The sequence below is a fragment of the Macaca nemestrina genome, chromosome 3 (assembly GCF_043159975.1).
Source record: "Macaca nemestrina isolate mMacNem1 chromosome 3, mMacNem.hap1, whole genome shotgun sequence".
Lineage (NCBI taxonomy): Eukaryota > Metazoa > Chordata > Mammalia > Primates > Cercopithecidae > Macaca > Macaca nemestrina.
In genome coordinates this window covers 177474246-177546334 of record NC_092127.1, presented here as the reverse complement: position 1 = coordinate 177546334, position 72089 = coordinate 177474246, and the positions used below count along the sequence as shown (strand labels likewise).

General features: G+C 35.6%; 1 long non-coding RNA gene across 3 annotated transcripts; it reads left to right on the top strand.

Annotated features, from left to right (window-relative positions):
• Nucleotides 1–35508: 35508 nt before the first annotated feature.
• Nucleotides 35509–71410, top strand: LOC105487865 (uncharacterized). 3 transcript variants are annotated; one of them, XR_011620653.1, is made up of 5 exons: nucleotides 35509–35665; nucleotides 46915–47021; nucleotides 48181–48279; nucleotides 66910–67069; nucleotides 71218–71410. It is a non-coding gene; the product is annotated as an uncharacterized lncRNA (long non-coding RNA). The 3 variants fall into 3 exon arrangements; XR_011620652.1 differs by lacking the exons at nucleotides 48181–48279; nucleotides 66910–67069; XR_011620654.1 differs by lacking the exons at nucleotides 48181–48279; nucleotides 66910–67069 and having other exon boundaries at nucleotides 35509–35709.
• Nucleotides 71411–72089: the final 679 nt, after the last annotated feature.

The window sequence follows — 72089 nt, the reverse complement described above, 5'->3', positions numbered from 1 at the left end:
CCTCGTGGCCATTGAAAAGGATTCTCAGAGTCAAATAGTTCAGGAGCTACTGCTACAGATAATCCATGAAGGACTATAGACCATTATACCAGTTTTATTTCAACACTTACATTGCAACACATTCACACAATTTAGATACGACAAATGCACTAACTGTATCTACATGTCATAAATGGTCTATACAAATGTACCTGAACTACACAGCAATCTTCCAACAGCTTTCTCTAGCTTCCAGAACTCTTTCACTCAGATAAAAAAATACCTAGTCTTCTTAGTTTAACAAACTATAAACAAACACTGTAAAGTTTTCAAAATTAATAATCACTTTCCCATATCTCTGATTCAAGATACTATCATCACCATCCCTATATTTTTGGGAATTAAAATTAGATTAATTACTACATAGTGAATTACTTTTAAATTAAGAAGAGGTGGGATGAAAGTTCTAAATAATACTGTAATCTAAAATTATCTTTCTTAAGAATGTGGCCATCACAGTTCAGAGACCCTTGCATGTTCCTCAAAGAATGCTACAAAAAACAGACTATAATCCACTTGCTCTACTGAGCATATACAAATAATTTTACATTTTAGGAAGTCATGATCTATGTCTGGTAACAAATAGTAGTTCCTTTGGGTTGCATGTAAAAATAGAACCACTTTTCAGGTTTGGCTCTGGAAAATTTAGAGAAAGGGGATAGCAAAAAGAGAGAGAGAGAAAGACTATGACTGATAGAAAGACAATATGTGGAATAAAGAAGTTTTCAGATTTCTAGGACATTAAAGAAATTTTCAAGGTTTATCTGACTTAAATCATAAGAAACTTAATGGATGCAAATTCCTAATGCACCTTGAATTTTTGAACAAATGAATTATAATACCAATTATAACTAACAGGGAAAGTCAATTAACAAGCAAATTAGTAAAATAAATAGCATATAAAATGGAGAAAAGTAAGGAAAAAGAAAGAAAGAACAATACCTGGTTCCAGTGAGTGCAGTTTTAAATAGATAGAGGAAAATCTCAGGGACAAAGTGACATTTGTGCAAAGACCTGGCTGTAATGAAGATTGAAGTCATGAGGATGTGCCTTTTCTATCAGAAAGAATAAATCTGGGAATCTAAGAAGTATAACTAAATTTAGAAAAAAACATTGTATAATACACATTTTTGTCCTCAGACTTTGGTTTCACTATGTGTGGGTTTCACTCCTTTGTACTGAGTTCTGACATAATAATAAAAATTGAGACTGAGAATTTGGAGGGAAAATTACACCTGTTTTCAACTAATTTGGTTTTTCATGTTGTGTTGCATATTTCGTGTATTTGAATATTGGTTTTTCAGCTGTAACCCAAAAGAGCCCCTCTGGAAATGACATAGTACATCTCTGTGGGATATATTTCCTGCATTTAAAAAATACACAATAAAAAAGTAACTCCATAGTGTCTGTGTTCCATCAACCATAGCCTATTTTCTAATTGCAATACATGTATGCTCCTTTCAAAGTTTATTTTCTCTATATTTAAACATCTCCACAGACTTGTTTTTAGATCTTTGCTTAGCTTGACTTTATTCCATTTAGAAGAAGAGTATTTTGATATTTTGGAGAAACTTGTATGTTTATAATTAACTATTAAACATGAGGCTGTATTTAAAATAAAAACTATTTTAAGGGGAGAAAGGAAGGAAGGAAGGAAGGGAAGGAGGGAGGGAGGGAGAGAAAGAGAGAAGAAAAGAAAGAAAGAAAGAAAGAAAGAAAGAAAGAAAGAAAGAAAGAAAGAAAGAAAGAAAGAAAGAAAGAAAGAAAGAAAGAAAGAAAAGAGAAGAAAGAGAGAAAGAAAGAACAGAGGGAGGGAAGGAAGGAAGGAAAGAAAGAAGGAAGGAAGGAAGGAAGGAAGGAAAGAATGAAAGAAGGAGAAAGAAAGGGAAAGAGAAAGAAAGAAAGAATCCTGTTTTCACAAACTCAATTTGAAGAAGATAAACTTATAATTCTAAATTTGCAAGTATCTTCAACGTGCCTGGCATTTTACATAGAAGGAAACAAAGCTCAAGATGTTACATTGGTAATAATAAGTTAACTAAGCAAGCATATTAAATTATTAAATTTGGAGAATACATTGTGCTTATTATGTTACTTACCCTTGCAGTGAACTAGAAAATGAATGTGGTCATTCCAGACTGGTTAAATTGGAAATATATTTTATACAGATGTGTCTAATGTAGTTTCCTGGCAGAGGAATAATGCACACAACTTATATTTATAAGTATACAAATCTGGTTTTATATTACAATGCAGTTCTGTAAAATCAGATTTCCCCCTCTGCACTTTGGTTTTCACTTTCAGGATATATTTACCTCCTTTTGTCATTTAAAGTATCTTTATTAAAACACTATTTTTTCTAGATCCTTCAGAGTTGGTTTCACTTACGGGCAGGCTGAGGGTTGGGAATTGAATAGGAGGGAATTTAAGAATAAACAGTGAGTGATCTATTTAAAACCAAGGGATTCACCCTCCTTAATTAGTGCTAAATTGATTTTTACAAAATCCTATTACTGCTGCCAACTTAGTTGAAATTCCAGTTCTTTTTCATTTTGTGTGGATCTTTTTTAATGCTAACTAATTGTATTCCCATCTGTTAAGATAGCTAGACAGCACTAATGTGTCCATTTCAGTTCCTTTGGCCATGTTCATTAGATTAATCTAGCCTTGAAGACAATGAAAAATTTATCTAGACTAACTGTCCATTAACTTCTCTGGTATCTTGGACTTTAAATGTATGTGTGTGTCTGTAGGTGCATATGTGTGTTTGTGTATGTGTGTATTGTATTGGTTTAGTTGGTTTTAATGCATTTATTTTGAGGGAAATTTCAGTGAACTAGATTTATTACGGAAATAAAATAAATTTTTGTTGTATTTACTTTGGAGTTAATACTAGCCATCATTCTCCACTTCAGAACCTAGAATAGAGTGTGCTATCGACTGAAAGTTTGTGTCCCCCAAAAGTTGCATATTGAAACCTAATTCCCTTTGTGATGGTATTTGGAGGTGAGGCCTTTGGGAGGTGTTTGGGTTATGAGGCTGGATCCCTCATGAATGAAATGAGTGGCCTTATAAAAGGGACCCCAGGGAGGTTTCTTGTCCCTTCTGGCATGTAAGGGACAGAAGAAAACAGGTGTCTAAGAACCAGGAAGTGAGCCCTCACTAGACACCAGACTTCCTGGAACCTTGATCTTGGGCTTCCTAACCTCCAGAACTGTGAGAAGAAATTTTCTGTTGTTTATCAGCTGTCCAGTCTATGGTATTCTGTTATGGCATCCATAATGGACTAAGGCAAAGCGAGTCAAAAATTATTCCATTCAAAGACTAGAAGTTTTAATGTGATAGCAACACAAAGGCAGCATGAAAAGGAGTAAATGGTTTAAAATTAAATCACTGTCTATCAGTGTAAAAGTGCTATTGGATTGCTGTTCTGGTACTAAAGGTAACTAAGATTCATGCTACTTCTCTGGGCACCCTATTAAAGGATGATTAGTTAGTTAACAATTTTCTCAAGCCAAGACTCAGAAAGTCTGGGTGTCAGATCACTTCTGGAATGTATTATTACCAGTAGATTATTATATAATAAATAAGAAAGTGCACATCCAAAATTGGGCCTTTCATTTACATTCGGTTGGTCCAAAGTGCAGTGTGCTAAGAGGGATGAAAAGCACATTCAGATCTCACTGGGTATGTCAATGCCCATAACCAGTGGAGTTCGAGATTAGTCTCCAGCAAAGTTATCAATTAGTTAATGTTTGCTTTCAGCATCACTTCACCATTTCCTTTCCCGCTGGCAAGATTGCCTCAGAGCTAACTTGTATTGGAAATCATTCCCAGGTCATTCCATAATTTGGCCCTTTCTCCACCAATGGAAATTCAGGCAAAAGCAAAGCGAGGCAAGTTATTCTAAATGACACAGCAAAAGTTTTATGAACGTACAGAGGGAGAATACACAGGGTATGTTGAACTGGCCAGGGAAGGCTTTCCAGAAACAGTAAAACTGAGTATTTACTGTGTGTTGGGAACTATGCAAAACACTTTACACATATTTTCTCTCTCATTATTATGACTATGTTATAAAGTAGGTAGTAGTAGTGAGGCAGGAGAGTATGGTCTGGAGGCACGGAACATAACGCCAACGCAAGTTGACTTCCTACAAGTAAATCAAATGGAAACACTTCAGCTATGACAGGAAATATCCTCTCCATTTACATGGGGCATACACCGAGTAAATGACTTTGTAACTTTACTTCACCCTCTTCATTTACATAGGGCATACACCAAGTAACCAACAGAAACCTCTACAGGGTATTTAAACCCCAGAAAATTCTGTAACAGAGACTCTTGAACCCCTTTGCTCTGGTGGCTCCCACCCTGTGGGGCGTACTTTCATTTTCAATAAATATCTGCTTTTGTTGCTTCATTCTTTGTTTTATTTGTGCATTTTGTCCAATTCTTTGTTCAAGATGCCAAGAACCTGGACACTGTCTACCGGTAACCGTAGTGACTCTTGTATGGTTAATAAAATACATGCTAAATTCAATTACATGTCATGTTTAAAATCACAGGTCGTTAGTCAGTGAACTGATGAAAGGAAAGATCTCCTTTCATCCATAAAGATGACCCTGGGTAGTTTCTCACAATAATTTCTTAGCTAAGGTGAGAAGGGTGATGGTGCTAGGCATGGGTTCGGGAAGGTTATCAAAGATGTGGGGGTCCCTGCTTCTTTCTTAATGAGTAGAACCTTTATAGATTTGCAATGAAATTTCTTGGCCTTGTTGAAACAAGAAATTCAAATCTAAATAAAAGCAGAGAGCAACATCAAGTTGAAGATAATATTCATTTAAATACTGTTTATGCATGAAATCACTAGATTGCCAACATTTTTGAATTGTCCATTGCCATTCGGCTGGTTTCTCAACTCTAAGTATGATATATGGATTTAGTACTCTATTCTCTACCCCTATGCCCATCATGATGACAGGAATTAACCAGCAAATTCAGATATTGAAGGGAAGCCCTGGCAGTCCAAGAAAATTACTTTAAGAAATAATTATGAGATGGCAACACAATTTCATACATTCCACGACTGAACAAATAACATTATGAACTAGAAATCTGGCAGCCACACTAAATTAGTTCCTTTTCCTCACCTCTAACAAGTATCCTAGTGACTCTGTATCTGCAAATTTCTTTCCTATCGCCTCCTTTCTGGCGCTTCTACTTGTGACCTCTTTCAAGTCATCAACTCTGAACTGTACATTCATTCAATGCATAGTTATTAAGCCCCTACTATGTTCCTGACATTCTTTCAGGTGTTAAGAATAAAACAGAAAAAAAAAGAAAAGAAAAAACTAGGACACAATTTGAACTAAAAGCTAAAACCTTGGTTTCTGTTTGTTTCTTTTCACTGTTATATAGACAATTCCCATAACAGTGCCTGCCTCATAGAAGGTGCTCAATAATTATAGCCTGAGTGAATGAAAACAGAATACATCCCTATTCCCATGTAGATTATATTCCAGGGGTGAGGAGGGGAGGGAGAGAGAGTTTGACAATTAGAAACAAACAAGCATATACCCATATCAGGTTACATGTTAATACTATGCATAGAAATAAGACAGAGTAATGGATATAGAAAGATCAAGCATTAAGAGGGATTCTTTTAAGATAGGGCAGTCAGGAAAATATTCTTAAATGACATTTTATTTAGCAGGACCAGAAAGATTTGAGAGGCCATATAGCCATGTGCAGAAAGAACATACAAAGGCTTTGAGTAAGGAGTATGTTTAGCATTTTCATAGAACCAAATGACGAATCAGGCCAGAGCAGTGTGAGCCAAGGGAGAGGTGTAGAAATGAGGTCAAGTGAGTAGCAAGTCAGTAGCCAGCATCAGTTCATACAAAGCCTTGTTGTCCATGGGAAAGGCTGTGAATTTTAATTTGAACGAGATGAGAATAAATACATGGAAGCTATTTGCACGGATAAATAATCTGAGCTGTCCTTTAAGATGTGTTTTAACTGGATCGCTCTGGGTAGCAAAGGAAGAAGCCAGAAGATAAGTGAGAAGGTGATTACAATGGTCCCAGCAAATTATAATGTGAAATCTTAACTGAACTAGAGTAAAAGTCTATTTCCCATCTTAATCACAGCATTCTAGCCCAACCCATTTGCCACTCCAAAGCCAAAATGACGTTACTCATATGTAAATAAAACTGTGTTAATTCCCTGCTCAAAATTCTTTAAGTGTTTACTACAGTACACAATTTCCAAAGTAATTCTCCTCATATTCCCTCCCAACCTCCATTCTTTCAATCATCGTCCCTATTGATGAGGAATTTCTCAACATTTTCTTTGAAATTTTGCATCTTTGTGTGGCAAGTGTCTTCGAAACCTCGTATCTATTGTTGACTGGATCCTAAGGTACTGTCACAGCTAACAAAATACTTCTTGGGTACATACCGAGTGCCACAGCCCTTTTGTCAATTCAGCGTACACTTTGTGGGAGATCCAAACACTAAATTAGGTACCGAATACTTACATTATTTCATTTCATTTGTGGGTTAGTACTACAGAGAAGTCCAGGCACCCAAGAGCCTGTTAGTGGAGAACCCAAAACAATGACCTTGAAGGTCAGAGGAGTTAACTCTTTCGAGTTGTTTTAGAATTAAGAACTAAAAGATAAAAATTTACTAAGCAAAGGGTGAGGAAACAAAACTAATCCAAGAAGAGGAAAAAGACAACCAAAGCTCCCAAATTTCATAACCATATTTCAAAATGATCCTGCTTATGTAACTCTATGAAGAAGTTAAATAAAGAAGAAAAAAAGAAAAGCATAGAACATTTGACAATTATACTGTATTCGGATGCTTACGAGTTTTTTTTAATTTATCTGTCAAATATGAATTGTAAGTAAAGTTTGTATATATTGTTACACCATAGGTGATACAAATATATGTAAATATGTCATGATTTCTGCTCTTATGTATAGTGATATCTATACTTTACAAGGTAATATACCATAATGAACCAAGAAAGGCACTAGAGGATGAGAGCTGGAATGAAAGAGGATCTTTCATTCATTTCTTCATTCATTTTTAATTGAATTATATCAATGTACAATAAAGTACACATACCTAATGTGTGCAAATTGATACATTTTGACATTATTGCACACCTGCGAAGGCATCGCCACAATCGAAATAATAAATATAATTATCACTATCCAAAGTTTCCTTTTAAAGTTACACATACAGTTGTAATAGCCACTGTAACATCTTTGTCCACTAAATATTACCTCTGTGTCAGTTCTGTGTCAACTTCAATTGATTGATTTTTCTCCCCTTTACAGGTGGTATTTTCCTGCTTCTTTTCCTGTCTGGTAATATTTGATATGTTCCAGAAATTGTGAATGTTAATTTGCTGGGTCCTGTATATTTTTATATTCTTAAAAATATTCTTGAGCTTTTTTTTCTGAGACTCATTTTAGTTACTTGGAAACATTTTGGTTCTCTCAAGGGTTGCTTTGAAGATGTTAGATGGACTGAGGAAATTCTCAGTATAGGGCTGATTTTATCCAACTAGGTTTTCCAGAACATGGGTGCAGGTAATATTTCCAGAACTGCATGAGAACTGGACACTTCTACCTATAATCATTTTGGAGAATTATTCCCTTGGCCTTGGGTATTTTCTCCATGTGTATGTGTTGGTTAACACTCAGATGAATCCTTGGTGGAACCCTCTTCAAATCTCTGGGGTTCTCTTTGTGCAGCTCGCTCTCTCAAGTATTCTGGTCTAAAAATTCTAGTCTCTTTGTTATCCCTGAATGCTCTGCTTCATCTATGAATCTCAAAGAGTCCCCTAGCTTTATCTGTATTTTCCTTCCCCACATCATGCATGAAGACTCTCCAAAAGTGGTTCATTTGGAAAATTGTAAGGTTTTCCTTATTGTTCACTGTCTCAAAGGGATCACTATTCTTTATCACCTTGTGTCTGGTATCTTGAAAACTGCTCATGTTCATTAGCCTGATTTTTGTATCAGCTAGGAAGGTAAATTCAATCCCTATCATTCCATTTTGGCTGAAGGAATAAATTCCATTCATGCATTCATTTAATTTTTAATATGTGATATGGACTTGAGTAAACTGGGAAAGAGCAGTAAAAAAATAGACAAAAAGTATTGGCTTTAGGTGGCTCACATTTAACATGAAGGGGCCAAACATTTTTGAAAAATATATGTACCATATCTATTTTTTAAAAGTTAGATTGTGGTAAGTAACATGCACAAAACCAAAGCTGAGAAGGAAGGTAGGAAGTACTCACTAAAGATACATTTAAAATAGAGTGATCAGGCTGGGCACAGTGTGGCTCACGCCTGTAATCTCAACACTTTGGGAGGCCGAGGCTGGCAGGTCCGTTGAGCCCAGGAGTTCAAGACCAGCCTGGTTGACACACCAAAACCCCATCTCTACTAAAATTACAAAAATTAGGCAGCAGTGATGGTACACATCTGTATTCCCAGCTACTTGGGAGACGGAGGCATGAGAATCGCCTGAACCCAGGAGGCAGAGGATGCAGTGAGCAGAGAGTGTGCCACTACACTCCAGCCTGGGCAACACAGCAAGACTAAAAAAAAAAAAAGAAAAAAAGGAAAAAAAAAGAAAGGAAGAAAGAAAGGAAGAAAGAAAGAAAAGAAAAGAAAGGAAAAGAAGGAAAGGAAAGGAAAAGAAAAGAAAAGAAGAAAAGAAAAGAAAAGAAGAAACGAAAAGAAAAGAAAAGAAGAGTGGTCATGGAAAACCATACTGAAAAAGCACAGAAGCAAAGAGTAAACAATGTGGGCATCGGGGGGGATAAGCTTTTCAGGCAGAAGGAACAACATGTCCAAAGAGCCTGAGCTGGGAGGATACCTGAGAGGAGCAGGCTGAAAATATTTCTAAAGCATGTTGATTGAGAGGAAATTATTTGAAAGACAAAATTTGACAGATATGAGAACCAAATATTCAAGAGCCTTGTGGGGTGTCTTAAATCTTCATTCTACGTTCAGGGAGTGGAGAATTGCTGGGATGTGTCATATGCCTTCACATGTGATTGTTTGGCTTCTCTCACTGTGGTAGAATAAAGCAGGGCAAGATCTGACAGGAAGGGAAGTCTGAGGTGAGAGGACCTGTTCTTTGACTGACTTTTGAAAAGTAGGTGGGAGGTAGGAGATGACAGTCCAGCAGAACAGAATAATAGCAGTAGAAGCAGTGGAAAAGTATTGGTTTATGGAAATATTTTGAAGAGTAAAATCAACAAGAGGTGCTGATGGATTTGATATGGGTATGAAGAGAGAAATTCTAGGATAATTCCAGGGTGTTTGAACTGAGAAACTGCAGGGATAGGCTGAAGTAACCACAAACAGAGGGAGGAGTAGATTGGGGTAGGAGTGATGAGGAGCCTGTGTGCATTAAAAAAAATAATAATAAGTATTGAGGTAAGAAAGCCCATGGCAATTGCACAAAATGGCCAGGAACTAAGTTATCTGAATGCCTTCAAGATTCATATTGAGCCAGGCGCGGTGATTCATGTCTGTAATCCTAGCCCTTTTGGAGGCCAAGATGGGTGGATCACCTGAGGTCAGGAGTTCAAGACCAGCCTGGCCAATATGACGAAACCCCATCTCTACTAAAAATACAAAAATTAGCTGGGAGTGGTGGTGCATGCCTGTAATCGCAGCTTCTGGAGAGGCTGAGGTAGGGGAATTGCTTAAACCCAGGAGACGGAGGTTGCAGTGAGCCAAGATCGTACCACTGCACTCCAGCCTGGGTGACAGAGCAAGACTGTAATTTTACAAAATTTTTAAAAAGATTCATACTGAGATATAATAGTAAAAAAGAAAAAAAATAGGTGTAAAGGTCAGTTTGTGGTCAGATCTCAGAAATTCTTCAAAACCAGCAGCTATGGTTTGAATGAGTTTCCCAAAAGTTGATGTCTTAGAAACTTGGTCCCCAGTGCAGCAGTGTTGAAATGTATGGCCTTTGGCAATGCCTTCCTGAATGGATTAATTCATTCACAGGTCAGGGAATTAATGGATCAGTGGTTGATCCAGGAAGTGAGTTGGTTATCACAAGAGTGGGTCTGTTACAACAGCCAGTTTGGCCAGCTATCATGAGCTCCCTCACCATGCGGTACCCTGCACCACTTCAGGACTTTGCAGAGTCCCCACAAGGAAGCTGGCCCTGGTCAAACGTGTCCCATACACCTTTAACTTCCTAGTCTGCAGAAGTGTAAGAAATACATTTCTTCTCGTTGTAAATTACCTACTACTCTTAGGTATTCAGTTACAGCAACAGAAGATGGACCAAGACATTGGCAAACAAGTTCGTAATTTGTAGAGATCAGAGAGGAACAAGGTAAAGGTGTTTGAGAAACTTCAGTGAAAAATATAAAGGTTACCAAAGCTTTACCCAGTGGTTTGGGAACTCTGCAGATACTATGGTAAAATTAAAATACCAAGCTCAAATAAATACTATGGTAGGAACATCTCCCTGGATGTTTGAAACCCTAAATAAGGCAATGTGGGATAGTCGTAAAATGCTGAGGAATATGGCTGTGAGCCAAGTTGCTGTATAGTTATCAAAGATACAGTGATGCATATTGAGCAAAGGTGTCAAACAGACTGTGATATACAGAGACGTAAGTCACATATGGCAGATGACACTTCAAAGAACATACAAACATGAATACACCCATAGCTCTGTAAGGGAAAGTAATAGATAGCAGCAGAAGCTTTGGATGACAGAAAGTTTTAGTGGACTCCTCATTTCACCAAGTACCAGCTATGATGTTTAGGTAAGGCATATGTGATCTCCCAGTGATATAAATATTTTATCAGTAAAGTCGAGAAAGTATCTCATCTACCATTTAAAATTATGTGGAGTCAACAAAGCAGTAAACAGCAGTTCTTTCCTCTGCTCTCACATGTCACCACCCTGCTTCTTATTGAGTGAACACTTTGGGGATGAGTGTGAATGGAGATGAGAAATTTTCAGGGCAGATAATGTAGACAGAGCTCTTAAAGGTACAGAGGAACAGTAAATATAAGAACAGAGAAATGATAAAGAGTTTCAAATGTTTAGAATAAACAAGCTAATGAATAGACGGCCCTTTTTATATAAACAGCTTATAAAAATAACTTAAACTTTTATCCTCTGATAGTTCGACTAATACAAATGGCTTCTCCCTGGCATTTCTGCCTGCAGAAATCTACCCTAGAGAGACTTCGGAGGACAGTGAAAAGCAGGAGACGCAGATAACATACTGGTAGCCGCTAATACACAGAAAAGATAAAGAAAATAGGATATTTAGATATGGCAAGGAGTCCTGGGAAGAAGCAGGGTAGGTTATATTATTGGAAATGTAGTAAATAGTAGTAGGTGAGATTGAAAGGGTGTTTGAAATCAACTAGAAAATGGTATGCTAAGCGAGGTCAACTACTTGTATTAAGTAGAACATAAACATACGAGCAGAAAGTTAATATCTTTTCATTGTCCAAAAAAAAAAAAAAATGAGCTGGATCATCCTTCTCTGTAGTCTGCATAACTGTTCTTAGAGCTTAGACTCTACAAGACAAGTTGGATGCCCTCTTAAAACAATTGCCTCACAGGATGGATGTAATATTTGCACTATTTGAATAGAGGAATATGATGGCCACAGTCAGTTATAACAAGACCTGAAGGTTTAAGTTATATTTAAGCTATTTTTACTTATCTTTTTATTTTATTTATTTTATTTTATTTTGAAATGGAGTCTCACTCTGTCACCCAGGCTGGAGTGCAGTGGCACGATCTCGGCTCACTGCAAACTCCACCTCCTGGGTTGAAGTGATTCTCCTGACTCAGCCTCCTGAGTAGCTGGGATAACATGCATGCACCACCATGCCCGGCTAATTTTTGTAGAGATGGGGTTTCACCACGTTGGTCAGGCTGATCTCAAACTCCTGACCTTGTGATCCACCCACCTTAGCCTCCCAAAGTGCTGGGATTACAGGTGTGAGTCACCATACCTGGTCTAAGCTATTTTTATTTTTTAAAAAAACAAAAAACAAACATACAAACAAAACAAGAATAAGTCTGTTAGTTATTTATTCTAAACATTCCAAATTCTTTACCATTTCTGTGCATTTATATTTACTGTTCCCCTGTGCCTTTAAGAGCTCTGTCTACCATTCTCTGCCCCGAAAATTTCTCATCTCCATTCACACTCATCCCCAAAGCCCTCACTCATTCACCCAGAAAGTGGATCTGTCCCTTGCATTGGACTTCCAAATCACTTGATAGGTGCATTTTGTTTAGTCACTCTTTCCTAGCTGACAGCTCTGTGGCTGGGGCAGTGGATGAATCTAAGCCTCAGTTGTAGCACCATATCGTAATTATTATTTTAGAAATCTCTTTTCCACCTCCAGTTACCCTGAGGGTTCTTTTATGGGAGAACTTTATCCTCCTCTGAGTCTTTATCTTTCTGGATTCCCAAGTACACCACAATGCTAGCCAGGTGTGTTCAGTGAATGTATACTGATGGAAATCACCTGGCTATTCTTGCCTATTTCACTTGTCTTCTGCTAAGACAAGGCTTCAGAGAGCCTAGATGCTATGGAAACAGGTTTATATAAATACCTCTATAAGAAATGTGCTCTGCTAGAGCTCTTAACTGGTTATGTAGTGAATTTTTCAAACTGAAACTTTTTCAAATAATTGCTCTGGAAATCTGTGTTGTCAGGCCACGCTTTGGAAAAAAAAAAAAAAAAAGGCTTTTCCTCTACCAGATTACATCAACCACCTACATACTGTGGGAAATACCAGTTCAGAAGAGCCTGGTTGGCACAATTTTCCTTGCTATATCACACTTCACATCTTAAATCGTTAGCTTCAACAACACGATGCTTGGGATAGATAAGGTCAGGTAAGAGCTTATACTTTTTTAATGTAATTTTGTTCTGGTACACACTAAGGCATTTTTACTACCATCATGAAGAAAAAGAAATCTGTCTTCTGTGACGTTTTATGTATTTAGACACATGCAGATTCAGATATATTCACTGATTCACTAAGTAATGAATGAATTACAGTAAATTAAATTATTTAATGAGCAGGTACTATGTACCAGACAAATGGTTAAGCAGTGAAGGTGCAGTAATAAAAGGAGTCTTGTGTTATCTACCTTCACACATGTAGAGTGTATAATACATTTTTAAATAAGGATGTAATGAAAATCAGAAGCCAATATAATCCTTTCATTCCACCCATATTCCTTAAGTTTCCATGCACAATGATATTCACTGGTTTCAACAGCCTCCTGAATAGTGACGATGAAAACGAAATTAAAACATGGCTTTCACTGATGGCAAAATTGAATATGCTGAAATTTATTTCAGATGGAATCAGAGTTATTAAATAATTAGGAAAACTTTTCCTTACCAGGAAATGAAAAATAGAGATAATTAGAACTACCCTCTTGGCTGGAATCCCAAGACGGGTGACACGGTAGGCAAATTGCCCAGGAGTCACATGAGAATATGATCTGTTTTATATTTTATATATTTTAACATAAAAGTTGATACAAAGGCCAAAAGAAGGTTAAAGCATCTGTAAATTTGGACTATTTTCTTTCGACCATCACTTTTTTGTAGTTGTTAGTTTTGTCATGGACGGCATCATCTCCGAAGTTGGAGTTTCCAATGCCATGAACCATGCTCACAAAGAAAGCACTTGATAAGCAATGTAAGTGTCTATAACCTTGTTCTGTAATTTTTATTCTCAGTAACTTTTAAAAGAAAAGTTATTTATTTATTTATTTATTTATTTATTTATTTATTTAAAGGCACTGCATCAGTGAGGACCTGAAAACACCAACAAATGGGTTTAGGCAACTATGGGAAGTCAGCCATGTGGCTGTTCTCAGTGGGAGCAGTCATCTGATATTACTATATTTTCCTTGTCTCCTAAGCCTACGAGAATTTCCTTTAAATGTTTAGATTTTTTAATCTTAAGTTCTTGATTTAAAAATGTAAGTAGATACTGAGAAGGAAAAAGGAAAAACTTCCTAAACCACTGCTCTATTTCCAGACTCAAAAGTAGCATTAACTTACATTGAAAGGCTGATTTCAGTCAGTTCACACCATCTCAGACCTAACTAATGACAAGATATTTATTAAGTAAAACAGCAAAAGGAAACTTTCAGCCTCCAGGTTCTAACTATGTCTCTGTTCTTCTAGAGCAAAATATCTCTACCTGAAGTGGAACTATAGATTCCACAAGGAATGCCTGCACAGAGTACGAAATATCTACCAGAATAATAGAACTTTGTGAAAATAATCAAACCGTGAGTTCTTAAGACCAAAGCATCCATGAGAGTAAGAAATAGAAGCCCAACTTTAATTTCTGCTGCAGGAAAGCAAGCAAGCACCTAATGTCTTTTCAGCAAAGCCATAAAAATAATCTACACATAATCACATTAGGAGCAGATGTGAGAAGAATTAATAAATTGGTTACCAAACACTTAAATACTTCCAGACTGCAAAGGTCAGCCAGTACTCTATTTCATTATAATGCAAGCATATCAAACAGACTAACTGCCATAGTTCCTAGGATTCAAAACTACTCTTCAAGAACCAACACAAATCTAATTTTCCACCACCATTTCTTTCCTACTAGAGTAGGAAATATATATAGTAACATTTTCTAAAATTAAGAAGAACACAACACAACTCTGTCAATATTTAAACTTTAGTCCCTCAAGTATTTTTTCCCCTGATGACATAATTTCTTATTGAAATCTTCCGAAGGTCTTCCTCTATTACTGATATGGTTAGGTTTTGTGTCCCCACCCAAATCTCATATTGAATGGTAATCCCCATGTGTTGAGGTAAGAACCTGGTGGGAGGTGATTAGATCATAAGGACAGTTTCCCCCATGCTTCTCGTGTGATAGTGAGTACGTTTTCATGAGATCTAATGGTTTTATAAGTGTTTGACAAGTTCTTCCTTTACCAATCCTCTCTCTCCTGCCGCCTTGTGAAGATGGATATATTTGCTTCCCCTTCCACCATGATTGTAAGCTTCCTGAGGCCTCCCCAGCCATGCGAAACTGTGAGTCAATTAAACCCTTTTCCTTTGCAAATTACCCAGTCTTGGGTATTTCTTTATAGCAGTGTGAAAACAGATTAATACAATTACAAAATTAGAGTTTAGCATGTTGGAATCTCATTTCAGAGTAAAATGGTAAAATGTTAAAATCGCACTTAGTCGTCGTGTAATAGCCTGGAAAAGCTAGCATTTTGTAGCGATCTTCATATACAAATTTTATATCATTTTCATAATGGCATTCATCCTCATTTGTTATTTATTCATGCTAGTTCCTTCTCCAGATGAGACAAATGAGGCTTAGAAATGCTTGTCATTTGTGTATGCTCTCAACACAGCAAGCATTGGAACTAGGGCTGCCAGGTTGGCCTCCCATACCTCCATGTCAGTCCACATTTCAGGATGTTCTCTTCTGCTTCACCTCCAGAGTAAGGCTTCCTTGTGAGTGCATCCCCACAGCAGTAACCCCACAAGGTCATATTGGTCCCTGCTAATTTGTAGACCATTAAACGCAACTTGCATCTCTTGTGTTCTTCTTCATCCTGTCCTCTTCAGAATGCGTACTTATTCTGCAAATCAATATATTATTAATTTTTGGTTGTAACCATTATCAAAATTATCTTTAGCAGAGATTATTGGTTTTTTATGATTTCTAAGAAAGAATAAAGTCTCATTCATTTAGTAACTTGTCCATCTAAGTTACCTTAGACATTCTTCTCCACTTACACTTTCTGCATCCCAATCAACTCTATGTTCTCTAAATGATATGTATATCAGGTTATTTTATAATCGATTCGTTTTAGAAAATTTCTACTCAATTCTTATTGAGGAAATTATGGTTTTAGTATTTACCTATCATTGCTTTTCCTTCCCTCCACACTAACACCTCACAGACATCTTCTTTATCCCTCTAATGTAAATATATAATATAAATGTATCATAACTTCTGGTCGAATCAATATTAGTATCCACATTGTTGCCTAGATCAGTATCAATTATATCTGACCCTAATATACTGTGATCATCTTTCCTTTTATGTCCATCTTATTATTTTGTTGGAGATCGTGATGGTTAATACTGAATGTCAACTTGATTGGCTTGAAGGATACAAAGTATTGATCCTGGGTGTGTGTGTGAGGGTGTTGCCAAAGGAGATTAACATTTGAGTCAGTGGACTGGGAAAGGCAGACTCAACCTTAATCTGGGTGGGCACAATCTAATCAGCTGCCAGCACTACTAGAATATAAAACAGGCAGAAAAATGTGAATGTGGCCCAGCCTACATTTTTCTCCTCTGCTGGATGCTTCCTGCCCTTGATCATTGGATTCCAACTTTTTCAGTTTTGTAACTCGGACTGGCTCTCCTTGCTCCTTAGCCTGCAGATGGCCTATTGTGGGACCTCATGATCATGTGAGTTAATCATTAATAAACTCATATGTATATACACACACACGCACATTATGTAACATATACATATGTGTGTGTGTGTGTGTGTGTGTATTCCATTAGTTCTATCTCTCTGGAGAACCCTGACTGATACAGAGATAATGATTGCTTTTTTCATGTTATATATTTATATTTTTTAATTCAACAAGTAAAATTGCTTAAAACATAAGTAAAATTCCTCTGAAAGCTATTTTTTCACATGATTGACCATATCAGGTAATCTGTTATTCTCATTATTTGAGTGTTTGTTTGTTTCTTTATTTAATTTTGTATATCACACCTTCCAGAGCCCCCACTCTGCTGCTCCAGTTCAGTCTGATTGCCCTACAACTGCTGTATTCTTGTCATCCAAGAGTTTCCCCTTGTCTCTGTTCCCCACTGATTTTTGTGTTTGTTTTTTTAAGAATCTCATGACTTCCTCTTGGCTTAGTTCCTCATTTGCACATGTTATATTTCCCAAAAGAAAAAAAATAATCCTGAGAATGGGTGCCTAGGACTTATATTGTTGGAAATATATTCTAAAAGTCCTCCACCTAAACAAAAACATCTAGAAGCATCAGACATGTATAAAACAAATTTCATTTTAAATCTCTAAGTTTACTATAAAGCAAAGGAAACTCTTAGCTCAAACAGAGAGAGCTTCTAACAAGCAGTGAGCTCTTAGCTCAAAGAGAGAGAGCTGCTAAAAAGTGGTGCACAGGCTTCACGGATAAGAGTTTTCTGTAGACATTTACGAATGTTGTTCTTAGGTTTTAGAGACATAGGAGGTTTTAGAATTAAGCAAGGTGAAGAGTTGAACGTGAAATCCCTCTACATCACGCAATGAATAGGACTCTACCGACAGAGAAATGGTTGTCTAGAAAAAATAAAATCACCTCAAGACAGCATGGTAAGGATATACATTTGTCTCAGCCTGGGCACTGGATTGGGTTAGGAAAACCATCTTCTCTAGGAATTCCAAATCATAAGATGCTAAATTGTTACTACATATTATTAGGATAATTTTAAAATCTCTAAGATAAGTAAGTAATTTAAAGTGGTCCCAGGTTAATTGCACCAAGACAAGATGAACAGAGTTCATGAAGAAATAAACCACCATGAAGAGTCCCCAGAAAAAATGACTTAATTAGAATTCTAAGAATTCCAGTGACTAGGCTGATCCCAAAAGTGTGTAAAATGGTTTTTCTTAAACTGTTAAATGAAATAAAAAAAAAAGGAAAATTTTAAAATCCCAATACATATTTTAAAAGAGCCAAGAGGACTTGGAGACATGAAAAGCGGTAACACTGAATTTTTTTTTTATTGAAAAGATGAAGTAGCAGATTTTACATGGCTGGAGAGGGATTGTTAAGCTAGGAGACAGATTTAATTAAATAACTTTAATGCATCATAGACGGGCAAATTAAAAAAATAAGACAAAGGCTAAGTCCCAGTAGGAAAAGACTGACTAAAATAGATCTATTCAGAATTTCAGAAGATGAAAGAAAGGATGGAACTAGGAGGGAGTGCTATATTGGAAAATCATAGGTTTAGAATTTTTACAGTACCTTTTTCTAAAATACTTGAATGATCAAGTGCAGAAAGTCAAACCAATTCCAAGTGAGACAAACTGAAATTAACACCTGGAAACACTCTTTTGAAACTGCTGAACACCAAAGACAATGAGAACTTAAAAGCAGCCAGAATAACAGACAACAAATTACTGAAAAGCAGTAACAAGCAGAGAAGCAGTGGATCATTAAGAGCAGCAGAATGTGTTCCAAAGGCTGAGGGAACAGAACTGTTAATCTAGGATGTCATGTCTTGTTAAGCTATTCAGAAATATGGCAAAGAGAGATATGTTCAGAAGCCCCATTCACGCTCACACACACAAAAATACTCTGAGAATTAACCATCACAACTTCAGATAAAAGACTTTGAATGTTAATAAAAATTATACGAAACTTGGAAGTAAAGCAAAGATAAATGTCAGGGAAGCAAGGCAGTTTTCCAACAAGCTTACCTGGGGGTCAGCTGATTCTCCAGGAGAATGTAAGACCTTTTGCAAAAATGATTAGGGTTTAGACATTCTACAGTAAAACTGTGAAGGTGTGATGATATTTTGGTTTTGCTCAGTAGAGAAGATATCATGAAAGTTACGGTTTTCTTGTCCTGTAGAATATTAAATGACTTTGTAACTAACAGCATTCTGGGTATTTATTATTATTATTTTTTCTACCCTTTCCCTCACTCTCACAGCATTTTTAATTTAGCATTCCTTTGTCCTCACTGACTTTATATCCCATTTTCTGAAATTGTCTTTTGAACCAGTCGTGTTATTTTGCTGCTAAATAAAACTTTGTCACACATTATTTTCTACGATTTTTTTATGTTTGAATAATGCTTTGACAAGACTGTATTTCAAAATAAGAGAAAATAAATCTGAAAAACAAAAAGAAAAAGCAACTTGTAGAAAAAAATTTGTAAAACTAAATATCTACACGTCAGTAAATCTAAACGTATATTCGCCACTTGAGATTGTAATAAAATACAAATGCTTTAGAAGAAAATGTTTTAAATGGAACTAAACATTGAGAACATTAAGAGTAAGCTTATCATAATTAATGAATTTTATGTTTTTTCTGTTTTTCAGGGGAGGCTAGAGATATTAAGTAACCCAATATTTTATGATGTGAATGTATTATAATTAGAGTAATTTTAAAAATGGTTAAAAGGTCCAAATTATTGGAGAAAAAACACTGACTTTAAAAAAAATCAAACTTCAAGCAGTCATAGAAGTAAAAGATGAAGATGGAAAAGCATTAAATTATAAAAGTAATTAGAAAGCATAATTATAATTACAGAAATAAATCAGTAATTAGAATAAAAGTTAATAGACTCCTTTTAATAGTGGCAGAGGCTGTTGAATTGGAGTTTGAAATTTGTTGTTATTTACAAGTCACAGGCTTAAAACACAAGGGCCTGGAAAAGCACATAGAAGAGTCAAAGACTGCAAAAAAATATATCAAGCAAATGCTAACCAAAAGACAGCTAAGATACCTAGAGGTAGTTCATAGATAAAATGGTCAAAGCACATTACTGTGGATACAGAGTCTCTGAATCAGGATAAAATGTATCATCACAAGGAAAATATTAAAATTATTGATATTGGCCAGGCGTGATGGCTTACACCTGTAATCCCAGCACTTCGGGAGGCCAAGGCAGGTAGATCACCTGGGGTCAAGAGTTCGAGACAAGCTTGGCCAACATGGTGAAACTCCATCTCTACAAAAAATACAAAAATTAGCTGGTCATGGTGGCACATGGCTGTAGTCCCAGCTGCTCAGGAGGCTGAGGTGGGAGAATTGATTGAACCCAGAAGGTGGAGGTTGCATTGCACTCTAGCCTGGGTGACAGAGTGAGACTCTGTTTCAAAAAAACAAACGAAACAAACAACAACAACAACAAAAAAAACAGTGGCTCACACCTCTAATTCCAACCCTTTGGGAGGCTGAGGTGGGTGGATCACCTGAGGTCAGGAGTTTGAGACCAACCTGGCCAACATGGTGAAAACCCTGTCTCAACTATAAATACAAAAATTAGCCAGGCATGGTGGTGGGCACCTGTAGTCCCAGCTACTTGGGAGGCTGAGATAGGAGAATTGCTCGAACCCAGGAGGCAGAGGTTGCAGTGAGCCAAGATTGTGCCACTGCACTCCAGCCTGGGTGACAGAGTGAGACTGTCTCAAAAAAAAAAAAAATGAAAAAGAAAATTATTGATAGTTTTGATATTTACCAACTTAATATTCTCGAAATATATAAAGGAAAAATGGGAGAATTCACTTCTAATAAGATACTTGAATACAACAATCTGAGGAACTGATAAATATATCAATTAATACTATGTGAATCTTGAGTTCCTGTTTTTTGTTAAAAGAATGTATAATTAGATGTGGTAAAATAAAGCATTTTTAAAAGGAAAAAAATGATCATCAAATGTAACTATATAAACATTGTCTTCTATAGTTATTTACGCCTACATAACAAACACTTTCACATGAGTGAAATTTCAGAAAAACGCAGTGAGCTATTAATTTGTGTTATGCTTTGCAGCCATGGAATAATCTGGAATAATCATAAATGCTTTTCCATTTGCCATCCTCACAATATACTCAGGAACTAATATGGTGCAGGAGTCATTTCTCCTCAGCTCACCTTTAAGAGGTTTGAATTTTCAAGAAGAACTGAATTGTTCTAGGGTTGAGGAGGTAGGATGAGGTCCCGGGGCGAGCAGAAAACCTGGGTGGACAGGAGCTAATAGGCATCCCGAAGGCAGATGGAGGGGGAAAGCAGATGTTTGCTTTAGGGAGTGTTTGTTTCTGTGGTGGTGAGTGTTGATTGTGGGTGAGATGGTGCAGATCCATCTCAGCCTAAGGTGTCTGATAGCCTGGAGTGTAGACATGGAGGTTCATGGGGCCCACCGGCCTTGCAGATGGGAGCACCAAAAAGCAGTCTCCTTGCCCCACTTGGGTAAATGGGAGGAGGTGGTGGAATGGACCATGGGCCACCCCAGCAGCAAACACAACAAATGAAGCCTGCAGCCCCTTCTCTTGTTTACTAAACACCACACGCACCCTATAAGTGTGACTGAGGGAGGGAACGGAAGCGATAAAGAAGCCAGCCCCCACAAAGGATCATACCCCCTTCCAGGAAGGGAGAGCCAGGAGTAAGATTTAATTTGATGATTGAAAGTATTGCCACATTTTTATTCACCAGAGAGTCAAAGTGTACAATTCGTATTTACTACATAACACGGAAAGTTTTCCTATAAAACATTTTATATCCCATGTCCATATGTTTTACATTTTCCAGACGACTATATTTGAGATGTCCAGGTGTTGTAAAAAAAAAAAATAATTCTTTGGTTCAATTGAATTGATTCTACATTTTGCTGTCTATATTTTGTTGATTCTTTATCTTTGTCATTTTGTAAAACAATGAAAATAGTGTGGTCCTTTCACCAACGAAAAGCACTTTCAATAACATCAGCTATTTTGATCCCCTCAGTATTTAATAAGGATGTGGCACTTGATAGATGCTCAGTAAATAATGAATGGATGAGCCTCATGCCATTGTCATTTCCATTTCTCATAAGATGGAACTGAGGCAACACAGTCAAGCGAGTTATGTTAGATTTTACAGACAATGCCAAAGTCAGTATTAAATTGCAGATCTAATGCAATTGTCTATTTCTTGGCACTAGGCCAATATGTTTCAAATGATGAGTCATGATCCACTAGTAAGTCTCAAAGGTAATAGAACTGGTCAATACAATTGGTCAGGATTGGCATTTTACATTCCCAATACAAAGAAATGACAAATATTTAAGGCAGTGGACATCCTGATTACCCTGATTTGATCATTATACATTGTATACCTGTATTCAAGCATCACTGTACCTTATAAATATGTACAGTCATCACATGTCAACTAAAATAAAAGGAAAAAAATAAAATAGAAAAGGAAAAATGACAGCATAGTGCAGACAGCACAGCATAATCTAACATAGACTGGAAAACAAAACAAAGCAAATTGAAACAAAAGAAGAACCAGTGCATCTAGCACACTCAGGGTTAAGTAGTGTTTTGTAAAATCTTTGCAAATACTGAGTCTAGAGGTAAAATGCATTTTTTTTCCCCTATGGATTATGGCCAAAAATGTTGAAAGCCACTAATCTAGGCCATTTGTCTTCACTAATTGTTCTTAACATTCCCAAGGAAAAAAATTATCCCTGCTAATCTGGCTTTCCTGCTTCTCTGTCCCCTTTAAACTCACTTTTAAAAAACAAAGATTTTTTAATCATAAAATTTTTTATATTTACAAAACATTAATGAAACAATAATGGCACTCGCTTATGCACTAAAAGCTTTAATCTTGTTCTTTCTTCTCTGTTCTCCTCTCTCTTCTTCTTCACTCCTTCCTTTCTTCTCTGTCTTCCTCTCTCTTCCTCTTCACTCCCCTCATCACTTCCCTCCTCTACTCCACACATCTCTCAAGAAACAAAGTGTCACAGATAAAGCTGAGACTCCACTCATCCTGAGACCCCATTTCTCCACAGAGGTGAATATTATTTTAAAATTGGTGTGCAGTACCCCCATAGATAATTATGCAATTTTTCCACTTACGTTGTCACATATTTATTCTTTCATAATTCAATTATGCATTATTTTGTACATAGGTATCTTCAGTGACTTATTTTTCACACCTATGTTTTTGAGATGTATCCTTTCACTGCCTGAGTGATTGTGATCCTGTTTTCAAAAGTAATATTACAATGAATAGTCTCTTGGGTACATGTGTCTTACGATTTTCTTGACATTAGATGCTGGACGTGAAATTGGTCTGCTTTAGTAAGGGAAGGCCAGCTTCAGCATTACTAGGTTAAAGAGTGATTGCACCAGCTTACATTTGTATCAGAAAATATGGAAAGCTGCTGCATGTGCCTACACCCTGAATACATTTGAAATTATCAGACATTAATTTAAACATCATCTGGGTACAAATTTTAATTTTTAATTTAATTTGTGATTTTTTATAAGTGCAACTGAGCATCCATCCATGTTCAAAAATTGTTTATTGCCTATTTCTGTTTCTTTATATATTACTTATTGCTCTTTTTTGGGAGGGAGTTTCTCTTATTGATTTGCAAAATTATTTATACATTGTGATTACTAATCTTGTCTATGCATATAACAAGCCTCTTTTCCAGTCTGTGGCTTTTAAGTTTCCGGATATGTTAGCTGCCTAGCAGTTTATGACTATTTATGGTTTCATGTAATCAAAATATTAACCTATTTCTGTATAAATTATCATTGTTTTCCTTAAAATAATTTCTTATCCTAATACAGCAATACACAAAGCCTCTGTATCGTCTTTCAAGAGTTTTACAATTTTGCTTTTCACATTCTCTTTAATACAGATGAAATATGTTTGCATGTCTGGAGTGATATGAAATGTCTGATGATTTCAAATGTATTCAGGGTGTAGGCACATGCAGCAGCTTTCAATATTTTCTGATGCAAATGTAAGCTGGTGCGATCACTCTTTTAAACCCAGTAATGCTGAAGCTGGCCTTCCCTTTCAAAGAAGACCAATTTCACGTCCAGGATTTAATGTCAAGAAAATCTTAAGACACATGTACCCAAGGGTCTAACTTTGGTCGAACTTTCTAGTTAAATAGTCCATTGTTTATGCACTATTTATGAATCCCCATCCCCTCTGACATGACTTGGAACGTTCTTAGAAATTAATGTAGCAAGTTCTCAAACATATTGAAGTTCTCAAAACTCCAGTTTGCTTATTTGCTGTACTTTTCTATACTTGCACAAATAACAACTTGCTTTAATTATTTAGTTTTAACAAGTTGAAACCTGGTGAGCCATAGCCTCTTTCCTCTTTCTCCTCCTTAAGGATTCATCTATTTTTAGTCTCTTACTTTCATATTTGAATTTTATAATCAGCTTTTCAGATTTCATGAGACACATTTTTGAGATTTTGATTGAAATTGAAATGCATGCATAGATTAATTAGTGGATACTTGCCATGTTTATAATATTGAGATCTTCCTTCTAAGAAAATGACCTAACTCTTCATTTACTTAGGTCTTTTGTCCTTTGTGTTTTATTATAGTTTGGATACTATTACAAATGGTGCGTTATTGCTTGTTCATAGAATTGCAAGAGATCTTTATATATTGTTCTTGTCTCCACCAAATCTGCGAAATTACTTTATTATAACAAATTACTTCAAGCAGAGTGGTTTGAGAGGACACAAGTTTATTATCTCACAGTTTTCATGAATCAGCAGTCCAGGTACCCAGGGTTAGCTGGGTACTTGCTCAGGGTCTGACCAGGCTGAAATCAAGGTATTGGTGAGGGCTGTGATCTCAGCTGAGGCCTGCGGCCTCTGCCCAGCTCACTGGTTGTTAGTGAGATTCATTTATGTGTAGTTAGAAGACTGATATCCCATTGTATTCCTGGTTGTAGCCTTGGAAGCACTTTCACCCCTTAGAGGTTTAGTTACTCCCGGCTGGTAGGACATTCCTTTAAGACCTCATCTGATAAGATTAAGTTCACAGGATGCTGTGACTTTCGATTAACTCAAAGGCAACTGATTAGGTATATTAGTTGCATCTGCAAAATACTGCCTCATGGCCTTATAGTGTTACATAAGCATAGGAAAGCTATCCCATCAGACTCACAGGATGGACTCATATTTAAGGGGAGGAAATAAAATAAGGTGAGAATCTTGGGGGCCAGCTTAAAATTCTGCCTATCGTACTTGCCTAAGTTTAGGAATTGTTTTATTGGATTCAGAAGGGAGATTGGTATATCATTTTCCATTGTATATTCACCTTATGTGTTTGGAGTATAAACTTAATCCTAGTCATTACTGTGTTGGGGAGTATTACCTCTTGCTTTATCCTCTAGACATATACTTAAATATATGATATATGCATCTCTCTTCACCATTTTTGAAAGTACTGCTCCAGCTGCAATCAATCACTTTCCTTTCTTTCCTATATTGACCTACCTTCTAGCTTTCGGAATATCAGATCCAAATTGGTAGGAATGATAGAAATACTATTCCAAACTCTCAGCTTCATCAGTCATTGACTCTCCATGTCTCCTCTAAGGAAAGAGTATACATGTGTGATGTAGCATAGAGATCATGGAGTAAGTAGTTGTGAGAGTAGGTTTTAGTTTTAAATTTACCATTGCCCACCATTATATTGGTGTTAATTAAATCTTTCTAATTCCTGTTGGGAGGCAATTTTCAAGGAATATTTTCAGGTTTCTGCATGCTACGAGATTTCTAAGAAAAAAAAGACCTCCAATGTTTGTTAAACAATGATTGAATGGCAAGCATGCCTTGGAGGTTAAAGGTAGTGTATGCTCCAGATAGATTTAGAGACTTTATCGTGCCTAGAGCCATTTACTTACATTCCAAGGTAGAGACCTTTTCCTCCCTTTCCCCAAAGAGGATTTGCTTCAATTCCAGCTAACACCTCTGTAGGCAGAGGATTTGCAAAAGTGCCAGCCTTCTCATATAAGCTCTGATCTCATGATGTTAAGGTTCCTCTCATGTATTGCACCCCACTACATATACAGATGCACATCTGACTTTTACCTTGTGGGGAATGAGGCCTGGGAACCAGATGCGGAGATATTCTGAGTAAAAATTGCCCTGTTCTTTGATTCAGAGTTCTTGTGTTTCCTGTTAGAATATGAATAAATACATATACAAAAATTCTCAAGCTTTTACAGGAGTAAGAGAGCTGTTAGAGTCCAGCCTGTAACACAGTTTTCCTTTCCTAATGAGACAGATGAATTTAGGTTTGTGAATATAAAAGGAATTGTACAAAGTTAGGACAAGATACACAATAAAAGTTGGAGGGGTAGTGATTGTTCTTATATGCCTACTGGTTGGACAGTATTTAAGATGGTAGGTGTCAATTATTCAAATGTGCTAATTTACCTACTTCCTTTTCTTCCACAATAATGCTTATCCACGTAAACCACTGTATCCCTATATGATACAGAGACCAAGACAGAAGGAAAGAGTTTCTTACTTTAATTCAGTTTATAGTCATGTTGTAAGGCAAAACCTAGATTGTAGGAAGGAAAGGAAGAAAGTCTCTCTTTAATTAAAGCTTAATAACAACATACTAACTGAAAAGCTCATAGTTATCATTTACATAAGAAGAGAGTTTGAGAAGCGAAAGGGTGGATAGAGAATCACTTGCAATTGGATATTGCTCTCCAGAAACTCTTCTCTGCTTTCCCTGCCCATCGCCCCAAAATACCTCTGCAACTTTGGTACTTTGATGCTATTTTACTTACCTGTTCACTTGCCTATGTTCACCAGTAAACTACAAAATCCATGAGTAAGGGCTAAGCCTTTCTGGATCACTCATTACCTAGCCTCATAACTGACCATCTGTTACTATTTTCAGAAGGGAAGGGAGACAGTACAGAAGTAAAATAGAAGAAAAGAAAGAAAGATGAGGAAAAGAAAGGATGGAAGCATTTATACTTTCAGTTACATGGACCAAGATGCTAGGGAAAAGGAAAACCATGGATATGGTTATTGAAAGCATTTTTTATTAGTCCATTATTATATTGTGGTTAAGAAATACCTGAGACTGAGTAATTTATAAAGAAAAGAGGTTTAATGGGCTCACAGTTCTGCAGACTGTACAGGAAGAATGGTGCTGGCATCTGCTTGGTTTCCGTGAGACCTTAGGAAACTTACAATCATGGCAGAAGGCAAAGGGGGAGCATACACTTCACATGACTGGAGTAGCAACAAGAGACAGAGTGAGCAGGGCAAGGTGCTACATACTTTTAAACAATCAGATCTTGCCAGAACTCACTCACTATCAGGAGAACAGCACCAAGGGGATGGTGCTAAATCATTCATAAGAAACACCTCCATGATCCAGTCACCTCCCAGACTCCAACATTGAGGATTATAATTCGACATGAGATTTGGGCAGCTATATCACTTTCACACACATCTCTTGAATTTTTAAAAAAGGCTTCATACATTATTCTCTTTTTTTCTCAGTTGCAAGGCCAGGAGACCTCCTTCTTCTGAAATCACCAGTTGCCAAGGTTCTGCATGTGGAACCTACCTCATTAAATGCTGTCAGTGACATGCACTGATTTTCTTCCATCCTTTCAACAAAACTATGTCGCTTTTTTAATGCTGAGTAGAGAGTTATTACTGATATTTCTCATGTTCTCTTCAAAGTCTTGTTTGACACTGAATATATGAAGAAATCGCGATTTGAAGGTTTGACGATGTAGCAGAAAAAGAACTACTGACAAGCACTTTGGAGTTTGAGCAGTGAGTACAATATTTTAAGTGTTTTGGATTCTATGTTCCCATCCACCATTGCTTAACTCCTAGCACTGAGTCCAATTTTTTTTTTTTTTGTCATTTCCTAACTAATAGTTCCAGCTGAGCCAAATCAACAGTATATTACTTGGAGAAGTAAATTTACATTTTTCTTTTTCTATTTTTTTCTCTTCTGAACATCTTATCCTAAATATATTATTTTAGCCTGACATAAAGCTTATTTTGCTACACAAGTTATTATATAGAATTGAGCTTTATGGTTTGGTTTGCTAAACCCACAGTTGAAAACTAAACGTTTCTGGAAAAAAATAGATAGGAATATCTTACATTTATTGAACATGGCCAAGAAATTTATTTTTAATAACTGAACCACAGATGGGATGCCATCTGTCAGCATATGGCATTGGCTCTTAAAGAAATGTTTACATCTGGGGGATATGACGCTTTCTTTGGGAGAACAAGAGGCATTATTGGACTAAACATGAAGAGGAGTGATTTTAGACTCATGAATATTGTAAGTTTGCTAAGGATAGAATCAGCATGTTTATATGCATACAGTTTTCATACATTTGGGTGGATAAAAAGAAAGAAAATCTGTTCATTGAAATTCTGTTATGATAATGGAAATAATTATAATTTTGAAATTGTTGGGGTTTTGTTCTCCCGTGATAGACAAAACTGTTATATGAGATGACCGGTTCACCACATATGAGTGATTTTATATACTCAATTTCACTCTATAAAGTTCCCTATGATGTTACTAATTTAATACTTTAGTTTCTTGAAATCTCAACCATCAGCTTTATTTTATTCAGAAATTTACACAAAAGACAAATTTTTGTTTCTTAATTTTCAAAAACTTCAAAAAATTATCTGATATAATTTTCTTGTTTTACTGTGTATAAATGTTCTTATTTTTAATCAACTTTACATTTTTAAACATAAAATCAGGAAAATATTTTATTATTTTTATTATAAAAACTCTAAAGTGATATAATTTTTAATTACCATATACTTGTAAGGAAATGGTGTTTTGTTTATATGCAACTAACTCTCTGGTTTCAAGCAGCAGGAATAAATTCTGATTATTGCTACCTTTTCCATTGTTAGTTCAAAACAAATTCAAAAGAGAGCTTCTCTTTTTTTCACCTACTATGACAAAGATTCAATACCTTTATTCACAAAACTATACAAATTGCAAAACTCTAGTGAATAGAGATTGTGAACAAATATTTAATAATAACTCAAATACCAATAATCACAACTAGTTTTAAAATATTCTCTATGTAGCAATACTTAGGGGATTTATAGGCATTCTCTTGAATCTTGAAAATAACTCTACAAAATTATAATCTTCCCCTAGTTATAGTTGAGGAAAAAAAATGTGTTTAATGAAATTAAGTAATAGGACTAAGACCAGGGAACTGTAGTAAGCCATATCAGCTTAAAGACCCTCTTCTACTATATATATAATGCTACTTTTCTGTATGGTAAAATGCAGCTGGTAGACAAACATAAGACATTTATTGACTCTCGAAAGGAGAAAAAGATTAACTGCACCACAAATTACAACATAAATTAAAATTACAACAAAGTACCAATTTCATTATGTAAATCTGAACTTTTGTAAGATTAATTATTAGTCTCGTCAGAAATTAGATAAATGGTTAAAATCATATACTTATAATCTGGTTGTGCACATATAATGCGTTTTGGAAAGGTTGAACAAGATTTCTGAAAGGTTCATAGTTTTTTATCTATTACTCCATTATCTATAGTATTTATTTTAATACAATAGTTAAAATATTAAGAAACTTAATTTGACCAAAATATTCTCTGTAGCAGAATACATCTAGGAAACCAAAGTTGATAAGATGAATCATCTTCAGCATAAAGATGGTAAAATCTCATTATGTAATACATACTTAACAATTTTCTGGATGTAAGCCTTATATATTAAAAAGAAAATTCTAAAAATATAGCAACAAAGATGAGACATACTATTAGGGTCTCTCGTATCTATCTGTATTCTTTCTTAGAAAAGTTTCTTATTGAATTTCTGAAATGCAGTTTCCCCATTTGTAAGATGAAGACAGTAGGGCCGGGCATGGGGGCTCACGCCTGTAATCTCAGAACTTTGAGAGGCCGAGGCGGGCGGATCACAAAGTCGGGAGATCATGACCATCCTGGCTAACACGGTGAAACCCCGTCTCTACTAAAAAATACAAAAAATTAGCTGGGCGTGGTGGCAGGTGCCTGTAGTCCCAGCTGCTCGGGAGGCTGAGGCAGGAGAATGGTGTGAATTCAGGAGGTGGAGCTTGCAGTGAGCCAAGATCATGCCACTGCACTCCAGCCTGGGCGACAGAGCAAGACTCTGTCTCAAAAAAAAGGTGAAGACAGTAATAGAAACACCTTCATGGGACTGATGCAAATTAAAATTATTTAACATATTTAAGGTATTTGGATCACTATTTAGAACATAAATGCTAAGTACATGCTAGGTATTGTGGGATTTTTTATTATGTAGAGTTAAGTAAAGAATAGAAAATGTGATCAATATTGTGATCAAAGGTATTACAGAAATACATATGAGCAAGTAGGCAAAAATAAAAGTCTGATTCATTTGATCATTATGGTGAATATTTGGTTTTCCCTTGGATTTCAATGACAACTCTATGTGTATTAATATTTTTTAATTCAAAAACTTCTATTTCTAACTATTACTCTTAAAGGAAAATACTTGGGGAAAACGATTGTGACTATTCAAAAAAGAAAAATTGAAAACCATTGGACTATTTTTCTGAGATATTATTTTTAGTAAAAGGATGAAATTTCCAAAGTGAAAAGACAAAACAACTAAAACAAATTCTTTTTTATTAACTGTATGCTCAGCACATAGTGTTAGGTATCATATATTCAATTCCGCCTTCAAAATGAAAATGAAATATATGTCCTGATTACCCTCCATCATGACTTTTGAATTCAGAAAACTAACATTGTCTCAAAAAGTTATATTAAATGGTATCTAGGGTATGTATGTGAATATGTTAACACATAAGCCCTTGTGCTATCAATGAGTTGAGAATTGACTATACTTATATTGCTAGAGAGTTGGAAATTGGCAATACATATTTGTTTCTTGCTCACAAATTCACTTAAACCACATCAGAGGATAATGCAGACACATTTTTAATATCAAATTTCATTAAGACCTTTGAGTAATTTCTCTGTATCAAGGGTTACCAAGTGGCACTGCTCTAGGTATCAGCTACATCAGAATCATATAGTGGCATTTGCTACAGATAGACTCCTTGATCCCTATTGCATCAGTCAGATAATATATCCCAGGAATCTGTATTTCTAACATAGGAGGAAGTTGAGAACAATCATGAGTAGGGCAAATTACTATAACTGCTACATGCCCAGCTTCTTCAGTCCAATCCAAATTTAATTAGCATGAAATAAGATTATTCATAATCTGTTAGATCAAATTTCTAATTGTATAAGGTTATTTCTCTCTTTTTATCAGACATTCTGTTGCAGAGAACAGACTCTATTGTAACTAGTTTGTACAGAAAAAAAAAGATTTATTACTTGATATTGAATAACTTTCAAAATTACTGAGAAGCAGGATGAGACAGAAAAGAGGTTGAGCATCTAGAAACAACTCTGAAGGTAACAGTATAAATCTAGAACAGCGTGGGAATTTCTGCCCCTCCCAGCATTAGGGGTGTGAGATGGAAGCTGCTGTATCAGAGCACTAACATGACAGCTTCCAGCTCCTGAGCCAATTATAACTATTCATGTCTGCAGCCAGCAGCCATGTGAGCAAGACAGATACCTCATGATCTGCTTCCCCCACTCCATGTTGGCACAGTTACATTTTCAAATATGGGGGGTGTTCTGGATTAGTGGAACTTTAATGATATTCAAAAACTCAGTGAAAATTAGTCTGAGGAAAATTTAGTTTTCTAGCCTCTTCAGTCCAAGAAGCCACACTAGAAGGAAGTTGAGAACAATAATAAGTAGAGCAAATTATTATACCTGCTACAATATCCAGGTTACTTAGTTGAATCCAAATTTAATTAGCTTGAAGTAAGATTGTTCCTAAAAATGTTATATTTAATATCACATATTATTTTCTCTTTTTTGCTGACTGATACCATTTTTCCTTTTGAAGTAATTTCTCAATCCTCTGAGTTATCACTTCATTTGGACCTCCCTATCAGCATGTATCACCTTCTACCATGTACTCCAGATACTCCATATATCGATTATCTTCCCTACTATTCCAGAAAAAAAAATCCATAAAGTCCTTTCAGTCGAGATTGATTATGAATTCTCAAATTTAGTGTAGTTCTTTGCATAAGAAGATGCTTGTTCCCAAGAATCAGTTTCTCCGAATGGCAAGTTTAATGTTCCTGATATTTATACTGCTATAATTTTGAATAAATAAGTGAATGTTTAGACTTTCTTCCCAATTGTTGTCAGGCATTATAGAACTAGGTTTTTTATATAACTTGGAGATATTTTGGATTGGAACTACTATATATATAGGTGTCAGTCCCCTGCCAAACTTTACTATCCTGTTATAACATTGGATGCAAAGTTAGCCATAGTCGATTTTGCAGTAGAGATCAGGTGCTGTACATCCCAGAATACATGTCTCTTTCTTCCAACGACAAAGATCCTCACATTCTTCTCTACTCAATTTGTATTCTACTGACCACTATTATAACTAATCATTTGCCGGCACCTACCTGCCAGCACTCATCTCTAAAGTCTTCATACCTGGGAAAACTTGCTGTTGGATAAATCTAACATTTTACCCGCTCTACACCTGCATTCTCCCAGCTGAAAGTGCCTGAAAAGAAACAACCAACAGTGCTCTTTGATGTATTTCTGATTGTGAACTCAAGAGGGCTTTTAAGAGATTCCCAACAATACTGATCTATTTGCTGAAATAATTCATTCTCCCACTCTCTCAGTTAACAATTTCATACTGTTTTTCTCTCTCCTACAACTCACCAGTTTATATTGCCCCTTCCTCATTATCACTTAATGACTGTGTTTCCTACAACAACGTCAAAACCGACACCAGAATAAAACCACCAGGCTCCCAACCACACATGCACCTATTTATCTAAGCCTGAGCCTGTGTATTCTTCTTTTCCTTATTGCATATTACCCAAGACCAACTCTTTGTAGGTACCTCTTTACCTGTTAATTATTTTCCTCTCTGTAGAATCATCATTTATTTCTATTGGATTTTTATAAGCATAAGACTTATAATTTTGACTATCTTATTTAAAAAACCCATCTCATGACACCCCTTTTCTCTATGACAATTCCCTGCTCCTCTTTACAAAAATCTTCTTAAAACTGTGTTTTATATGAATGATCAGAATTCCCTCCCTCCTAATGCTCCTTGAAATCCCTGTAAATGCAATTTTACGCCCACATTTCTACTACAATTGCTTATTCATCATTGCCAATGACCTACACCTTGCTAAATCCAATGGTCAATCTTACTGGACCTATCAGAAGTATTCGGCTGAGGTGGTCATTCCCATTTTCTGAATCACCTTCATTTAGAATTTGAGACATCATACTTTCTTGTTTCTCCTTCCACACCACAAGCCACTTCACAATCTGCTTTGTCTGTTCCTTCTCATGAACCCAATTTCTTACTGTTAGGGTTTCTAGGCCTCAGTTCTCATTCTCCCTCTTTTTAACAGGAGATCTTATCCCGTCTCCTGGCTTAATTAACACATATCTGCCAGCAACTCACAAGTGCTTAACTCCACCCAGTCCTCTGCCATGTAGTCCAGACTAACATATTCAACAATCTCACTTGACCTCTCCATTTGAAGTGGTAATATCATTTCAGAAGTATCATGTGTAAAATTAGGATCCAGCTCTTCTCTCCAAAGCCTGCCTTTTCTACAATATTGTCCGTCTCGGTAAATAGCAACCCCATTTTTCCAGTTAGTTAGGGAAAAAAACCTTGGAATCATCCTTTACCCTTCTTTTGACACACACGTCTTGTATCTGTCAGCAAGTCCTGTGAGCTCTGCTTTCAAAATATATCCCGTATCACATCACTTTTCCACACCTCCGGCAATAACACTCCAGGCAAAGGTGTCATTTGTCAGGATGATCTCTTGACTGGATTACGTGAATAGTCTCTAAATTGATCCATCTTTTCCCTTATCCATCTACACTCAACAATTTGCACAATTGCAACAATAATTATTTTAAAAGATCAGTCAAAACATGCCATCCCTTGTCCCAAAACATTCCTCTGTCTCCTATTGCACTCAGAGTAAAAGCTCAGAGTAAAGTGCTTGTCTCTTCTCTACCACTCAAAGAGGGATGAACGCACACCAGGCTTAATTAAAGTTGAACTATCGGCATGCTAGTGTGCTTTAAATTATGTTATATAAGAAAAAGCTCATCCGTGTATTAGTTTCTTCAATAAATAATTATTTAATTAGTTCTTCCTGTGGAGAAGCATATTAGGTACCGAGGATGTGGTATTAAGCAAAAGTAGCAGGAACTTCACCTTTCAAAGCTATTGAGAAAAATATATACAAACAACTATGCAGCTATATTATTACAAATTAAGAAAAGGAAAAAATCCAAGAGTCTTTGAAGACACATAGTAGGGGAACTTGACCTAGTCTGCGGAATCTGAAAAATTTTCACTGAGAAAGCAGTATTGTAACTGAGAATTAAAGAGAGATGACTAAGAGCTAACTATATGAATTAGGTGGTGGAGTAAAGAAAGGGAAAGGAACAATTTACACAAAGGTAGATAGATGTGCTGGAGGAATGATGTGTCTCTTGAGAACATATGAAAAATTGGATTACAGTTTCAAAATAATTCCAGGCTTTGTAAGCCATATTAAGAACATCTTGACTAGGCACGGTGGCTGTTGCCTGTAACCCCATGTCCTTGGGAGGCTGAGGCGGGTGGATCACAAGGTCAGGAGTTCCAGACCAGCCTGACCAACATGTGGAAACCCCGTCTCTACTCAAAATACAAAAAAAAAAAAAAAAAAGTAGCCAGGCGTGGTGGTAGGAGCCTGTAATCCCAGCTACTTGGGAGGCTGATGCAGGATAATTTCTTAAACCTGGGAGGCGGAAGTTGCAGTGAGCTGAGACCGCGCCACTGCACTCCAGCCTGGGCAGCAGAACAAGACTCCTTCTCAAAACAAACAAACAAAGAATATCTTAAGAGCAGCAGGAAGCCGTTGAAGGATATAAGGTAGGCCCTTTTATCTGTGGTTTCACTTTCCACAGTTTCAGTTACCTGCAGTCAAACACATCTGAAAACAGGTGAGTACAATACAATAAGATATTGAGAGAGAGAGACTACATTTGGCATAACTTTTATTATAGTATATTGTTATAATTGTTCTATTTATCTACTAGTTGTTGTTAAACTCACCCTTGCCTAATTTATAGACTAAAATTGACCATAGTTATGTATGTATAGGAAAAATCGTAGTATATTTAGGGTTTAGTACTATCTCTGATTTCTAGCATCTGCTGGGGGTCTTGTATCCTTTGTGGCTGAGGGAGGACTCCTATAGTCTGATAAAGGAATAATGTTCTAGTTCTAGAGGTGAAGCTAGAGGCAGATTTTTAAATCTTTCTAATGAACTTCTGTGTATACATGACAGATTCACTGCAAATATTGCCTGGCTTCAGAAACACTTGGCTGCAAGTAACAGAAATCCTGAAATTCTGTCATACATAATAAGAAATTCAGAGGGTGGAGTGGGCTACAAGATTAATTAACTGAGTGGTTCAAAATTTTATTAGGAAAAAACCCTCACTTTATCATTCTCCTCTGCTACCCTCAGTGTTAGCTTCATCATGAAGCTGGCAAGAGGATGGTTGCTGGTCTCACATTCAGTAAAGGCCCCATACACTTGTCCTTCTAGCCTTCTCTTCGGAATGATTACATCATAATTCTCAGAAGCTTCTCAGCAGACCTCCCCTTATCTACAAAAAGCCACAGTTGAGTTACATGAGCATTCCTCACCCAATCAAAGAGAGAAGTGCAATTATCATAACTGGCTGAGACTAATCACAGGGTAGAATAGATGCCGGGAGTCTGTCACAATGACCACCACCTGTGAGCAAAGTACAAGTAAGCCTGAAGACCACCTTCCATCCACAGAGACACAGTGGAAAGCAAGTAGAGGGACTCAGTAAAGGGATATATTAAGGGTTGGAGTTTCTCGTCGTCCCAGGCAACTTTCACATACACCAATAGCAGAAAGGGATGAGTTGATTCATCCCTACCATCTAGAGATCACAAGATCTGCCTTGCCTCACATGTGAATTACATGTGCGTGTAATGGGATAGCTTAAGTGCTCATCTTGTTGCTTCAGATTGTTTGGAGAAAAAGCATTCAGACTTTTTTTTGTGTGGGATGATATAGAACTGACTAATTTAAGGAGTGGAGCATGGCCAAACCTTTAGGTACTTGGTTGACCAGGCAGGCATAAGTCATGCAAAAGTCCTTTAAAATACACAGATAAAAATAAATTATACATTTACATTTTGAACGTAATATAAGTACCAACTGTTATGGACTGAATTGTATCCCCTCAAAATTTATATGTAAAAGTACCAACCTCCAATGTGACTGTATTTGGAGACAGGGCCTTTATGGAAATTATTAAGGTTAAATGAAGTCATACAATGGGACCCTAATTCAATAGGATTAGTGCCCTTATAAGAAGAAGAAAGGCCAGGACCACCAGAGCTCTCTCTGCATGAGTACAAAGGAAATGCCATGTGAGGACAAAGTAATAAAGTGACAATTTACAAGTCAGAGAGCTTTTACCAGAAATCAAATTTGCTGGCACCTTGATGGTGGACTTCTAGCTTCTAGAACTGTGTTTAAGCCACGTAATCCCTGAAATTTTATTATTATAGCAGCCCAAAGTTGACTAATATATCAACTTTCAAACAATTGAAGCATAAGGTCCATTAGCTAGATTTAAATCTACTGCCTACAGATCTGAGCTACTTTGGGAGATAAACTAATGACTAAATAAAGTGTCATTACAAAGAGGCATTCGGTTGAAGAATTCCAGAGAAAGATTGCCTTACAATTCACATGCAAAAATAATGCATTTTATTCACAAGGGAAAAAAACTGTTTTTATGCTATTTTTGAAGAGGACTTTTGATTGTTCTTTTGTAAATGGATTGCTTTGTGGGAGGAAAGGAAAGAAAAAATTGAGATAAAACAAATTAGATTATTGGGGAAACACAGGCAATAAGCAGTGGTGGAAAGTTTCACTTCTGATTAAGATGTAGTAGAATGTGGAAGACCATAGGACCTGTGTTAACAACAAGGAATAAAACTAACAAAATAGCATACTTCCCTATAAATCTATTGTAGAGCAGTTGATTCAAAGAATCTGTAATAAGTTAAGACCAAAAAGAGATGAAACATCTATAGATGGACAAAGAGGCTGGGCATGGTGGCTCACACCTGTAATCCCAGCACTTTGGGAGGCCAAGGCAGTTGGATCAGGAGGTCAGGAGATCGAGACCATCCTGGCTAACACGGTGAAACCAAGTCTCTACTAAAACTACCAAAAAAAAAAAAAAACTTGGCCAGGCATGGTGGCAGGCACCTGTGGTCCCAGCTACTGGGGAGGATGAGGCAAGAGAATGGTGTGAACCTGGGAGGTGGAGCTTGCAGTGAGCCAAGATCGCACCACTGCACTCTAGCCTGGGCGACAGAGCGAGACTCCATCTCTAAAAAAAAAAAAAAAAAAAAAAAAAAAAAAAATACTCTATTGGTGGACAAAGAGGTGCAGATCTTCAAGAACGAGGGACAAGTGTCTGGCATGAGTGTGGCTGTGCCAATGAGAGGCCCGTCTTAGACAGAGAGACTTTACAATGACAAAGAAAAAGCAAATGAGGTTTTAATGTCACTATGGCTAGAAAGACAGATTAAAAATAAGTGAGAATACAAAAGTAAATATTTCATCTAGGCAATTCATTCTGCTAGAAATTTTGATGAAGAATACCAGAGAAAGCAGCAGTATTAGCAATGGATATGGGCTGGAAAACAGTGTTTGCATAGTCTCACTCAGGTTGCTCAGATTCCAGGGCTCTGCTGAAGTAGAATATGCAAGTGAGCCAAAAACAACTAAAGCTAGAACCCAAACCACCCCTAGCTCAAATCCTGAAAAGATCAAGGGATTATGCCTTCTGTGGCTACTGCTCTGAAAGTTGAGGGTTGGACTAAAGGGTAAAGTGCAATCTCCACAATCCCATCGGAAATCAATGGTGAACACATTATAATTAAAACTTCAAGTCAGCTCTTGGTAGAATCTAATAGAGCAACCCTTTACATTAGGTACGTGATGAAAGAAAGGGCTTTCAAACTGTAGGAGATAGATAAAAATTTAATATCCATTTTTCCTTTAGATATACTGTATGCCATGTTGTCATGTGAAGGGATTATGAAGAAATAAAATGCGGCTTACAACTAAGCGCAAAATTAATTAATTGAAGCAAAATCACAGATACTTCAGATTATGTAGGCATCGAAGATTTTAAGAAAACTATTATAAAAATGTTAAATAATGTTTACTGTAAGATGGAAAGAATGGCTGATGATATGAAATATTTAGAAGAGTTATCAAAGAGATAATAGGAAATCAAATTGATATTTCTAACTGAAAAGAAAAACATAGGAAATAAAAATGAATTAGTTTGTTTTAAAAACAAATGAACACAGCAGAAGGTATAACTGGTAAACATAAAAAGAGGTTGATAGTAATTATCCAAATAAAAGCACATGAAGAATACAAGATTGGGGGGAAATGAACAAAGGATAAGAGTTCTTTTTTAAAAAAATATTAAATTAGCAAGCATACATGTATGTAATTTGAGTTCTAGAAAGTAAGAATATAAACAGCAATAAAACTATTTGAAGAAATAATTACCAAAAACTTGCAAAATTTGACCCAAAACCTCAACTTACAGACCCAAAACCTCAGGAAACACAAAAGAAAATCAGAACAAAGAAGTTCATACCTAGGTACATCATAGTCAAACTTTGGAAAACAAATATAAAAAGTCTAAAAGCAGCCACCAGATAAATAAGACACAGTGCATATGGAGGGAGGTGAGTCAGATGGCAAGGGAACAGCATCTTTTAAAGTGTTGAAAGATCAACTTAGAATTCTATACCTAGTGAAAATATATTTCAAAATGAGGATAGAAGAAAGAAACATTCAGATAAAAATAAGTTGATATAATTCATTTCCAATAAACCGACATCACAATAAATACTAAAGGAAGGCTTTTAGGCTGAAGTAAATTGCAAATGAAAACTAATGTCTAGAATAAGGAAAAACAATAGTGGTTAATATATGGGAAAATATAAATACTTTTTAAAATAAGATTTTAGATAGACTGTTGACTTTTAAAGTTAAAAAATATATTGTGTAGTTTATAACACAGAGAAGTAAGACACATGAAAGTAACAAGACAAAGAATGGAGAAATAAATAGAATTATACTGTCACAAGTTCTCATTTTATTTGTGAATTGCCATTATGTTAACTGACAATAAATAGTGATAAGTTAATAATTTGCATTATGATTGCTATAACTAATAAAAGTAAAATAGTTAAATACATAAATTTTATATAAATAAAAATATATATGAATATATACAAATAACATAACTAAAAAGTTAAAAGTGTAAATAAATTGAAAATATAGAATGTAATAACAAAAAAACTAACTATATTACAAATGTATGAAACAATCATACATTGTTACTTAGGTGCTGACCTAAGTAACTTTAGAAATGAATGCAATCTATATAATAACAATTTTTTAAAAACCTATACACAAGCATCAAATTCTAGTTGATAAAGTTATTACTCACTGGGATATGAATAGCAAGATTATAAAATTAAACCTAAGGGTGCCAAAATTTATCTCTACGGTGAATGGACAAAATACATTCATTAAAAAGGCAGAGATAACAATCTTAAAAGATAATATTAAAAAGAATAAAAACAAGCAATTGCATAATGTCTAAAAAGATGCACTTTACATACGAAGACTTAAACGGTCTAAAAGTAAAAGGATAGAAGCAGATATATCATGCACATCCTCATCATAATGAAATGGGAGAGTTCCCTGCTTTCCCTCTCAGGACATGTGACAGGGGTGTGGCTTGCCTATGGTTGCCCCCGCAGCTTAAACCCCTACAGGAAGGGGAGCACACAGACAGGTATGTCCAGGATTCAGGGTGAGTGCTTTTGGGCTCCAGCCCCATGGCAGTGTATAGAGGTGGGTGTCTGCAACTCCCAAAGCCCAAGTGGGTGTGTGTTACAGTGTGCTCCTCTAGCTTTGCAGTCTGCGGGTAGCTTGTGTGTTAATCACCTCAAAGTACCCTCTGCCTTATTGCAAGGGAAGGGGACCTGTATGACAGCTCCCTGTACCCTGAGCTCTTGGCAGTGTCCTAAAAGAATCAGGGCTTGAAGGATGAATGCAAGGTTTTATTGAGTGCTGGAGGTGGCTCTCAGTGAGATGGATGGGGATCGGGAAGTGGGGTTGGAGTGGGAAGGTGGTCTTCCCCCCAGAGTCAAGCTGCATCATTCCCCTGCAGCTGGTCTGCTGGTCCACTGGTCTGCTTGCCTCTTCCTCTCCTCACTTGTGGGTCTCATCTGGAACTTGGGGTTTGGAGTTTACATTAGGGCAGGATTGGGGGCATGCAGGCCAAAAGGCAACTTTTTGAGTGAAAAAACAGAAATGCCTCTCCTCATTTAGGGCCGCAGATCTTCAGGCTTGAGAGTGGGGTCTTTGCTGGGCAACTGCCCTCTTCTACTCAATATTTCCCTGTCTCATGTCCATATCAATAAGAAAGCATATATGGTTATATTAATCTCAGACAAAATATATTAAATACAAGCAATATTACCAAAGATAAAGAAGTGTATTTCACAATAACAAAACTACTAATCACCAAAACAATGTAACATTTTTAGTGAGTATCCACCTAATTACAGAGCTTCAGAGTACTTGATATGAAAATTGACTATAAGTAAACAGAGAAATAGACAAATCCACAGTCACTTGTGGATTATAAGTGATTATAATCATTTATGGACTATCTTATCTTGACAGTCATTTCTCAGTAACTGAGGATATAAGTAGACAAAAGAAAATCAGTTAGAATTCAGAAGATTTTAATTTGATATAAATTATGTTTAAAAAACACTAGACCCAAATTTGGGTGACACATTCTTCACAAGTGAACATGGAACATTCATTAAGATTAATAAAATGCTACTTTCATAAAGCAAATTTTATTAGTTTCAAAAACCATATGATGATGAGTAGAAACATGATTTGACAAAACTTAACATCAGTACAGATTTAATCTCTCTCAAATAAGACTAGAAGGGAATTTACTTAATCTCATAAAGAGCATCTATGAAATGCCTATAGCAATTGTTGTAGTGAATGGAGAAATACTAAATATTGCATTTTAAAGATCAGGAATAGGCAAAATATGCATATTCATCCCATGTAATTTGCACAGTACCGGAGTCCATACCTGATGAAACAAAGAAATTAAACAACAACAAAAAAAAGGAAGATAAGAAGGAAGACTGTTTTAATTCACATATGATATAAACATATATATAGAAAATGTAATGGATTTTAAAAAATGTATTAGAACATATATATGAACTCATAATGTTTGCAGTATACAGGGATGATATAAAATTTAATTGTTTTTACACATCAACAAACAAATAAAAAAATATAAGATACTGTTTACGATGTCATAAAAACAAAATAGCTATTCCAAAATTTTTAAAAAGGCAACTAAGATCTCCATGATAAGAACTAAAAAACATTGCTGAGATAAATTTTAAAAGATATAAGTTAGTGGGTAGACACACCACTTCACAGTTTGGAAGACTCTATGTTTTTAAGATGGAAATTCTTTGCAAATTGAAGTATAAATTGATGCAATGCCTATGAATATTCCTGCAAGTCATTTTTGATAGAAATTGATGAGACAATTCTAAAAAAATCACATGGATATGCAAAGAATTCAAAATAGCTGAGAAAAGTATGGAACGAAGAGCATGGTGAAGTGACATATTACCTGATTTCAGGACTCAATTTTACATTAAATTAAGAAAAGAAGGCATCAGTTTATAGACAAAAACTAAAGCAGTGTAGCCTTGTAATTCTACTTTGAGCAAAGATGGACTAACAGAGACAAAACTTACTCTCCTTCCTAAAACAACTAAAAAACTAGGGGAAAAATAATGTGCGACATCAATTTTGAATGCATGAGACATAAAGTAGTGATCTCTGAGAGAAAGCAAAAACTGAAGTGAGCTCCATCTGTTGCTCCAGCATACTCCCTGGAGAAAGTTTCCAGGCCTCAGCACAGGGAAGAAGAAACCAGTGGACTCTGGCAGTTTCCTAGGGTTAAAGAGAATAAATTGGAGATCAGGGGTGTCAAGGTAGTTTAGAATTTGCAGGACATCATAAGGGAAAGGAAATGCATACACACACAGAATGTTCCAGAAATCTGCAGAGTGCCACCCTTCAGTCTTCAGCAAAAAACTGATTAGCACACATATGTGAGGCCAGGAGAATAACAGCCCTATATAATCAGTTGAAACAATACCTAAAGCTTACACAGGGCAGAGACTAGTTCCAGTTCCCCCCAGCCAGATTGTAAAATCTCATAATTTATGGAGCATTGGGTTAGAGTACACAGAACAGTAGTGGGACAAAAGTTGCCCTAGAATAAATTCTGCTCCGGTCTTCTAGAACAAAGCTTGAAGGCAAGAACCTAAACAGATCAAGGTATTTCCAAATAATTTAAATGCATCCAAGAAAAAAAATAAGAGGCCAAGAATACTGCAGCAATATATAAATATCTAGCACCCATAAAAGTAAACTTTGTCTCTGCCATTTAATAAAAAAAAATAGTAGACATGTCAAAAAAGCGAGAAAATACAATCCACAATCAGGAGAAAAATTAGTCACCCAAACTAAATGCCAAGTGATACAGATTATTAAATTAGTAAGCAAGGACATTAAAACAGTTGTAACTGTGTTCCATATGTTCAATAAACCAGAGGAAATTTGAGCATGTTAAGTGGAAACATGAAAGATTTAGAGATTAAAAACTGCTATTAATACATTGACCAGGCACAGTGGCTCATGACTATAATGCCAGCACGTTGGGAGGCTGAGGCAGGAGGATCACTTGAGCCTAGCAGTTCAAGACCAGCCTGGGCAACATAGAGAGACCCCATCTCTACAAAAACTACAAAAAATTAGCTGGGCATGGTGGCACATGCCTGTAGTCCCAGCTACTCCAGAGGCTGAGGTGGGAGGATCCCTTGAGCCCGGGAGGTAGACGTGACAGTGAGCCAAGATTGTGCCACTGCACTCCAGCCTGGGCAACAGAATGAGGCCCTAAAAATATATTATATAATATATAATAATATGCTCTATATATAATAATATGTAATATATAATGATATAAGTGTTATATACTTTATATTACGCATAATATATGATATATAATATTATATATTATACATAATATATGATATATAATAATAAATATTATATATAATATGTTATATCATGCTAATTATATATTATATAATATATATTATATATTGTGTATTATAAATATATATTATATATTATATTTATTATTTCTACATTATATAATATATAATTATACATTTTCTATAATACATATAAATTATATATAATATATAATTATACATTTTCTATAATATATAATTATATATCTTCTAAAATATATTTTACATATTATATTATTATATAGTATCATATATATTATATATTATAATATATATTATATTAAAATATATTTTATATATTTAGATAAAAATATACCTAAAATATATTTTAGAAAATATATATATTATAGAAAATGTATACTTATATATGTATAAATATATAATTATATATTATATAAGTATAAAAATATATGTAAATATAAAATATATTATATTTGATATGCTTATATTATATATTATATATTTTCATATAATATATAATTATATATTTCTATGGAATTACTTATATATTATTATGTATAAATATATTATCTATAATATTATATATATGCTGAATGCAATTCACAGCAGATTTGACTTTATAGAAGAAAACATGATTGAACTTGAGACCGAAGTAATAGAAATTGTCCAAAATGAAGCCCAGAAAGAAAAATACTAGAAAAAAAATTTAATGGGTCAATGACTTATGAGACAATCTGAAGCGGCCTAATATATATTTGATTAAAGTCCCTGGAGGAAAATAAAGTAGAGAAAGGTAGAAAAAAAAGTTTGCATTTTCTAATTTTAATGAAAAACATGCATCCTCAAATCTATGAAACCCAACATAACTGGAGCATAAGAAATATAAAGTAAACTACATCATGTTTCATCATAATTAAGTAGCTTAAAAGCTGTGATAAAGAGAGAACCTTAAAAGCAACCTGTGGAAAAAGACATGCTACTCACAGAGGAGCAAAATAAGAATGGCAAAAGATGTCTCAGAAAAAAAAAAAAAGCAAGTCAGATGATGAAACAAAAGTTCTAACATACTAAGGAAAAAAGAAATTTTAACCTAGAATTATATTTCTAGCGAAATTATTGCACAATAAAAAAGCAAAATATTTTTGTCAGACCTACAAAAGCTGATGATTTATAACTAGCAGCTACAACTTAATTATAACTAGTAACTTCTAACTATGTAAAATATGAAAGGACGCCCTTCAGGCTGACACAGTTTAAATCAGATGGAAATATGGATGGATTTTTATAAAGGATCAGAGAGACCCAGATATAGTGATTATGTGGCTATACATAAATGAGATTTATTTTAAAAATTTAAAGACGTTTTAAAGTTACTTGGCTTTTTAACATAAAGTGAATATCAATGCATTGTGAGGTTTATATCATATGAAGATATAAAATGTGTAGCAGAGTAGCGTGAAGACCAGGAGAAAAGAAATAGAAGTACACTGTTGTAAGATTCTTATACTATATGTGAAATGTTATAGTATCACTTGAATGAAAACTACAAAATATAGTTCACTGTTTATAAACTATAAGCTAAAGGTGTATGCTATAAACCCTAGAACAAGTACTAAAATAAACCAATGAATATTTAAAGCTAATAAAGCAGAAATAAAGTTGAATCATACAAAATAAACAATATAAAATAAGAAAAGAAGCATAACACGCATAACAAAAGACAACATATGGAAAAGGAGGAATAAGTTTACAATCAAATTTAATCATCACATTAAATATAAGGGACTGAACACCCCATTTAAAAGTCAGAGTATTTCAGGTTAAATATAAAAGCAAAACTCAATTGTGGTTTTTTTATGTATTATATAGTATATATTTATACCCAAGAATCCCATTTTAAATATAAAGATACAAATAGGTAAACAGTAAAGGATGTCTACAAATTAGATAAACAAAATGGAAAATTCCTAGAAAGACACAAACTAACAACATTGACTAAGGAAGAAATAAATAATTTGTATAGACTTATAGCAAGTAAATTCTTTGAATTATTAAATTTTAAACTTTCAACAAAGAAAAAACCTAGACTTGAATGGTTATACTGGGGAATTTTACCCAATATTTAAAGAAGAATTAACATCAATTCATCCTAAACTTTCCATAAAATAGAAGGAATCATTTTTCAATGTATTATATGAGGTCAGTATTACCCTGATACCATGACCATCCAACGATATCACAAAAAAACACAAACCAATATTATTTATGAATATAGATATAAAAAACCTAAATACTAGCAAATCAAGTCTGGCAACATATTAAAAAATATTATGTGTCATGACCAGGTGGGGTTTATCCCTGGAATGCAAGGTTGCATCAAATAATTAATATAATATACCTCATTCATAGAATAAGGAATAAAAATTATATAATCATCTCAATAAACACGGAAAAATGTTGATAACATCGGTATTTTATGATAAAAATACTCAACAAACCATTAACAGAAGGTACTCCCACACTTAATGATGTACAAAAACTCTGGAGCTAACAACATAATTAATCAGAAAGAACTTAAAAATGTCACCTTAACATCAGGAATGAGAAAGGTATGTCCACCACTCTCCCCACTTCTATTTAATATTATACTGATGATTCTCCTCCAGGAAAAATAAGAAGAAAGATAGAGCTGGAGGGGAGAAGGAAAAGGGAGAGAAATAAAAAGAGAGGAGGAAGAAGAAAGAAAAGAGAAGAAGAAGAAAGAAGAAGGAGGAGAAAGAGGAGGAAGAAGAAGGAAGAGGAGGAGGAGGAGAGGAAGAGGAATAAGAAGGAAGAGGAGGAGGAGGAGAGGAAGAGGAATAAGAAGGAGGAGGAGGATGAGAAGATGAAGAAGAAGGAGGAGAAGGAGGAGGAGAAGGAGGAGGAGGAGGAAAATAAAAACATCCATATTAGAAAGAAAGGAAGAAGTATATCTCTCTTTGTAGATGACAATTACTTTTATAGAGAAAATCCTAAGGAATCCACAAAGATGCCACTAGAATAAAAAAAAATCAGCACATCCAGTTTGCAGAATACAAGATTACTACACATAACTCAATTGTGTTTTTATACCTTAATAATGAGCAATAAAATTTAAAAAAATCTATTTGCAATCATGCCAATAATAACGAAATACTTAAGAATACATTTAGCAAAATAAGTTCAAGACTTGTACATTGAGTACTCGAAAACATCAGTGTGAGAAATTAGAGAAGGCCCAAATAAATGAAAAGACAGTCCCAGAAGACTATTCTTAAAATGACAATATTCCCAAAATTGATCTACAGATTCAGTGCACCCCTTATAAAAATTCCTTCTGATGTCCTTGTAGAAAATGCAAACTGATTGTAAAATTCATTTGGAAATGCAAGGGACTCAGAGTAGCCAACACAATCTTGAGAAAGAACAAACTTGAAGGATGCATACTTCTTGAAGGACACATACTTCTTGATGTCAAGACTCCAGTAATCAAGAAAGTGTGGTGCTGGATAGATATATAAATACATGTAAATGAATTGAAAGCCCAGAAATAAACTCTTCTATTTATGGAGAGTTGATCTTCGGCAAAGAGTCAAAATTGTTTTCAAATATTTTGAATACAATAGTTCAGTGGGGGAAAGAGCAGTCTTTTCCACAAATAGTGCAGTAGGAGAAGGCCAGAGAAAAACAAAACCACTGCAAACCCATAGACAGAAAGAAATGGAGCCAGAGGAATAAATCATTTAACTTTACTCTCGTTCCATCCTCTTATACAGCTAATACCTCATGATCCTCAACAACCTGCCTGAGTTCGACGAAAACAGTTGATGCATCTCATGAAGGGGTGTCTCCTTTGGACATAGAGTATGAGAAGTCAATTCAGGTAGATCTAGAGAAACAAATTAAGACAATAGAGAAATTAAATTAGGTTACATTAGTCCTATTCTGAAAATCCAGGATAATCTTCCCACTTCGAAGTCCATAACTTTAGTCACATTTGCAAAGTCCCTTTTGTCATGTAAGGCAATAAGTTAACAGACATGGGCATTTTTGTGGGACCATCATTTTCCCCACAAAATGATTGCATGTTAAATGATTGGAGTGAGTATTAAATTATTCTTTTGATATGATACAATTTAACTAATAATTGTGCTATGCACACACACACACAAAAAAAAAACCTGTACACAGATGTTGATGGCAGCATTATTCACAATAAAATCAAAGTGGAAATCACCTAAATATCCATCTACAGTTAAATGAATAAATAAAATGGGGTATGTCTATACAATGTCATATCATTAAGCAATAAGGAGTGAAAGTACTGATAACTTTACAACTTGAATAAACCTTTGAAAGATTATGCCAAGTGAAACAAGCCAGTCACAAAAACACATGCTATGAGATGCTTTTTTTATGAAATGCTCAGAATGGACAAATATGCAGAGAAAGTAGATTGTTGGGTGCCTAGGGCTGAAAGGTGAGGTCTGGGGAAAAATAGGAAGTGACTACTAATGGATATAGAGTTCCTTTTGAAGTTAATGAAAATATTCTAAAGTAAATGAATTATATCTCAATAAAGCTGTTATAAAAGAAGTTTTCCTGCCAAACTTAAACTGTTGTTTAGTGTTAGTGGTCAGGAGGTCTCCTTTAGGGGAGAAAGGAAAGAGGAGTGGTCAAAAGGAATCCAAGGGAGGCTGTTAGTGTATCCACAATGTTTTATTTTTTGACCAATTGGTCTTACATGAGTATTCACTTTGTTATGGTTTACTGAGCTGTATATTTATGATTTATGTACTTTTCCGTATCTATGCTACACTTCGAAATAAAATGTATATTTTTTAAAAGTAACAGTAAATGTGTTTTTATCCATGACAAAAAAAAAAAAAGTAACAATTGTTTGGAACCGTTATAATAATGACAGGGAGAAAGAAAAAATTAAGGAAACAAAAGTAGGAGGTAAATTGGGAGACCCAAGCCTGAGTGGTATTAAAGGTTACTTTTAGCTTTCTTGCTTTCAGACCCACTTTGTTTTTCAACAGCAAGCAGACTGGATTTAGGTGTGTGACGATGGATATGTTTTTTAATACATTGAATCTGAGATGTCTTAAAGACCTCTAACTGAAGATGTCAAATAAGAGGTAATGTACATGTTGAAGCTTGCGGAGACATATGGTTTGAATTTTTGACAACTCCGTATCCTCCTCCCACTCTCTACATGTCCGAAGAACACTACTCTTTATGGGATCCCTACGCTGTACCTCTTGACCTCTGGGTGGGGTTGTCCTAGCTGAGTTTGTCCTATGGGAGGTACCAGAAGATCAGAGGTACAAGGAAAGTAGAGTTCGTACTTAGGACTGATAAAAAGCTTCCAGCCTTTGCTAGCTGCACAGTGCTTTAGCATCTCTTTTAGGTTTCTCTTATCCTTATTCACACCTCTATAAATAGTGCTTTATTAAATTCTCCCTAATTGGTCCATTGGAGTGTACCATCTGTTTCCTGTCAGGATCTTAAGTGACTCAGTAATCGACAAAATAAGTGGTCCCAGGAAATGCCCTTAAAATAGGTGTCTGGGGTTGGGTAGCTACCATATTTGAGGTACTCACAGAGAGCTTTTTTGCTTTAAGAAAGGGACACTGATAATCTCTGGCATGCTATGACATCATGATTAGTCAAATAATCACTGGCGGTGGCATAAGATGAAGTGCAGATGCAACAAAGGCCTTGGGACACCAAGTGGTCGTGGCACTTAGTCACTATGGCAACAATGGTTTTACAAAGACTGTGGCAAGAGAGAAGAGAAAAATTGAAAGTCTGCCTCAGAGCATGAATGAAAAAAATCAGAAAACTTCTATGAAAACTTTAAAGGAGTCCCTTATCTCCAGTAGCCACAGGGCAGATAGGAATGAGAAAAGTCAAGTCCAAGGACTAAATGTAATGGCACAGCTGTTAAGGCCAACTAAATAAAAAACCCAGCCAGGTATCTCATACTAAGTAAGGTAAAGGCACTCATGGGAAAAGAACAGGGCCCTAAAATGTTTGAGCATATGGAAGAAAGGATAAGAATTTTAAATCTCCAAATTTTAGGTATACTCAACTCAGGTTTGAAATGTAATAAATGGACTTAAGTACCTGTGGAGTGGTGTTCACATCCAAAAGGCTATTTAATTAAAGTCTGGACTAAACAATGGCCTATAATTAATGTGACATAGTGCAGTGGCTCTGAATCTTAATTGTACATTGGATTCACCAGGGAGGCTTTAAAATGCACGTATGTCTAGTTCTCACTCACATACACTGTGCAACCTGCTTAGTTACCTGCTACCAGTCACTCTGAGGGGACCTAGAGGACACCCCCTTACCGAGGCATCATTGAAAGTCTTCATGGTAAACATTTTCTATAAGCCATAGATAACTAATGCTGGGAGATGCTGCACTAGAAATCCACTCCATATTTCAATGGGAATAATGACATGTCAGTGTAGTAGAGGCCAGATCAAAGGGTTTAACCATCAGAAGTGAGGAGCTTAAAATCACATTAATAAGGCAAGTGTTGAATTGGTAGTCAGTGCTCTGACCTGCATTAACTATGTCAGTAGCTTACTGGTCCCTAAGTCTAGAGAATGAGATAGATGAGCAGGATACTGAGGTGTGACTTAATATATACAAGTAAAAAATGTCTAGGTCTAGTGCTAAAAATATAATTCAAGTCATCATAATGGGAATGCATAGCCTCTTATCCAGTTGCAAGACCTAAGCCAATACACCAGCCCGGAGTCCCTCCTTTGAAGGGAAGGCTGGTTCCTTTTGAGAAAGGATCTACAACATAGCCATTAATAAGTACTATGTGTGTTCCCCAAACCTTCTCTATGTGACCTACAGCCAATTACCAGGAAGGCTGTGCACTGGTGAAAGAGAAATAACCCAGAACTTCTGAGGGGTTATTAGTTACAGAATCTGAAATGCTGCTAATCACTAGGATGCTAAATGCCAGCCTGGCCCACTAGTAATGGACATTTATGGAGATCACATGATAGATGAAATCCTCACTTAAATTCACTTCCAGGTGTGTCTAATGGCGTCATTGACTTATTGTATGTTGTGTATATGCATTATGGTATGATAAAACAAGTGGATTCTTCTAAAACTGCTCCCACTGCCAAGATAAAGTCAAACAGTCTTCTATCCCTGAGGGAAATGCAGAACAGTATCACCATCAAACACCAGAAAGATGTGTGGTGAGAGTTACCTGGCATTTTTAACACATGCTCAATGAACTCACATTTCTGCCTGATGGAAAGCCAAGTGAATCTTGAACAATGACTGTAGATTGTTGCAAGCTAAATTGCCTAGATCATCTACATTTTCAGATGGAGTATCTTTACTGGAGAACATCAGTGCTACCTCTGCCACTTGACTGCACTCTCAAAGGACCAGCAGCATCAGCATCACTCCAAAATTCACTGGACATGCAAATTCTTGGGTCCTACTCCAAATAGACAAAAATCAGAAACTTTAGAGGTGGAGCCCAGAAATTGTGTTTTAACAAGCCCTCAATGTGAATAGTTTGCACTTTTCTATTAAAGAAACACCTAGACAATGCTTTATTTTCCTACTTCAAATCAGGAAAAACACTGACAAGGCGAGGGTAGAAGCTCATCTGCACTGTCTAGTCAACTCTTATGCTCTCTTTTATAATATAAACTGGAAAGAACTTAATCATCTTTGTTTCCCATAAAACATCACATTGATCTTGACATTGATGACCTTACATTAATTGAGTCTATAAGTAGGAGGTAGCAAGCATTAGATGCCTTATTAAGACATAACGGTGTCAAGGGTTGAGAGATAAATCCTTTGAAAGTTCAAGATCCAGAGCCTGCCAGACTGATAGGTTTATGAAGTGTTAGTGGTCTGGAATAGGACAGAATATTTTATCTAAAGTGAGAGATAAATGACTGAAGCTTGCACTCCTAATTTGAGGAGGCACAAAACTTGTTGGACCTTTTAAAATTATGAAAGCAAAATATTCTACACTTAGACATGATGATATAACTTATTAACTGATTAATGCATGGCATCCAGTTTAGATTGGGCCTGAATTAAAACAGGCTCTGCAGTAGGTCTATAGTGCAGTGAAAAATATGAAACCACTTGGGTCTTATGACCCAGTAGAAGAAGTTTGAGAAGACAAAGAAGACATATGGAGCTTCTGGAAATTTCCAAAAAGCAGCATAACTGTGCAGAATTTTATAGTTTTCATGTAAGACCAGTTTGCACTTTTCTATCAACAATGCCTCTTTATTTGAAAATCAGCTTCACATTTGCAATTAGGCCCTTTTAATATTGAGTATCTGGAAACAGGTCTGTGAGAAATGAACTCATGATGAACTGGTCATTATATTATTCAATTAAAATTAGATATTAGAGATTAACAAGGAGAAGATTTATTCTCACATCTGAAACATCTAAGATACTGGACAAAACATACGAAACAGCAGTTTTCAAAATATCAGAATGAAAGATAGTCATCCCTGAAAGAAGAGAAGCAAACAAAGCAAGTCCAATGAGTGTTCCAGCTTTCTGATGGGAAGGAGTTTTGAGGTTGTGGCTGAGGAAAAGGAAATCAATACAGAGCTTATAGTGCTCTGAGTTGAAAAGATGGTGTTAGGTGTTTGGAGACATAGAAGTATCTGGAGTTTACAAGGCAGAGTACCAGAGAGGCAAGGTGTAAAAGAGGATCTAGAGATCTAGAGAGGGTCCGCTGGAGACTTCAGCTGAGTACTGACTAGTACATATATAAAGCTCAAGAAGGAATCACTTGAAAGAATTACATAGAATAATCATCAGAGTTTGGAATATTTCCCATTAACATGATCTGGAGTAGAAGACCTCATAATTCAAGGTACATCTGGTAGAATTCCCAAAATGGTTAAACCTTGGTAATTGGCCAACACTTGTGCTAGACTAAATGCTGCTCTGGTAGCTTGAAAACAAAATCAGAAGGAGTCATACTGTTTATAAATAACCTTACTAAATACCACAACAAATCTTAATTGTTACAGAAGTAAAACTTATAGAACAATAAAAAAAAACTCACTCAACAATATAAAATTCAAAATATCTGCCATCAGATAAGAAATTACTGGACATATAAAGAAATATGGCCTCATTATAGGCCATATTTTCAACATACTCAGTTGAAACCACTGGAAAAATGATACAGATTGTAGAAATAGCAGTTACTTTAAAACTATTATTCCCCTATATTCCACATATTCAAGAAGCTAAAGAAATTAGTAAGGAGTTTAAGTAGAGACATGGACTGTATAAAAAGGGATGATATTTATGTTCTACAAATGAAAGTTACAGTATCTGAGATGAGAATAATTGGATGCAGTCAACAGCAGATTACAAATTGCAGAAAAAAAGATTAATGAATTATAAGAGTAGTAATGAAGACTATCCAAAATGAAAAAAAGAGGAAAAAAGACTTAAAAAATGAACATAACATCCTTTCACTGTGGTACAATTTTGAGAGAGTGATATATGATTAACTGGGCTCTCTGAAGGAAAGGAAAGAAGGACAAAAAAAATTGAAAAAATATTGGTTAAAATGTTTTCAAATATAAAAATATTTGAAAAAAATCTATGAACCTACAATATAAGAATTTAAGCCTTGAAAACAAGAAATATGAAAAAGGTAATTCATGGAATATAATAACCAATATGAGTAAGTCAATAAAAAGGGAAAAATGTTAAAGCATCCGGTGGAGTAAGATACTTTATATACACAGGATTACAAATAAAGTGAATGTCTCATCTGAAATCAGAAATTCATGCTTGAAGATGGTAGAAAAAGCTACAGTACTGAAATAAAATAAATTACCAACCTAGAATTCTATACCCAATGGAAATATCTTTCAAAAATAAAGAGGAAATAAAGGTGTTTTCAGACAGTTTAAAAAAAAAAAAAAAAGGTGGGAAAATTTATAGCAACAACCTGCACTGCAAAGCATAAACTATAAAAAAAAAAAAAAACAAAAAAAAAACAAAAAACCACACCCAGTGAGAATATAAATCAACATAAAGGAAGGAAGGACACTAGAAATTGTAACTATATAAGTATATACAAAATTTTATTCTAATAATTTAAATAATTTAAAAGATAATTGAGTGCTAAATAAAAAAGTAAGATATTATATGTTTGGGGATTTATAAATAATTAAAACTAAAATGTATAGTGACAATAGAAGAAAGGACAGGAGGGGAGATATGGAAAAATACAATTATATAATTCTTATATTATTCATGAAGAAAAACAATATTTCTTGGAAGTTGAAATGAGAGATTAAAATATATAGCATAGGCCAAGCACAGTGACTCACGCCTGTAATCCCAGCACTTTGGGTGGCCGAGGTAGGTGGATCACATGAGGTCAGGAGTTTGAGTCCAGCTTCATCATGGCAAAACCCCATCTCTACTAAAAATACAAAAATTAGATAGGTATCAAGGTGCACATCTGTAGTCTCAACTACTCAGGAGGCTGAGGCAGAAAAATTGCTTGGATCTGGGAGGTGGAGGTTGCAGTGAGCCAAGAGATTGTGCCACTGCACTCCAGGCTAGGTGACAGAGCAAGACTCCATCTCAAAATAAATAAATAAATAAATAAATAAATAAATAAATAAATAAAACATATAGCATAGACTAAAATAATATAACTAAGAATTTCAGCTGAAGAGCCAACAAAGAAAATAGAATGAAATCATGAAATGTACTCAACTAATTCAAAAGAAGTCAGACAAAAAGGATAAATGGTACAAATAGAAATGGGAAGATGATAAATTTAAATCAAACCATACAAGCAATTACATTAAATGTAAATGGTCTAAACATTCCAATTTTTAAAAAACAGAGATCGTCAGATTCCATAAAAAAGCAACACTGAATTACATGTTTCCTATAAGAAACACACTTAGGCTCAAAACAAAGGAATGGAGGAATATTTACCAAGCAAATGGAAAGCAAAAAAAAAAAAAAAAAAAATAAGCAGGAGTTGCCTTCTTAGTCTCTGATAAAACAGACTTTAAACCAACAAAGATCAAAAAAGACAAAGAAGGGCATTACAAAATGGTAAAGGGAGCAATGAAACAAAAAGAGCTAACTATCCTAAATATATATGCACCCAATACAGGAGCACCCAGATTCATAAAGCAAGGTCTTAAAAACTTACAAAGAGACTTAGACTTAGACTTAGTCTCCCACAAAATAACAGTGGGAGACTTTTACACCCCACTGCCAAAATTAGACAGATAAATGGGACAGAAAATTAACAAGGATATTCAGGAATTGAACTCAGCTCTAGACCAAGCCCATGTAATAAATACCTACAGAACTCTCCACCCCAAATCAACAGAATATACATTCTTCTCAGGACCACATAGCACTTATTCTAAAATTGACCATATAATTGGAAGTAAAACACTCCTCAGTAAATGTAAAAGCATGAAAATCTTAACAAACACTCTCTCAGACAGCAATGCAATCAAATTAGAATTCAGGATTAAGAAACTCCCTCAAAGACAGCACAACTACATGGAAACTGAATAACCCGGTCCTGAATGACTACTGGGTAAATAATGAAATTAAGGCAGAAATAAATAAGTTCTTTGAAACCAATGAGAACAAAGACACAGCATACCAGGATCTCTGGGACACAGCTAAAGCAGTGTTTAGAGGAAACCTTATAGTACTAAATGCCCATGTGAGAAAGCTGGAAAGATCTAAAATTGACATGCTAATATCCCAATTAAAAGAAATAGAGAAGCAAGAAGAAACAAACTCAAAAGCTAGAAGACAAGAAATAAATAAGGTCAAAGCAGAACAGAAGGAGATAGAGACATGAAAAACCCTTCTAAAAATCAATGAATCCAGGAGTTGGTTTAAAAAAAAGAAAAGATTAAAATAGACCACTACCAATACTAATAAAGAAGAAAAGAGAGAAGAATCAAAGAGATACAATAAAAAATTATAAAGGGGATATCACCACTGATCCCACAGAAATGCAAACTACCATCAGAGAATACTATAAACAACTCTATGCAAACAAACTAGAAACTCTAGAATAAATGGATAAATTCCTGGACACATACACCATCCCAAAACTAAACCAGGAAGAAGTTGAATCCCTGAATAGACCAATAGCAAGTTCTGAAATTAAGGCAGTAATTAATTGCCTGCCAACCAAAAAAAGCCCCAGGACCAGATGGATTCAGAGCTGAATTCTACGAGAGGTACAAAGAGGAGCTGGTACCATGGCTTCTGAAACTATTGCAAACAATAGAAAAATGACTCCTCCCTAACTTACATTACGAGATCAGGCCAGCATCTTCCTGATACCAAAACCTGGAAGAGACACAACAAAAAAATAAATTTTCAGGCCAATATCCCTGATAAACATTGATCTGAAAATTCTCAGTAAGATACTGGCAAACCACCAAATCCAGCAGCACATCAAAAACTTATACACCAAGATCAAGTCTGCTTCATCCCTGGTATGCAAGGCTGGTTCAACATACACAAATCAATAAACATAATCCATCACATAAACAGAACCAATGATAAAAACCACATAATGATCTCAATAGATGCAGAAAAGGCCTTTGAAAAAATTCAACACCACTTCATGCTAAAAACACTCAATAAACTAGGTATTGATGGAACATACCTCAAAATAATAAGACCTGTTCATGACAAACCCATAGGCAATATCATACCAAATGGGCAAAAGTTGGAAGCATTCCCTTTGAAAACCAGCACAGGACAAGGATGCTCTCTGTCGTCACTCCTATTCAACATAGTATTGGAAGTTCTGGCCAGGGTAATTGGGCAAGAGAAAGAAATAAAGTGTATTCAAACAGAAATAAAGGAAGTCAAATGGTCTCTGTTTGAAGATGAAATGATTGTATATTTAGAAAACCCCATTGTCTCAGCCCAAAAACTCCTTAAACTCATAAGCAACTTCAGCCAAGTCTCAGGATGTAAAATCAATGTGCAAAACTCACAGGCATTCCTATACACTAATAATAGACAAACATAGAGCCAAATCATGAATGAACTCCCATTCACAATGGCTAAAAAGGAATAAAATACCTAGGAATACAATTTACAAGGGATGTGAAGGACCTCTTAAGGAGAACTACAAAACACTGTTCAAGGCAATAAGAGAGGACAGAAACAAATGGAAAAACATTCCATGTTCATGGATAGGAAGAATCAATATTGTGACAATGGCCATACTGCCCAAAGTAATTTATAGATTTAATGCTATCCCAATCAAGCTACCATTGACTTCCTTTACAGAATTAGAAAAAATGACTTTAAATTTCATATGGAGCCAAAAAAGAGCCCATATAACCAAGACAATCTAAGCAAAAAGAACAAAGCTGGAGGCATCACACTACCTGACTTCAAACTATACTACAAGGCTACAGTAACCAAAACAGCATGGTACTGATACCAAAACAGATATATAGACCAACGGAACAGAACAGAGGCTTCAGAAACAATACCACACATCTACAACCATCTGATCTTTGACAAACCTGATAAAAACAAACAATGGGGAAAAGATTCCCTATTTAATAAATGGTGTTGTGAAAACTGGCTAGCCATATGGAGAAAACTGAAACTGGACCCCTTCCTTACACCTTATACAAAAAGTAACTCAAGATGGAATAGAGACTTAAATGTAAGACCTAAAAACATAAAAACCCTAGATGAAAACCTAGGCAATACCATTCAAGACACAGGCATGGGCAAAAACTTCATGACTAAAACACCAAAAGCAATGACAACAAAAGGCAAAATGGACATTGGGGTCTAACTAAACTAAAGAGCTTTTGCACAGCAAAAGAAACTATCATCAGAGTGAACATGTAGGTTACATGTAACCTACAGAATGGGAGGAAATTTTGCAATCTATCCATCTGACAAAGGGCTAACATCCAGAATCTACAAGAACTTAAACAAATTTACAAGTAAAAAACAACCCCATCAAAAAGTGGGCAAAAGATGTGAACAGATATTTCTCAAAAGAAGACATTTATGCAGCCAACAAACATATGAAAAAAGACTCATCATCACTCATCATTAGAGAAATGCAAATCAACACCACAATGAGATACCATCTCATGCCAATTAGAATGGCAATCATTAAAAAATCAGGAAACAACAGATGCTGGAGAGGATGTGGAGAAATGGGAACGCTTTTACACTGCTGGTAGGAGTGTAAATTGGTTCAACAATTTTGGAAGACAGTGTGGCAATTCCTCAAGGATCTAGAACAAGAAATACCATTTGACCCAGCAATCTCATTAGTGGGTATATACCCAACAGATCATAAATCATTCTACTATAAAGACACACGCACACGTATGTTTATTGCAGCACTATTTACAATAGTAAAGACTTGGAACCAACCCAAATGTCCATCAATGATAGACTGGATAAAGAAAATGTGGCACATATACACCATGGAATACTATGCAGCCATAAAAAAGAATGAGTTCATGTCCACTGCAAGAACATGGATGAAGCTGGAAACCATCATTCTCAGCAAACTAACACAGGAACAGACAAGCCAACACCACACGTTCTCATTCATAAGTGGGAGTTGAATAATGAGAACACATGGACACAGGGAGGGAAACATCACACTTGGGCCTGTCAGGGGATGGGGGTCAAGGGGAAGGAGAGCATTAGGAAAAATACCTAATGTAAATGACGGGCTGTTGGGTGCAGCAAACCACCATGTCATATGCATACGTACGTAACAAACCTGTATATTCTGTACATGTATTCCACAACTTAAAGTGTAATAAATTTTTTTTTAAAAAGAAACACTTCATAAAGGAAAAAATAAAACTAAAAGTAAGATATGAGAAAACATATACTATGTTAACGATTTTTTAAAACAATACTGAACTGTATGTTTCCTATAATAAACACACTTTAAAGGTAAGCTATGAGAAAATACATACTATGTTAACAATTTTTAAAAGATAGTTTGGCTATATTAATAGTAAATAAAGTAGATTTCAAAACAAAGAATATAGCCATGAATAAAGAAGGTCATTTTATATAACAAAGAGGTCAATTCTCAAGAAAGTATATATTCCTAATTATATGCCTATTGTATTCCTATTTATACACTGAATAATAACATTTTTTGAAGTACATGAATCAAAAACTGGTGAAACTTTCAGGAGAAATAGACAAATGTTAGCATCTTTATTAATGTATAGAATAAATAGACAGAAAATTGATGAAAATGTAGAAGACTGAAAACATTACCAACCAAATTTTAAATCACATTTATAGCTCTCTCAACCTAACAATAATAGAATACATTTGGTTTAAAGTGCACACAAAAAAGTTTACTGAAATAGTCCATTTCCTAGACAATAAAGAATTCTTAATAAAATTAAAAGTATTCAAATAAAACAAATTATGTTTTCTGATTCTAATGGAACTAATTTTGTAATCAATAATACAAAGACATCTGGAAACTAAATTGAAACTAAATTTTGATATCAAATAGTATACTTCTAAGTAACTCATGTATTAAATAATAAATCAATAGAATATAGTTGAAAGAAATGAAAATAAAATTTAAATATATCAAAATTTATGGGAAATGGCTAATGTAGTACTTAAAAAGAAATGTATAACACTAAATGCCTATGTTAGAAAAGCAAAAAGGTCTTGAGTTAGTGATTCCACTTTTTACTTTAATAAAATAACAGAAGAATAAATTAAACCCAAGGTAAGTAATTAAAAAGAAAAAAATAAATATTATAGTGGAAATCAATGAAGGAAAAAAAATAGAAAATTATATAGAAAAATCTGTAAAGCCAAAAACTGGATCTTTAAAATTTTAGTAAAATTGATAAACCTGTAGCCAAAGATAAAGAAAGACCATATCGAGAATGAAACAAGTGACCTCAGTAAAGATTCTACAGATAATAAAAGAACAGCAAGAGCGAACTATAGATAATAAGGGGAAAAGAGTAAACAACTTTCTGCCAATAAGATAAGATGGACAAATTCCCTGAAAAGTACAAACTATGAAAACAATTGGTCAATTAGAAATACGTAACCTGAATGGCTTTTTTTTTTTATGATATTGAATTTGTAGTTTAAAATTCCTCTTCCCTGGGCACTCTGCTGCCTCCACAAAAATAATAAAAAAACAACCTCCAACCCCAGATGGCTTTAATGGTTAATTCTAACACGTATTTAAGGAAGAATATGTCAAGTCTATACAAACTCTTCAGTACAATTGAAGAAGAGGGAACATATTTCATCTCATTCTGTAAGGTTAGTATTACTCTGACACTAAACCCAAAAAACAGCATAACAAGAGAAACGAATTATAGATTAATATCTTGTGTGAATAAAGATGCAAAAATTTCTTTAAACATTTTGGAAAATTGAATTCAAGTATATATAAGGAGGATAATATATAATAACCAATTAAATTTATTCCAGAAAAGTAATGTTGTCTTAACATTCTAAAATCAATCAATACAGTTAACCGTATTAATGGACTAAAAAAGAAATAACATGATCAACTCAATACAAAAAAAGAAAAAGCTGATAAACTGCAACATTTACTCCTGGTAAAAAGTACGAGAAAACTAAGAATAGAAAAGATTTTCTCAAACTGATTAAGGGCTTCTATCAAAAACTTAGAGTTTATGTACTTAATAGTGAAAGACAATAGGCTGTTGATAAATCAATAGAACAGAATAGTATAGAAATAGAACTGCATACAGTTGGCCATTTAATTTTTGACAAAGATGCAAAACCAAAACTATATAGAAAACACAGTCTTTTCAACAAATCCTGCTGGATCACTTTGATAGCCATAGGAAAAAAAAAAAAAAATGAACAACTAATTTTGACTCATACTTCACATCATACACAAAATTTAACCTAAAATGTAGCATAGACCTAAATGCAAAACTTAAAAATGTATTAGAAGAAATCATAGAATCTTTTCATGACCTTGGGTGAGTCATAGGTTTCTTAGATAAAATAGCCAAAGCACAATACACAAAAGAAAATAAATTAATAAATTGGCTTCATTAAAATTTAAAACTTCTAAACTTCAAAAGCAACTGTTAAAAGAAGAAAAAGGTCACACTCTGGGTAAAAATACCTACAAATTATGTATCTGATAAAGAATTTGTATCAGAATGTATATTGTCAACAACAAGAATCAAATGACACAACTTTTAAAACCTGGTAAAATACTTGAATATAAACATCACCAAGGAAAATATACATATAATAGCAAATGAGCACTTGAATCAGGCTCAACATCAATAGTCATTAGTGAAGTGCAAATTAAAACTTCAATGAGCTACTACTCCGTACCTATTTTTAAAAGTTGATATTTGTAAATGACTGAGCACACCAGGTTTGGCAAGGATATGGAACAACTGGAAGTTTCATTCACTGCTGGATGGTATGTAAAGTGATACAATCTATTTGGAAAATAATTTGAACATTTTTAAAAACTGAATATATACATGTCTACCATATGACCCTGCTATTCTACTAGATGCTGATCCAAGGGAAATGAAAGCATTTATCCACCTGCCTGAGTTGTCTATTGCTGCTGTAACAAATTACCACAATTTAGTGGCTTGAAGGAATGTAGTTTTATTATCTTACAGTTTTGGAGGCCAGAAGTCCTTAATGATGTTCTGGGGCAAAAACCAAGTTGTTCATCAGAGGTGCATTCTTTCCAGAGGCTCTAGGGCAGAAACCATGCCTTTTTTCAGGGACCACCTGCCTTCCTCCTTTTGTGTCCCCAGTCGGTATTCTCAGAGCTAGTAGCATAGCTGCATAACATTTTCAAATCTCTCCTCTCTCTCTTTCTCTCCCCTTCTCTCTCTCTCTGACCTCTGCTTCTACAGTTACAATTTTTTTCTGTGACTCTTACCATCAGGTTTTCCTTTATAACACTCTTTTGAGTTATATCAGGTCCAACTGAACAACCCATTACAAGCTTTCCATCCCAAGATTCCTAATCACATCTGCAAGGTCGTTTTCGCTATGTTGTAAGGTAATATATTCATACGTCCCAGAGACTAGAATGTGGATATCTTTGGGGAGGTATCTCATCTACCACATTACCCACATCTTGCACTTGATTATTAGTAACATCTTTAATTGTAACGTCCCTAAACTGGGAACTACCCAAATGTCAATCAACAAGTAAATAAACTGTGATATTTCCATGCAATGTAGTACTATTCAACAATAAAAAGAAATAGGCTATCAATATGTGCAACATGGATACATGTCAATATAACTATGCTGAATGAAAGAAACAAGATATAAAATGTATTCATAGTGCGTAATTTCATTTATATAAAATTCTAGAAAATGAAAACTACAGTGAGAGAATGCAGATCAGTGGTTGCTGGAGGATGGCAGTTTGGGCTGGGGGTGATAATTACAATAGAAAAATTACTTAGGAGATCAGGAAACTTTTGGGGCATTTGATATGTTCATTTTCTTGATTATGGTGCTTGTTTCACAGGTACACACATGTCAAAACCCATCAAATTTTACAGTTTATGTGTAGTATATTGTATTAGTCCATTCTCACCCTGCTATAAAGAACTGCTCAAGACTAACTTATGAAGCAAAGAGATTTAATTGACTCTCAGTTCCACATGACTGAAAAGACCTCGGGAAACTTACAATCATGGTGAAAGTGGAAACAAACTTGTCCTTCTTCACATGATGGCAGGAAGGAGGAGTGCCGAGCAAAAGAGGGAAAGGTCACTTATAAAACCATCAGATCTAGAGAGAACTCAATATCAGGAGAACAGCAGCATGAGGGTAAATGCCCCCATGGATAAATTACCTCCTACCAGGTCCCTCCCATGACACGTGGGGATTATGGGAACTACAGTCCAAGATGAGATTTGGGTGGGGACACAGACAAACCATATCATGTATTTCATGTTGGCTATACCTCAATAAAGCTGTTTTAAAAATTTACAGTTAATGCAAGGAAACTGGAAAGCAATAATTGTCACATGTCTTCTGGCTTCAGCAGGTCCAAAACACAAGCAAATTAAAGGAAAAATTAGGTGGCTCAGATACCCCTGGAATCTTCTTCTAGTCCTTCCGTGCACTCTACCAGTAGGCTCATGGGAAATTACCCATGATCAGTTAAGACACGGAAGAAGAAAACTGTAAGTTATCTTTATTGATAGATTGATACAACAAACCATACCAGCTGCGAGTAAATTGCTGCTACATTATAGAGAAACTCAGGAGAAATCCTGAAGGGTATTAATAAAGGAAATTTATAGATTCACTGTGGATCTCCAATAGTGGCTAATCATAAAAAAGGGAGATTAGTGAAAAAGCACATGAGATAAAAATACTCATGTGCCAGATACTAGTTTATTAGCAGGCATCCACTGTGAGTTCAATAATCAGGTAGACAAGATATATTATCTTGTATACATCATTGTGACTCTCTTTCTAGCAATGTCAGTACTGTTTGAATGACAAAGTGCAATATGGCGATGACAACAGTATTAGAAGGTAGGTATAGGTTCCACTTGCCCAGGCTGCCTAAGGCTGAACCCCATTTTGAATTCCAATATGGTGCCATGCTCTGGGAAGACCAGATAGCCATCTTGTAGAAAAGACAGGGATTTTCCACATAGAAACTGACTCTGGGTATGTGTTTATCCATCCATCCCCATAGTACTTCTGCCAGTGCCACTCCTGTGGACTTACGTAATGCTGTAGCTATTGTCAAGCACTATACACAAAAAAATCCCAACCAGGGAAAATATTTAGCAGCAGAAGATCTGAGACATTGGACTCATTCTGATAGAATTCTCTGGTCTTAGCAAGTCACCAATATTCCCAAAGAGCTGGCTTAGAAGAGCTACATAAGGCTTAGTCGTAAGACTAGCTAAAGAACAGAGGCCAAAATTCATGGTCCAGGACCCTAAGGATATATTTTCCTAAATAACTTACTTAAGGAATGTTTGCTTTTCATCCTAGAATCTTGGGGCTTGGTGAATTTGTAGGTATAGTAATCAAGTAAAAAATATCTCCATCAAGAAAACTTATAGTTTAGTAGTATTGGAAACTGAATCTCCGTCCTGAGCATCGTATACTCTTAATGCTACTAAAAGAGTAGGCAAGTTATTCATTGCACTATACTAAAAGGCACTGGACTGCAGCTCCACAATAGGAGAAATAAAACTATATCTGCAACTCACATATTTACCAGGGTATTTCTTAGTACTCCTAAATCACAAGTCCTGGCTGATTGGAAACCCCAGCAATCTCATAAGGATAAAATCACCAAAAATTCAGATAATGAGAGAATAAATATTTGTGTCACTCATCATGTAAAGACCACTACCTAGTTATGGGTGAAGCTAAGGAGAACATGAAATGGGTTCTGGAAGAAGGAAACTTAGGCCTCAGAACCTGCTACTGAATTACCTATGTTTTACCTTAACTTATTTTTTATCCATAATCTCCTTCCCCCTATCCCTAACTGACTTATATGAAGATTATTTCTGGCAAACAGCTTAGATTTTGGCCAGGGATATAGCCGAATTATCATGAGTTAATGGTGATAAATTTGCTGATGATTTTCTGTGCCCCTTATATAGGAGGCATGCACTTAAAAAAATCTGGACAGAGACCACAAGTGGATTTTGAGGGATAAACTGGTGAACTGTGATGAATACGCTTCCTCTGTTCCTTCAGATCTGAGATCTACACTTCTCCTCCCTAGTCTAAATCCCAGACAGCACCAATGAACTCCCTTAGGCTCCAGCCACTGGGATACAGTCGATGGCAGGCACCAGCTAAAGATGAGAGAACAGAAGTAGGGTATCACTGGGACATTTATTCCTTCAGTTCCCTCTCTGCCAGGCCACGATTGACATTAGAATTGCATAAAATAAAGAACACAAAGTATGAAAATCTTTCAGAAGCAGACAGATAAAATAAAAGCATACTTTCTTTTTTCCTCTTTATAGGAGAAACATTCCTTTTTATATAAACCAACTATATTATTCAGGATCCTATGGAAAATCAGATGGCCCACTTGAAAGGGTTTAACTACTTACAGAGATGTGAGAGGAAATAAGAAAACCAGTGAAGGATAGGGAAGCATCCAGATATTGGCAACAATGAGAAGCGCATTAGTAGTCCTAGGGCTGAAGGAGTGGACATTAGACAGTCAGTACTGAGTCCATGAGAGCCGATTCCATGGAAGGGGGAAAGCCATTAGGAGCTCTGGTGTAAGCAGGGCACAGAGGCAGATGGGGCATGGGGAGAACAGAAAATGAATATCTTAACCTCTCTCTGTCTCCCCTTTTCATTTCTTGCGGTGCCTTCCATTGGCCAGATTAAACTAGAAGCGAAAGAGCTTGGGAACCAAGTAATACCAGAATTCTAGGCCAGAGGGCATTGCAGAGACCGTCGAAGAAGAGAGCTCTGATAAGTACGTGGTGAGGATGGGGATAGGGTTGGCATGAGAATGACAGCAAACAGATAAAAATCAGTATAACAAGAAAATTTTTTCAACGGATACGTTAATGAGCAAAATAAAAAACAAAAGACTGAATGGAAGTGCACTGAGAAAATTTGCTTTTTTAAAATAATGTTTTGAGCCAAAAAAATTTGTAAAAGCAAGGATAGTTTTTAAATGTTCTTGGATTCAATATACCTACAACAGTTTGAAGAAGCTGTATTGAATAGTACAGTGTTGACTCTTGCTTCCTCTTGATCCTGTAGTATATGCTATCTTTTAAGGTTCAGAATGATGAATACTATTACAGATTCCTTTGCATCTCTGTTGTGACGTCTTTGACAAAGTTAACTACTATAAATAGCCTCATTTCTGCTAAAAATTATCATATAAAACTTTCATGTAAGAACAATAAATCAACCAAACATCTGCCTCACCATTATTCATTATAACAAACTTATGATGTAGCCAATCGGAAAAAAAAAAAATGCAATTTGCCTAAAGTGCCTCTTTGAATTATTCAAAGTTTCTGTTGCAGCTAATTAATTTAGAGCATATTATGAAAATGAAGCAATGAAAATAATCCAAATACTGAGCAAAAATAGCAGTACAGATGCTAGTAGTATTCTATTTTCTTTGTTACTTTGCTTTATACACTGGTCCCAAACAAGTAGAAATTAATGAAGTACATTAATATTATTTTAATGGGTTTTGTATGCAGTCAAATAAATATTAGTAAAAATGATTTGATATACACTCAGTAAAATACTTAGATGTAGAGCTATATAATTTGTTTGGAGAACAGGTATTTGTCACTAATAAAAACTGGAGTGAAGTGAATTTGTAATAAAAACTGTAGTGAAGTGAATTTGTATTCAACACACCATCATTTCAAATGCTTCTTCTTATCATTCATCCCTTACTTGCAAGAGACAACCTCGTTACTGTATAAGTCTATTTACATTTCTTATATCTAACATCAGATCTTCTCTTGGTAACATCATCAGAAAAGAAATTTTGAGGAATAGCAATGTCTGAACCTAAGACATTTAAAAGAAGATTTTATATTCTAAAACTCGCATCCACTAAATTACTAAATTGCCCTTCCTCAGGTTAAAGCCACATGCTCCTTCCTTGTAGTTACCTTCTCCATTTAAAGCAACAGGCAGCTCAGTCTCTGATTTAATACAAACGGAGACACCAAAAACAGAATTTTAATTCCATCTCTATCATTAATATATTACATGGCCTTGGGCAATCTCCAAGCCTCATCTCCTTCATCTAAAAAGATGATATTTTCAACTCCATAGTAGCTTACTTTATAGTCTTGTTCAAAGGAACAACTAGCAATGTCTGCCAGGTATATTGAAAATATTAAGTGCTAGATACATATTTAATTACAAGATGGAATCTTTATGGTATTAAAGGAGCTGCTGCAAAAAAGCAAAATAAATCATGCACTAGAATGCAAGATCGGAGCAATTGGACATTTTTCTTCTTTGGTAAGAAATTTATAAGTAAACTAAAACACACACACACACACACACACACACACACACACACACACACACACACCCCTTCTAATGCTAACTGTTGCAAAAACCAACTAGGTCAGGTTTACAGTGGAATTTTTTAAGACACTGAACTACATGTCCCAATGTGGTTTATGTTGAGGCACAAATTTTGCTATTTTGTGCAGAACTGCAGAACACTTATTTGTCCTACTTTAAGTAAACCTCCTGTAGATCAAGAAACCATAGAACTGCAAAATAATCAGGTGTGATATGCAGAGTTTCCTCCATACTCTCTTGTCATCTATTGTACTCAGAGAGTGAGGGCAAGAAGTGAATGAAGAAAATAAAAATGAAATACACTCCACAAAAGATGAGAGTAATATTTCCTAAGTAAAGAAATAAAGTAACACTTCCTAAGTAAAGAACAGCATAGGAATTTCTGGATACTAGCATTGTAGAACTCAGTAGAATGTTTAGGCTTCGATGCATGTTGTAGACCGTACCATTGGTGCGTGAAAGGGCTGCACCCCTCAATATTAACCTTGTGTTGTCAGTTCCCTCCTACATTGAATCCAAGCCAAGGAAACATTAGCACAAGTGATGCAGGCAGAGCCTTGATACACACTTGCACTTAGGGCTTTTCTACTTGGAACTCTTAGAAACCAGCCACTGTGCTTAAAGGAATCGAAGCTATTCTGTAAGAGAGAAGCCATGAGAAGATATCCTACAACATAAGACAACACATGTGAAAGAGAGCTGAGGGCCCAGCTGAGTTCCCAGACCTGTGCCAACACTCCACAAAGCAAAGGAATCTAGCAGGTAACCCCCCAAGTTTACAGAATGTATAAATACTTATTTTAAGCCTCCAAGATTTGGGGTGATATGCTACACAGGTCTAATTAACTGAAACACCACCTATTCACTTTCAGCTGTTTTTAAGAGAAATTCATAAAAAGTTACCCTAACGCAGTGAATTCTTTTAAGTTTATGTTGCTTTGCTATCCATTTCAAACACAAATTTAACTTTCACATATCAGAAGCAGGGCTCAGTCACCCTTGATACAGTTTTCAGTTCTATACCACACCCAAATGGCTCAAGCCATTGGCCAGAAATGAGAACCCAGAGGCATCTCTCTACCTAACATCCTGGGCTCCCTTGCCTATGAACTTTAAGTGGCTCAAGACTCAAATCCTATTCAGATAGATAGATAGATAGATAGATAGATAGATAGATAGATAGATAGATAGATCGATCGATCGATCCCAACTTTTCTCTCTCTCTTTCTCTCTCTCTCTCTCTCTCTCTTTCACTGACTCACTTTTCATTCCTGCCTCACATGACCTGGGCACAGAGGACTGCTCACCTGTCTCATTGTGAGGTTCCTGCTCAGGATGTATAAGGAAAAATCCTTGAACTTGTTTTCTATTGTGAAGTATTGAATTTGCAACATCTGAAGAACCAGGGACTACTCCAGGCTGAGTTTCCCCGGGATCCTGGAGCATGAGTGGAGGGCTGGAGGAGAGCTGCAAGATCAGGTTCCCAGCCCCAGAGTGTAGTGTGGCTGAGATGAATCACACATGGGTCAGACAAGAGCTGCAAGGGCATCTGCCAGTATAAACATATTTCCCACATGAGCGAACCCCTGGTCATGGGTCCAACAGTTAAGCATAAGGCTATCCTCCAGGAAGCATCCTGTGAAAGGTATTCTGTTAACACCCATATCCAGGTCCCCTTCGGGTTCCCACTGGGGAGTTTGCTGGGCATATTGTAATTGGAACCCCAGTTTAGCAGGAGGCTCCCCAAATGCCCAAGCACTAGGATTCTCTAAGCTTCCCTCCCTACACTTTGATCTCAGATACTCCTTAAGCATTCTTTCCTGTGGTTGTCTTAGTTTTGCTTTGCATCATGGTTCATCTATTAAGAGTTTGCATTAGGAGTGCATATAGGGGACAACACATATATAGGGGATCATATTAGATTCATCTGGAGGGTTTTTTCATCAACACTCCAAGAAATTTGGTTCACTGTTCTTTCTCTTTATGTCTTGATATGGTTTGGATCTGTGTCCCGACCCAAATCTCATGTCAAATTATAATCCCTAATGTGGGAGGTGGGGCCTGGTGGGAGGTGATTGGATCATGGAGGTGGATTTCCCACTTAGGTGCTCTTCTCCTTATAGAGTTCTCATGAGATCTGATTGCTTAAAAGTGTGTGATACCACCCCTCTCTCTCTTCCTCCTGCTCCAGCCATTTAAAATGTACCTGCTTCCACTTCACCTTCCACCACGATTAAAAGTTTCCTCAGGTGTCTTCCCCAGAAGCCACTATGCTTCCTGTACAGCCTGCAGTACTGTGTGCTGATTAAACCTCTTTTCTTTTTTTAAATAAATTACCCAGTCTCAAGTGTTTTTTTATGACAGTGTGAAAATGGACTAGTATACATCCCATCTATTTACAAGGGATTATTTTCTTAGCGAGACACTTGCCCTGATGATAATAAGTGTTATCTCCTTGCATTAGTCTGTTTTCACACTGCTAATAAAGACATACAAAGTCTGAGTAATTTGTAAAGAAAAAGAGGTTTAATAGATTCACAGTTCCATATGACTGGACAGGGGAGGACTCACAATCACAGCAGAAGTCAAGAGAGAACTTGTGCAGGGAAACTTACATTCATAAAACCATCAAATCTCCTGAAACTTACTCACTATCTTGGGAACTGCCTGGGAAAGACTCAGCCCCATGATTCCAGTACCTCCTACCTGGCCCCTACCATGACACATGGAAATTATGGGAGCTACAATTCAAGATGAGATTTAGATGGGGTCACAGCCAAACCATGTCACCCCTTAAGTACATAGTAATGGAAATATAAACTGGAAAAAAATGTTCTAGCCTCTTTGAGTGAATACTTTCTTGGTTCTTGATCTTATATTCTTTCAGGACATCACTTATGGAATCTGCACACTTGGTCATTTCATCAGGATTGGAGGAATAGGCACCTTCCCCCAGCCTCAGCTAGCACCTATCTATAGGAAGTAAATAATACAACAAAACGTAAACAAAAATAGGTCGTTTGCTTAATCTTAAAGTTCTCTTATTAAAATATTTGCTTAAAGATCATTTTTATCTCTAGACCATTATAAACCAAGACTGGCTGCAGCTATCATTGTACCTGATTCACAGCTACGTAATATAAATAAGAACTTTTAAGAAGATTTCCAAAGCAAAGGCAAGGGGCCTGGAAATTTTTCAATTTAGATGTCTCAACCTAGCTTAAGATTGAAATGCCAAACAGAAAGTTGGTCATTTGGCAAACACATAAAAGAGCAGATAATAAAAATGATGCTTTTAGTAAGCAGATGTGAAATGTTAATATAGAGGTAATGCCATTTTTATCAAATTCCATTATTACAGTGGTCATAGGTTTATTGTAATAAACTGTCATCAAAGTTTTCACCAGGCTCAGCTGAATTACTTTTTTAATTCAGCTTTTTCCAAGTTGTCAAATATTGAATGTGACTGTGAATTTTTTTGGCCAGAAAGAGGGAAATAAAGAGAAAGAAGATAAATTGGGAGTTTGAAGTGATTTATTTTAAGAATAATTCATACGGGTTCCTTAAGTAACCCATTAGTTAACCATATCAACACACTTAATATATTCCATTTACGTAGTTAAAAATGTATGTTTTGCTTATGTTACTTGAAAAGAGGACATGGAGTCCAAAATCATTCAGATTATAATGCTTTTTAAATAAAACTTGACAATATCAAAAGAAAACAAGACACTGGGTCCATGCCATGATACTTTACTAAAGAACACTCTTGTCAGTCTAAACTAATTTAATTATGTTGAAGGTGGATTGGCTTAGAAGATTGAGGAAAAGAAATAATATTTAAATTATCTTCATTTGAGTAAGATATCTTATTTTGTCTTACAAGGTTATATGTCATATAATTTATATAATTAATGAGGAAAATCTAGCTTGGATATCATATACCTATTAGGATGATGCATAAGTGACTGGTGAATAATAGTCACAAATTTGTTTTTCAGCATTGACTTGGAGATGGGAAACTTAAATACCAGCATTTTTCAAAAGCTGATGTTGAATGCTGGGTTGGATTTATCTCTCCTATCTAAGATCTGGAGTGTATTTTCAAACAAATTCAGAATTCTCCATAAGTGGATAAATTAGGCTTAATGATGATAATAATATTGAGGTTTAACCAAGAGAAACTCAGACAAAAGAGAAATTTATAGATACTGTTTAGCTCTGGGTCCCCATACAAATCTCATGTTGAATTATGATCTTCAGTGTTGGAGGAGGGGCCTGGTGGGAGGTGATTGGATCATAGGGGCAGATTTCTCCCTTGCTGTTCTCATTGTAGTGAGTTCTCATGAGAGCTGCTTGTTTGAAAGCATGCAGCCCCTCCCACCTCTCTCTCTCTCTCTCTCTCTCTCTCTCTCTCTCTCTCTCTCTCTCTCTCTCTCTCTATCCTGCTCTGACATGGGAAGACATGCTCCCTTCCCCTTTGCCTTCCTCCATGATTGTAAGTTTCCTGAGGCCTCGCAGCCATACTTTCGATACATCCTGCAGATATGTTGAGTCTAAACCTCTTTTCTTCATAAATTACCCCATATCAGGTAGTTCTTTATAGCAGTGCAAGAATGGACTAATACATTTACCTAATAAGAAACCCACACAGATACAATATGAGGAATAAGTAATAATACACTTAAAATAATTTAAGGCCACAATTTCCCTGGAATTTTATACAATTTTTGCATAAAAGTTATCTTATACTCCTTTATTATAAGTCGTGTTGTGTAAATCAAGAAATTTTCATGTGACTGAAGTATTCAAGAATATTTTAACTCCATTGAGAAATCACTTTTTTATTATTAGCTCATATTTGATGTACTGATTTCAAGTAAACAACATGTTCTTGTGATTGTGTTCAGTAGACAGATGACAGAAGAAAGTTGGACCGAATGTACAGATAAAATATAACAGAGTGGATAGCACAGAAATGAAAAGGCTTGCCCAACAAATTGTGACTTGCAAAAGAAAAGATAGAGAACCAAAGATAAAAAAAAATATGGTGAAAACTACAAAAAAATGGATGGACAGAGAAAAGAGCAGCTAATAAAATGTCTGGAATATAATAGTGTGACAGTTAATTTCATATGTCAATTTGACTAGGTCACGGGATGCCCAGATAGCTGGTTAAACATCATTTCTAAGTGTGTGTGTGTGTGTGTGTGTGTGTGTGTGTGTGTGTGAGAGAGAGAGAGAGAGAGAGAGTGAGAGAGAGTGAGAGAATGTGTTTCTGGAAGAGATTAGCCCTTGAATTGACAGACAAAATAAAGCAGATGGCTGTTCCCATTGTGGCTGGGTATTATCCAATCCACTGAGGTTCTGAGTAGAAAAAAAAAAGTCAGAAGAAGGGTGAATTACCTTTGCCAGACTGTGGAGCTGGCCCATCAATCTTCTCTTGTGATGGTGCACCTGGTTCTCAGGCTTTCAGACACAGACTGCAGTCTATAGCATCAGCTCTCTGGATCTCAGGCTTTAAAACTACTCCAGCAGCTTTCCTGAGTTTCCAGCTTGCAGATGGCAGACTACAGGACTTCTCAGCCTCCATATTCATGCAAACCAATACTTTATAGTAAATGTCTTACTGGTTCTGGTTCTGTTTCTCTGGAGAATCCTGAATAAATCATATTTTGGTACCAAAAGAGTCCAGATGAACAGAATGTTAAGCATGAGGTTTTTGAATTAGTTTCAGGGTTTCTGGAACTGGCTCTTTAATTTGATTAGACTTAAGATGCTA